Source organism: Chelonoidis abingdonii, chromosome 1 (assembly GCF_003597395.2).
Source record: "Chelonoidis abingdonii isolate Lonesome George chromosome 1, CheloAbing_2.0, whole genome shotgun sequence".
Lineage (NCBI taxonomy): Eukaryota > Metazoa > Chordata > Testudines > Testudinidae > Chelonoidis > Chelonoidis abingdonii.
This window is the reverse complement of record NC_133769.1, coordinates 143,496,954-143,567,730: the sequence shown is the minus strand read 5'-3', so window position 1 is coordinate 143,567,730 and position 70,777 is coordinate 143,496,954. Positions and strand designations below refer to the sequence as shown.

The 70,777-nt window shown below is 47.1% G+C and overlaps 3 protein-coding genes and 1 long non-coding RNA gene across 4 annotated transcripts in view; 1 reads left to right on the top strand and 3 right to left on the bottom strand.

The window, feature by feature from the left end:
* The window catches only part of LOC116823817 (homeobox protein NANOG-like), a 5,977-nt gene extending 4,647 nt beyond the window's left edge, over window positions 1-1,330 (bottom strand). The window contains exon 1 of the mRNA XM_032778672.1: window positions 1,153-1,330. Coding sequence (XP_032634563.1) covers window positions 1,153-1,330 — 178 coding nt within the window. The remainder of the gene's footprint in view (window positions 1-1,152) is intronic.
* A 15,117-nt stretch (window positions 1,331-16,447) lies between these two features.
* Window positions 16,448-27,008, bottom strand: LOC116823805 (solute carrier family 2, facilitated glucose transporter member 3-like). The gene is made up of 7 exons (XM_075061905.1): window positions 26,824-27,008; window positions 26,315-26,555; window positions 25,769-25,851; window positions 24,889-25,066; window positions 24,554-24,658; window positions 22,880-22,981; window positions 16,448-16,522 (listed from the first exon to the last, which is right to left on the bottom strand). Exons 1-7 carry the CDS (start codon window positions 27,006-27,008, stop codon window positions 16,448-16,450), a joined length of 969 nt encoding a protein of 322 aa, XP_074918006.1.
* A 6,996-nt stretch (window positions 27,009-34,004) lies between these two features.
* LOC116823835 (solute carrier family 2, facilitated glucose transporter member 3-like) lies at window positions 34,005-47,149 on the bottom strand. Its single transcript, XM_032778704.2, has 10 exons — window positions 46,854-47,149; window positions 43,278-43,373; window positions 41,269-41,429; window positions 40,689-40,929; window positions 40,265-40,427; window positions 39,035-39,222; window positions 38,277-38,381; window positions 37,629-37,730; window positions 37,107-37,310; window positions 34,005-36,712 (listed from the first exon to the last, which is right to left on the bottom strand). Exons 1-10 carry the CDS (start codon window positions 46,866-46,868, stop codon window positions 36,485-36,487), a joined length of 1,503 nt encoding a protein of 500 aa, XP_032634595.1. The 5' UTR covers window positions 46,869-47,149; the 3' UTR covers window positions 34,005-36,484.
* Window positions 47,150-70,135: 22,986 nt separating this feature from the next.
* LOC116823834 (uncharacterized) overlaps window positions 70,136-70,777 on the top strand; it is a 30,087-nt gene continuing 29,445 nt past the window's right edge. The window contains exon 1 of the long non-coding RNA XR_012656813.1: window positions 70,136-70,777. This exon is cut by the window's right edge and continues 468 nt beyond it. This is a non-coding gene — a long non-coding RNA (uncharacterized LOC116823834).

The following is a 70,777-nucleotide window of genomic DNA, read 5'->3' as shown; positions in this document are numbered from 1 at the left end:
AAAAGCTTCCTAAGCAATCTGGGTTGTTAGTCCAGACAAAAGCAGCCAACATGCAAAGCCATTGAGGCAGCATGAATAGGAAAATGTTAACAAGTGAGATTACACAGATAGCTCTCCCCTAGGTGTCTGGCACGTGTGGATGTGGCCAGCACTGGAGGCCAGGAGGGGTGTATTGGTTTGCAAGCCTGGCCAGAAGCCCTGGATAATTTCTTCCCTCTCCCTGAGCCCCTCACCTTCTCACCGGTCTGCTTCCTGATCTCACCCCATTTTAACCCCTTCATGTCCTTCTCCCCCCACCACCCTCCAGAGGGAGAGGGGAGAGTTAACGTCCATTTGTGAATTCCCATTAATCTCATTGGGGCATTGACTCTAGAGCCTAAGGATAACACTAGGCAAAGACCTGTCTGCATTAGCTATTTCACTAATGAACATTTGAGCAGATGGGATGGGAAGAGGGTGGGATTGAAGCCCATGGGGTGGGAATTGGGAGCTGCAGCTGTGAAGAAAATGGGGAGAGAAGACAGGAAAAAACAGACAGAGCCAGGGAAGAGGGAGACAAGCTGAGGAAGGAGAATGGGGAAAGGAGAGAAACAGAGGGCAGAAACAGTAGTGGAGCCTAACAGGATTCCCTATCCTCTCCCGGTGACACTGCATGAAACTTGAACAACGATAACCATGATAACTAAACATTCAGTCACTGGGTAAAGGCTGTCATCTCTGCAATTCCCCCCTTGCCAGCACTGAGAGCTGTGCTGTGGGTGGTGAGTGTGCGAAATCCTACATGCATGCTCCAGCCCATGGACCAAACATGGATTTCACCTCTCCCCATAAATATGATAGCTCTGGTTTGAGGTCTGACCATCCCCTACCCCCCTTGGCCATTAGCCTGCCAGGATAAGGCATTCCCAAGGGATCTTACTGGTGTGGCACCAGGAATACAGACTGTCAAGAATACTTTGCCTCTACAGTGCTTATACCTGAGGATCTCAAAGTGCTTTGCAAGTCTGAATGCATTAGGCTCATATCCACATTTTATAAAGGGGAAAGAGAGTCACAAAGAGTGGAAGTGATTTGCCCAAGGTCACCCCCTGAGTCAATGACAGATCTAGGTGTCCTGAATCTCAGTCCTATCACTTAACTTTGATGGCTTACCTGAGTTCTGGCTTTCCTCCACCGGAAACTGAGCATCACCAGCTGCTTCTGCTCCCTTTCCCGGGCATGACACAGCACGTTCTGTAACCCCAGCTGAGTTCCAGTAAAACTCCCCGTAGCCCATGCCAGTCCCACTTGGGTAAGGCTGGTAAGGGGGCCCAGCCAAGTGAGCACTCATGTGGGTTTGGTTTGAAGGAGTGCTCCTCCCCCACCTCCCAATAGACAGCACCTCACTCAAGGGCTAGAGCTCACCACCCAGGATCAGGGTGCCCTAGAATGTCTATAGGGAGTTACCTTTATAGCTAGCAGTTCCCTTCTAAGGAGTACAATATCCTACATCAGCCAGATCTTCAGTGCACATTGTCATGTTAAAGAGGGTTGATTAGGGGGGAGGGAACGGTGTGAGAGAAGGAGGGGGGTGGGGGAGGAAAGTGACACAGGGTGGCATCAGGATTAAAAAATGTCCCCTTGAATTCCTGACATTCTCCAGTCCACCCTTGCATGGGTCCATAGCCCAGGGAAGTCAAGGTAAAGCCTCCCATTGACTCCACTGGGCTCTGGCTCAAGTCCTAGGTGCATAAAAATCATTCCAGAAAGAAGGCCATAGAGGAGAAATGCTCATAGCCCCAGCCAACCTTCCTCCCTACTTCCAAACTCCTGGGGCATTTGGTTCTGCAGCTGAACTTCATACCTGGCTCACAGCTCTCCAAGGGGGCACACGGAAGCCCATTCCAAAGGGGTTTTGCAAGCAGAAGGCTTGATTCCTGGCTGCCCTCCAGTTTGTAGACACAATGACATCAGTGCAGGATAAAATGCTACCAAGGCACAATGGTGGCCCTTGATCCCCTCTGCGCTGGGGGAAGTGATGACACAGGTGGCAGGACAACAGCGAATCAGGCCCAAGTGGCTGGAACCCACTGGGTTGTTTTTTTTCTTCCCTCCAATCAAATTTTCAATTTGATAGGAATTTGATGGGGCCAGCTGAGAAGTGCCAGGAAGAGGCCTGGCCCATCTGCCAGTGCCAGGTGCCAAACTGAAGCCTTAAACTTAGGGGAAGTTCACGTCAGGCCCCAGATTCAATTTTGCAGAGCAGGACTATACACATAGGCTCTCTGCTCATATATGAACGAATGAGGCATTTTTGTTGTATCATTCTGCTGGGAGCTAGAGATACAACATGTCGGGGAGAGAGGCAGCATGAGGGGGCTGTAGGGGCAGGGAGGGGGTCACTGGCTGTAGTAGTCACTTCTCCTTCAGAGGCGCTTCTGCGTAGCTAAGCATTTTCTTGGCTGCAAACTGTTGCTGGACTATTTAAGGTTAGATGAGGTGATCCAAGGACGGGGCAGTTTGTGTCCTCTTTTATGGCCAGCTTCATGTAATGCATTGTGGCATTTCATTTACTAGTATATTGCATGCCCAGAGGCTAAGGGGATGAGCACCTACAAAAGCATTCATGAAATAATCACAGGTAAGACAGTCCTGTAGTTCAGCCACAGACCTGCAAGTTGGGAGACCTTCTTACTTTCAGTGGTTCTGCCAGTGATTTGCTCTGGGAGCTTGTTCAGGTCACTTCACCTCTCTGGGTTTTGGTCTTCCTCAGGAGTAGGAAGGTATAATGCTACTAACCTAAGCCACAGGGGCATTGGGAAGCTGCCACTAATGTTTGTAAAGTGTATTGAGATCCTCTTGATCTTCTGAGGATCTCAAAGCATTTTACAAGCATTAGTGAGTGAGTGAGTCAAAGCATTGTCATGTTTCAAGACGGAGGACCCATAGATGGCTGGAAGTCAGAAGCCCAAGGTTTTAAACACTGCTCTACCATTGACTTGCTGTGTGCCCTGAGGGTAAATCATTCAGCCTCAGTTTCCCCATCTATAAAATGGGGACAACACTACTTCTCGTAATGTGCTTCAAGGTCTCTCTATGAAAAGCCTTCTGTAAGAGCAAAGCGCTATTACTGTCTGTGTGGGGTAACTGCTCAACAGGTCTGCATGGGCTGTCTTCCCTTACCTCTCCTGTGCCACGTGGAGATGGGGGAGGGTGTGGGATGGTGAGAGCTGGGGTGCCATCAGTACAAAGTTCATCTCTCCATCAGAGCTGGGTAGCACAGTTGCTTTCCTTTCCTAAAGTCTGGCTGAAACTGGAATGTGGGTGAGAACACTTTCGCTGAGGCAGCTCAGTCCAGACAAGTTAGGTATGATGCTGAAAGGTAGCAGCAACAATACCTGCCCCAGAGGGAGCGGGTTGGCCCACCATTTGTCAAGGAGGTTTAGAGTGCTTCTGGATCTCCAGTTGCTCCTGACTTCCCAGGTGGCAATGGAGATGAGAAGCACCTCTTTTCATCTGTACTTGGTGAGGTGTCTTAGGCCTTTCCTCTGTCATCCATCTCGCCACTGTCATCTAGGTCTTTGTCACCTCCAGCGTTGATTCTTACATCATGCTTGGAAGACTTCCAGTGACAGCTGGAAAAGAATACACATGCCTGCTTGTTTAGAAGCATTGATTGAAGAAAGCACATTATTCCAAGTCTCCACAGACTGCTAGCTTCCTATGCAATTTGCAGGTTTTGCATCTTTAAACTTTGGATTCTGGCTACCTGATGACAGCTCCAGCTCTCCACGCAGCTGCTTCCAAGATAAGCAGCTGAGATGCTAGAACTGAGATCACCTGAGATGCTAGAACTGACAGTCCCTAGTGATCAAATTTACAATGGGGCCAAGCGTGGAAGTAAAGGGTGCTCAGTGCCTTTGAAAATGAAGCCATGAATATCTGAGGCCTGACAGCCAGGATTTCATTAAGCTTGGAATTTTCATCCTCTACTGCTTCATTGCAGCCTGAGTCTGATCCCTCAGGGCATAGTCTAAGAGCCATCAGTGAGTGTAAAAAACTAATGGTTGGGTTGTAGTTTGTTTACTCTGACACGTATTAAATTGCATGTGTGGTTTGAAATGTTGTTTCAGGTGCACTGTGTAAGGCTACGTCTACACTACAGGATAAATTCGAATTAGCTTAAACCGATTTTATAAAACAGATATCATAAAGTCGATTGTGCGCGTCCACACTAGGCACATTAATTCGGTGGTGTGCGTCCATGGTCCAAGGCTAGCATCGATTTCTGGAGCGGTGCACTGTGGGTAGCTACTGTAAAATAATGAGGCCAATAATGTCGATTTCTGTCCACACTAACACTATTCCGATATAGTAATATCGATTTTAGCATTACTCCTCTCGTTTTGTAGGAGTACAGAAATCGATTTAAAGAGCCCTTTAAATCGATATAAAGAGCAGTGTAGTGTGGATGGGTGCAGCGTTAAATCAATTTAACGCTGTTAAGATCAGTTTAACAGCGTAGTGTAGACCAGGCCTTAGTCGTAAAATAAACCAATACAATAAATGCAATAAGTAAATGTTATTTAAATTCATGCAATACATAAATGCAATCTTAAAAATGAAGTATCGTGGAAAAAAAAGTGCATTGCACATAAAAATGTTGGGTACAGTTTTTAACTTGACTTTTTAAATGCACAAAAGTGATGAAATTCAAAATACTGTGATCAGAACATGGCTGTGCTGAACATAATTTAACAGCTCTACATCCACCTCGAGGTTCACATCATGATTGTCATGGTGCTGCACCCCAGAATAACTTCACACAGTTCTGAGAGGTAGAATTCAGATCCTCCAGATCCACTGCCCACCCCCCCACAAAAATACCCCAAAATATAAACAAAACAAGCCTCAGGCCTAGACCACTTGAGCTAGAGGAGAATCTCCAATTTTCTCTGAGAAGTATAGGGCCTATGTTACACAGCTGAGCAGTTCTGATTCCATCCAGCTGAGGGCAACGGCCTGTAGTCATACACATATCTACTAGCCACTGAAATATTTAGGTGTTAATGTTACACTGACTGTCGGTATGGTAAGGAAGAAAAAAACATAGCAGACTGTGAGACAATATCCCCAAGAAAATATTAGAAGCCTTATTAATGGACTCATTTGAACCCACAGTAAGACTAGACAAAACCCAGAGACATTGGCTCCAGAGCTCTGGGATCTGTAGCCTCAGAACACTTTCTGGTGGTCTGAGTTGAGCTGGATGGTCAGTTGGGCCCAGATCCTTCCAGTTAGGAGCCTAAATACCTTTGAGGATCTGAGCATTGGTGCTGGCTCTCCTTGTTTCCAGATACTTCTTCAGATGTCCAAGTTCTTCAGTGCAAAGTGCCTAGAGGCCAGTAGAAAACCAGCCTAGCAGCCTGTACTAGAAACTATGGATACGTAAGAAGGGAGAGGAAAGAGGAGCTGCCCTTGGGGCTAGAGCTGCCAGTGGAACTGGAACTGCCAGGACAGGCAGAAAGTCCAGCAGAGCAGAGAATGAGTTAGCTCAGTGGGGGAGGGAGGGAGAAGGGGACCAAATGGCAAAGGGGAAGTAATACAATAGCTCCCCCCCCCATGGTTTCAATGCAAAACCACAAATCCAAGTCTAGTATCTCAACAAATTGGAACCAGTTTCACTTCACTACACTTTGGCTTGCTGAACACTTGGCCTGGGTTCAGGTTAACTCCAAACTGGGCACAAGTTCAGCTCAGAATGGGCCAAACTTTGTTCTGAACCGGGCCTGGGTTTGATCTGAACCATGCCCAGGTGTGCTAGATATTGAGTCCAGGATTGGTCCCCGGTGGGCCTAGGGTCACTTATCTGGGGTTGAGTTTGCTCCAAGTTAGGCCAGGTTCACTAGGCTTTGGGTTTCAATTTGTGTGATGCAGGCCTTTGGCTTGTCTGAAACTCAGCCAGAGCTCACTGAGCTCGAAATCACTGCAGTCAGGTCAGGGCTAGTTCTAAACTGAGCCAAGATTCACTCCGAAGTGTGAAGTTTGTAACTGAATTGAGCAGATTAGCTATTGTTTGTCAAGCAGCTTGAAGTGAAAAAATACTTTAAACACACAAAGTACTATTGTTATGATTATTATTATGAAGCAAGCCTGAAACCAGACCAGTTTCAGGGGCTGTAACAAAAATGTCATCCTGCTCTAATTATATAGACCTACTTGCCAGCTGGGCTGAGAGAGCTAATTGAGTTAATGCTCAGAACTTGCTTTGGGATCCTTGAGTGAAAGGTGATGTGTAAGTGTGAACTGCTATATCCAAGCCACCTAGGACTCCTGGTCACGATGCTGCATGCTGTCATCATCGCGCAGAACTTCACAGAGACGGGGGGAACAGAACTCAGCTCCTCCTACAAAAACAGAGACTCCAAACACTTCAGCTAAAGGAGAATCTCCACAAGCAGTGTGGGTCCTATAACACGAAGCAATGAGCAGCTCGAATTTTATGCCTCGGAGGGCAGTGGTGACATACTTTTATTACAGTGCATGAACATTATTAATATTTAATGCTGCATTTCAGTCAGGATAGTCCAGAGTTAGTTTCCCTGGTAGTCTAGTTTTACTTTGAATTTCAGGTTTACCTCAACCCCCCAAACTCAACATGAAGTTCAGGAAAGGGAAGGGACCTAACCAGAGCAAATATTCATATGAATATCTCTATGACTCAAAACTGCCAAGGTTCATATGGTAGGAAGTATTACCCCCGCCTTATAGGTAGAGAAACTGAAGCACAGAGGGGTTAAAGTCACAGAGTCATTGGCAGAAGGCTTTTCATTGCGGGGGTGGGTACCAGACAGTGGCTATATGTTATGGCTAGTTACTCTGTGGCTGCAAAACCCTTTCTACTCCTTTCAGATGCTCACAGCTGTCCAGTAACATTCTTTTGGGGGGCTTGACATTTTCTGGGCTTGCTTTCTGACAGGAGGTTCTTTGAAGGATTGAACTAAATCTCTTCAGCCATTCATGAGCTGCGTGAGGCTGAAAAAACATGCACTGTCCCTGTCTAATACATGTAAAGGGGCCACTCCTGTTGATGACAATGGCAGTTTGGGCCTCAACGCCAATCCAGGCCCAAAGCCTTGGAATGTACTTTAACCACGTCAGTTGGGAACTTTGTAAAACCATTTACTTACCTTTGTATTAAACTGAACAAATAAAGCATTCCTAGCAAAGGGCTGGGAAGCCACTTCATGTCTGTAGTTCCTTTTTGAAAATTGTGAGGCAGCAATGTCTAACGGTTACAGAGCAGCCTGGGGGTCAGGGTCTGACTCCCTGACTTGCTGTGTCAGTTTGAATTCACCTCCCTACACCTCATGTTCCCCATCTGTAGAATAGGGGACCCGAGACTGAGCTATGTTTCTAAAGTGCTTTGAGATCCCTTCATTAGCAGTAGTATATGGAATACTAATGCTTAGCTCTTCTATGGTGCTTTTTCATCAGTAGATCTCAAAGTGCTTCACAACATTTAATGCCTGTATCCTCACAATGCCTCTGTGAGGCAGGGCAGGGCTATTATCCCCTTTGTACAGATGGGGAACTGAGGCACAGAGAGGCTAAGTGAGTTGCCAGTAGTTGCAGGGAGGGAGGGATATCTCTAGTGGTTTGAGCAATGGCCTGCTAAACCCAGGGTTGTAAGCTCAGTTCTTGAGGGGGCCATTTAGGGATCTGGGACAAAAATCTGTCTGGGGATTGGGCCTGCTTTGAGCAGGGGGTTGGACTAGATGACCTCCTGAGGTCCCTGATATTCTATAATTCACAGAGGAAGTCTGAAGCAGAGCTAGGAATTGAACCTAGGACTTTTAAGGCCTAGATTAGTATCCTAACTACTGAATCATCAATAGGCTCTGGAGGCTGGCCTGGCTACCATTGTTGAACAGCATGAAAGGTCCTGGGACTAGCGTATCCCATTTCTTTCAATGGCTTATAGAACAGCACTTACTGAGAGTACAAAGTGCACCCCAGAACTCCTCATGTTTGAGCACAAACTGAGGACCCCAGCAAACCTCTTGTGTGGAGTTCCTGAAGAGAAACAAAGGGATCTGAACCATTTGGACTATGCAGAAACCCAACAGTCCAAAACAGAAAGACCTCCCACCGTTGCCTTGTAAAGCTTCACTATTCTGAGGGCACTTTTCAGTGTCACTGTTTGTGTTGTAGTGGTAATTTTCTTTTCTTTCCACGATCTCTGTCTAATCATGCTTGGTCATTGTTTGGCGTTTATTGAGCATTCTTCTCACACTTCCTTGCAGCAGCTGTGCCTTTAAAATAAAACAACTAGTCAACCACATTTCAAGATGCTTTGCTTGTCCATTGCTGTTCTTTCTTCCTGGCTTTGCTGAAAATCCTCTTGTAGTAAAGGAATAGGGTAGAGAAAGGGCCAAGCACATGCCTAGCCTTTGAGAAAGCTCAGATCCATGAATTCATAGCTGGCCCCTCTGGCCTTGCCTAGACTAGAATAAAAGGTGTGATGTTAGCATAAGTGCTTGTTTGACAAGCCTAGTGTAAACAAGGCAAGGTGAGACAGTACAGTGGTTAAAAACGCCAGAAGCTGTCTACCCACATACTCTCACTGCAGTTAGCCCCAGGGAAGCTGCTCCAGTTCAAGGCCCTGTCTAGCCTCAGACATAGCACCCCTTCAGCAATTAGTTGCCAGCAGCTGATTTAGCTGAAGCCTGATTTAAAGGTAATTCCTGGTCAGCACCACTTCAGTGCTATTTCCTAGCACAGACAAGGCCTTACACCAGTAATGGGAGAAATTCAGAAAAATCCCTCATGTTGCTGCAGCAGAGTCAGGAGACCTGGGTTCTGTTCTCAGCTGTACTACTGTATGACCTCAGCAAGCCACATCCCTTCCTTGTGCCTCAGTTTCCCTATTTGTAATATAGGGAGGATAATATGCTCCTCCTTGGTTAAGTGATTTGAAATCTTTGTGTCAGCTAAGAGTTAATAGTAGGTATTTGGCCTAAACCAAGACTGCACCTTCTGCGGGAATCACACTGGGATCAGTTCCCACAGTGAAAAGAATCTGGTGTCTTTCTCCTTAGGAAGGGAGGAGGGGGTTGGGTGGGGTGGAGTGTGATGTTTTGAAAGGTCTTTGAAGAAGGACAGGGCAGGGTACCTGTGAAGTGTTCTTATTGCCAAACCCCAACCAACCACTTTTCTTCTTCATTAAGAGAAAACTGCCATGGAGAAGATGTGAAAGGCCCAGGGAACCTCCAAACTCAGCTCTGTGGGAAATGCACAGCCCAGTGGAACCTGCAAATGGGCTGTGATTAGGAGTTTGGCAGGTTGTTTGGGGAGGGGACACTAGTGGATTGGGAATGGTGGCCATTAGCTAAAGGGCAAGTCAGTCACCTTATGTTCTCCACCCACCAGATTCTTTCCACAGCTAGAGACCCTCTCTGATTCTGGGATGACTCATTTCTCTGTGTTTTGGAAACCCTCTCAAATGGCAGCATGCACACACCAAAGCTTGAACCCTTCCCAGCTCTCCATCTTGTTCTCCCCCCTCCCTGGTTTCTGTGCACTTCCTAAATAACCCACTTCCCTATTTCTGAAAACTGGCCTTTCAAACACAAGATCCCCACATATGCTCTCCATGGCATTCCCCTTCTGGCTACCTCACTGACTGCTTCTACCAACTAATCTGGCTTCTGCCCATGGTAGCTGAGCACCAGAATATGCTCCCCACACTTTTCACCTCCCTGTTATTGGACACCCACCATGCTCCCCACTTCTGCCTCCAGACCAGCTGGCAAGGGGTGCATATCAGAGAGGGGCACCTGGCTGCTAGTGCAGAGAATGTGTGTGAGGGAGGGGCGTTAAGAAAGACATGGCACGCAGTTCAGATAGGAACTGAAAAGCAGAGTGAGGGAGCAGGGAAGCATGCTGAGGCACTTCTAGAGTGATAAGATAAGGGGGGGTCTCTTGGCAGGGCAGGAAGAGAAAGCGGGGGCGGGTCTGAGACCAGCCTACAGTTCCTCCATTCAGTGTGTTGCAGACCAGTGTATTCTGAAGGTTAACAACTCCTGGAGGATCAAATCCCCCCAACACCTTCACATATTTAAGGGTGAGAGAAGAATGTGGTGTGCTAGGCTCCCTCCCCTGTTTCAGTCTCCAACTCTGGTATCTGGGAGTCCCCCAGACCAAATGTGCTAGGAATTATGTCTCCTGCTCTCATAGCAGGGCTCTGATCTGATATCAAAGGAGCAAATCTCAGTGCCCCAGGGTCAAATCAGCAGAGCATTTTTTCCCAGCCTCTCTCTCCTTCTGCTGTGTCACGTTCAACTGGCAACAACAGCACAGAAGCCCATGTGATTCTGGGGTGCTGTATACACAGAGGAATCACAATCCCAGAGCTGTGTAATTCACAGATGCTACTAAAGGAGGAGGCCATTGCAAATACCAGGCAGCACAAAGAAATAATAGAAAAAGGGAGGCAGAAAGACAAGGGACGGGGCTGAAAAATAACACCAGATTCAGCTGGGAAAAACAGCAGCTAATACATCTGGGGAAACATAATCCCAAACACAGCTGCTCAATGGGAGGGAGACCTCTAGAAAGCAGTGGTGGTGAAAGAGACTGAGCATGGGCAGCAAAATAGATGTGTGCGCAAATGATCATTATAAATCTAATTAAAGACTAGCAATAATACTTTACACTTGTGCAGCTGTCATCAGCAGAGCTCAAAGCACCTTACAAAAATAAACATAATTATCCCAATTTTACAGATTGAGGGAAGTTGAGGCATAGAGCGGCTAAATGACTTGCCCAAGGTTATAAAGTAAGGCTTTGTCTACACTTACAGTTTTGCAGCGCTGGCAGTTACAGCTGTGGTCGTACAGCTGTGTACGGCCAGCGCTGCAGTGTGTCCACACTTGCACCAGTTGCAGCGCTGTTGTGAGTGGTGCATTGTGGGCAGCTATCCCACAGAGCACCTCGTCCCATTTTGTCGCTGTGGGTTGTGGAGGGTGCGGTCATCCGCTCGTACAACACCCGTGCTGCAGGAATTGAACACCACGCTAAAGGCCTGCCCTAGCACCTTTTTTTGTTTTTAAACTGACCCCGTCCCAGCTGCGGTCTGCTTCCATGGTCCGCCCTTGATGAAGCGCTGGCGGAACGCGACATGGCCCGCTCTCCCAGCCTAGAGCTCAGCCAGGCGCGGGTGTGCGGCGCTCCAGCCAAGAGTGGGGCGCGGGGCTTGTCAGGCGCCGCCCAGGAAGCGGATCGCGGAGCTGCCGCGCTCTGGACCGAGGCTGCCAGCCGGGAGCGAGTCGCGAGGCTGCCGCTCTCCGGCTGGAGTGCAGCAAGGCCGGCAGCTCCGGCCGAAGCGCAGCAAGGCACGCTCTCCCGTCGGAGCTCCGGCTTAGAGCGCAGCAGGCCGACAGCTCCGGCCGATAGCGCGGCAAGGCGCGACTCCCGTCGGAGCTTCCGGCTAGAGCGCAGCAAGGCCGGCAGCTCTCGGCCGAGCACGCAAGGCCCCGCTCTCCCTCTGAGCCCGGTCAGAGCGCGAGCAAAGCCCCCGGCCGCCGGCTGGAGCTCTGGGCCCTTTAAATACACCCTGAACCTGCAGGTGATGGGTTATTTAAAAGTCCCGGGGCTCCAGCGCGCGCCACCCCGGTCTTCAAAATAGCTCGGACCCCGCTCCCCTTGCTTCCCCAGCGCTCCACCGGCTAGTCAAACCAGGTCCCGGAGTAGAGAGGGGGGGCACTTAAAGGCTTGGGTTACAGCTGCCTTGCTGGCACCCATGACCGCCACACAGTCCGGCCCCCCGCTGCAGCAGCTCGCACCGGCCGTCAGCCACCTGCACAACACCCTGTCCTGCTCCACCAACCCTGCCACACACACTCGCACCCTGCCCAAACGCCAGCCACCACACACGCTGCCCACAACCAGCCTGCACACTCGGCCCACCGCACCCGCCTGTTCCAGTCACCCGCTGCACCCACGCCCTGAAGCCCAGCCCGCCCACCCGCGTTGCCAACCAGCCCATCCCTGCCCTACCGCAGCCAGATCCTACCTCAGTCAGCCTTCTGCCGCTCTTTTCAGCACCCTATTCCACTGCTGCCTGCAGTTCAAGGCATGAACCCGGCAGGGAGCATCTGAACCTAATACAGATGTTCAACACCCCTCAAGGAGTGCGGGTGTGGAACCCAAACATGTGACTGCAGTCATTAAGAACCAAACAACAGCATATATGATGCAAGTATAAGTTATTATTCATAGAGTTATGAAAGAAATAATACATGAAAAGAAATGAGAGGCTTTTTTTTAAGCACCCGCCGATCTGTGCTCGCTTGGGAGTCCAATTCCTTTAGTCTTGGCAGCCTGTCTTTTCATGGTTTCCTTATCCTCCATCTTGCAACTGTTTATTTCCTGTGATACAGAAGCATAACTGCTTTCAACCACCTCTTCTTAGTCTTCTTGTTTTTTTTCTTAACGTTGCAGTCGTGCAGAAGTCTCACTGGATGGTACAGTACAAGTCACTTAAAAAAAACACAGAGAGATAAACTGAATACATGAGCCTCATTGTTTTTAGAGTGTTTGTAGCATCATTTACACATTTGAGCATAGCCACAGAGAGGCCGCAGCGCAGAGAAGAGAGGCGAGTCCAACACGCGGCCTCAACAGGGAAGGGGGCTTTGCACGGGCGCACCTGAGGGTGGGTTGCCTTCACTGGAAAGCCATGGGGTTCGTGACTTGGGAAAGCAAATAGCAGCTAAGGAAAATAACTACTGAACCCTACACCACATCTGCACAGCAGCTACTCTAGTGCCATCTGCACACGCAACTCACTGGAAGGGTGGGTTGCTCACCGAGAAGCCATGGGTTTCTGTCGGCCTGTGGAAGAGCAAAGAGCAACCTACAGGGAAAGCAATGGGCTATCCACATTTAGGCATGCTGCAGGCAGCCATAGCCCCCTCTCCCAAAACATTTGCATCCTTATTAAAAAGCTTTACCGAGGAACAGGCTCCTCGCGGTGCCACGACCAAAGTCCCAGCAGCTGCAACGGCTAGCTTCTTCTGGCTGGAAAATAGCTCCGCTGCATGAACTCCTGAGTCCCAAACACCTCAGTAGCCCTATCTGCGGCGTCGTCTCAACCCCCCCTCCTCTCCAGGCTCGAGCAGGGCAGTGGAGTGCAAGCGATGACCAGAGAGGCTGAAAAGATGCGGGGAAAGCCTAAGACCTGAGGCCAATAAAAAACGCGGTGAGTGTCCACACCTGATGACCAGCGCTGCATACCAGCGCTGGTCTCGCTACACCGGAAGCAGACCCAGGTGTACAGCCAGCGCTGCAAACAGGGAGTTGCAGCGCTGGCTGAGCTTTTAAGTGTAGACACCTGCTAAGTTGCAGCGCTGTAACCCCCTCACCAGCGCTGTAACTTGCAAGTGTAGACAAGGCCGTAGACACCTGCTAAGTTGCAGCGCTGTAACCCCCTCACCAGTGCTGCAACTTGCAAGTGTAGCCAAGCCCTAAGTGCTGCACCTACAGTTAGGAAAAAATGTTAGTTTGCATAGGCAGAAGGAGGCCATCTCAGAGCAAAGGGGTGAGATTATGCACAGCTGTGGTGAGGTCACACAGAGAGTACTGTGTTCAATTTTCTGGGCATTGCTTGAATAAAGGCACTCAGAAAAGATCAACAAACCTGATTAGAGGGCAGTTCAGTAAAAACAGAATAATAGGATCCTGTGTTTATGGTCTTTCAGTGGTGTTTGTATCTAGTGCTACGTTTACAATTAAAGGGGGATTTTTCTTACCACCAGCCCTGCACTCTCAGCCTGGGCTCGGAGGGTTTGCCCACACTACAAAATCATGTGAGAACCCAGGAAGAGAGAATCAAGTTAGCTGATGCTGTGCTAATTGCCAGTCTGTGATCAGTTCAGATTAAGGTAAATTGGTTTCAGCATCAACGTTAGCTATTTCAGATTCTTCATAACCCTGTTCAAATGCAGTATAGTTTTGTAACATAGACAAGTCTAAAGCTGTATCTATGCTAGGAGTGCTTCACCAGTACACTACAGCCACAACGTGCTCCTAGTCTGGAAGTAGCTATAGCTTAGTACTGGTATTGCAAAACCACCCCCCCTGTGAAACAAGTTATACCAGTAAAAGCACACATTTGCTGGTACACTAGTGGCTTTTGCTAGCACAGCTGTCTTGATCAGGGATCACATCCCTGACCAACAGGGCTGTACTAGCAAAGTGTAGACCTGGCCTGAAAGTCAAGCTAGCCTCTAGCCTTCTCCCATGTCATCACCAGTAACAAGGATTCTGTAAGGCAATCAATGGCCTCTGTGATACTTGTGAAACTCCAGTGTCAGCAAATGGGTGTGATGTCACAGATTGGAACCTCATAAACAATTCTTTTAACGTCCCACAGCTTCCTCTCTCTGAGCTGTGTTGGCTCTGCAGAGCAAACAGGCATCAGAAAGCTGTCCAAAAATACACTTGTCACTAAAGCCAGTAACTCTCATGCTGAATACACACAGGGAGCAGAGCTGCTGCATTTAGGGCCAGGTGTATATAGTCACTTTTCAGAGAAGGGTGTGAGATATGATACTCACCTACAACATACTCAATGGGAGGGAGAAACCTAGGAAGCTGAAAGGCGAGAGTAGTGAGCAAATTAGAAGTGTTTTGAGTGGAGGTTTGGGTGGTATGCACAGAGGCCAATGCAGAGGAGGGGCTAAGCCCCCCTCATTATAGCTCTGGTGTTAGTGCCTCTGAAGTGTGGTGTTCAGCTCTCAGCACCCCCTTAGCAGACAAACTGGAGAGAGTTCAGAGAAGAGCAACAAATCTGATCCATAGCCCAAAAGGGAATTATTTATGAGGAGAGACTAATTGTGCTGACTTTGGCTAAGAGCTTGCTAACATGGACCATGCTAGGAGTTTGCAAAGCTCTCAAAGTGGAGGAACCAACAAGTCAAAGATTTCAAGAAGTATATATGCATTTGAACAAAAATGAAGAAATGCCATTTTGTTTGTTGAAGAATAAGCATATCTGTGTGTGGATCTGCACTAGTGGTATATCAGCTGGGATCTCCAGAGCAAACACAGGCCTGGAATTCTCCTCACCTGTAAACACAGGTCAGCGCCTGGAGGTCTTTATGGAGAACATTCCCTTGGCAGTCACATCACCATCCACCACCCACTGCATCTTTTCAAAATAGGGAACAGCCTTGAGTTTTGCACAGGGGCCACACCCATGTAATGCACCTCTCTGACCTCCAGGTGCCACCCCAGCACACTGCTTCGTACACAGACTAAAACAATCTTTAACATTAGCTCATTTCCCCATTTAACACAGTACAGTACATACAATGGCAGGGCCACAGCACCCACCGTCTTCAGTGAGCCCAGGGCACTCTAAGCATGAGGGGATTAAGGCGAGAGGATCCTCTCTGTTGTAGTCACCCAGTTGCACAGGGCTTGGCAGGGGCTACAAGGGGACACACTCTTGCCCTCCACGACCTCCCCTAGGACAGAGGAATCCATGGAGACAATTTAGGGGAAAAGGGGCAGGGAGAAATAGGATTCACGCCATTCCCTGGTAACCCATGCAGTGTCAATGTCATGCCACTGTGTGCATTCTGAAACCCCTAATCTGTTTACACAGAGCCTCCCCCTGGCATTTTCCACCCAGCCACTTCCTAGGCCTGAAGAGAAACTGAGGCTGGGGAAAGGGAGTGGGAATAAAAGAGATCAGAAAAGAATGGAAGTGGGTAATCAAGAAGGCAGGGACTGGGCAAGGGAAGTGGGTTAGAGCTCAGGGAAGGGGAGAGGAACTAATGGTTGGTGGTGGGGTGATATGGAAAAGGGAAAGGGGAACCCCAAGGGCATGGGGTGAATGTAGGAGTTGGGAGCTCCAGAGAGCTTGGGAGAGGTGTTCGGCAGGGTAGGGGCAGAGGCTGGGGGAGGGAATTTGTGGAGCAGGTAGGAGTGAGGGAAGGGGAAGAAATGGGAGGAAGTCCAGGGGTGGAATGAGCAGGGACCGCCCCACACTAGAATGGCAGATGGGGAGCTGGGATGTGAATTCCGTCTTGCCCCCCATCCTGTTCCCAGTGCTTTAAGGGAACTGGGGGCCTGGTAAGGAGCCACTGCACTAGCACCACGGCTCCTTGTACTGTGTGTATGTAAAGCTGCCCAGGAAGGTGGCAGAGGGAGGTGTGAAGGAGTTACTGGGGGAGGGTAACAATGTGGAAACCTGCAGCAGGGTGCTGCAGAAAGGGCTGTGACTGGGGGATAGGACAGGAGTGAGGCTGCAGAGGCCATGTCTGCAAGGCTCTTCAAAATGGTCTGGGCCCTCTTGGTCCATCTGTCCCACCCCCTAAAAGCAGCTGGTGAAGATGGCGTTGGCCTGGCGGAACTCTGCAGCCACCTCTTCGAAGGTGCAGCCCCTGGTCTCCGGCACTCAGAAGTAGGTGTAGAGAATGGCCACCAGCAGGACGCCTATGAAGAGCAGGAAGACATAGGGGCCCACTAGGTGCTGGGAAGGGAAGGGAGGAAAGCAGGTTAGCAAGGTACCCTACATCCCCAGGCCCCTGGCACATGAAAGGAAGAGAAGGGAGGAAAAAGGTGCTGTAGTCTACTAACTCTCCATTGCTTTATCCTCTATTCCTTCTCTTCTCCCCGCGTCACTTTTTTCTCTCAATGTCAATACCTCTATTAGCACCGGCAGGGCAAGGGCTACAAGTGCTGCAAAAGTAGGCACAGTACATCAGGGGCCCTATCATCTTTGCAGGAGCACTGCTGGCTCCTATGGAGTGTAGGGACAGGCATTCTAAAAACCAGGGTGGATCTGGCTCTCCAAGCCTGGGGAGTACGCAGGGAAAGGACTGCACACTCAGCCCCAGGCCCAGCCCCAGCATACATCTCCAGGGGGAGGAAACTGTATGCAACCCATTCACTGTAGCTCTCTGTCTCTCTCTAGTGGTGACTGGGCCTCAGGCTGAAGTGGATGAGCAGCCTATACTGTACTGCCTTAGCTCGTTTAGATCAAGCAGTAAAAGCTCACTTACTATGATCCAGAGACCCAGGTTCAGTCCCTGCTGCTGACACCCTGCCCTGGGGCATTGCGTTACACACATTACAGCAGGTCACAAGCGCTTTAGAAATAATGAGCAATGGGGCCCTCAGGCCAGTGACCCCCCTGGCATAGAAGCCTATCAAGGTATGGCTGCTGGGTATGTCTGTGCTCAGGACTTGCTTCACTCACCAAGCAGGGTCCACAGGCTGCTGGGATCCACACCCCAGTTGCAAGGAGAAGCTGGCTGGCAGGATAGGGGCATGGCCCTGTACTATATCACCCCATTCAGAAGTATCTGGGTGGGACTCACTTCCTTCTCCTATATTGGCCAGGCCCATCAGCATCCCATGCCAGCTGACCACACCTCCCAGGGCACAGTGCTCCTGTGGATGTGTCCCAGACTGCGATCAGTGCCTGGCCTGCAACAAGCCTGCCAGCAGGGGGACTGTGGCACCATCTGGGTCCTCAGATCCCTTCCTGCCTCCGTACCCAGGCCTGGAGTTCAGCTGTGAGCCACAGTCACGGGGCATGATTGGATACAACTTGCCCTACTTGTTGCAGTGCACATTTGGGGCAGATCTTTCTCCCTGTGCACTTTATGTTCCCAAGGGAATGATGAGCCCCCCCACCCCCAATACCAGTTTCACAGTGGTAATGGGTTGTACACCATAACATACCTCTGGCCGTTGCTGTTCCACTCCAGGCTGGATCTCAGACCCTCCTGTTCCAAAAGCTCTGTGTCTGAGTACATGGACTAACGGAGACTCTCCATTAGCCACGAGTAATATAGGGCCTGCTTGTCAATCACTCTGCACCTTGTGCTGTCATTTATATCAGTGCAAAGTGGATGTAAAACGCTACCATTCTGCTCCCATTTCACACCCACACTGCACTGGGGTAACAACACAAGGGGCAGGGCAGTGGTGAGTCAGACCCAAAGCTTCTCCTTCTGTAAATTTCGATAGCTTTATTGGCATGAGCATGCATCTAAGTGCTGCCAAAGACAGTTAATACATCAGGTATCCTGTGTACATGGCATCCTTTTCTGTGCTAATATGATTTTATAGCATCCAGCTCTGATTCAGTGGCAGCTGGCCATACTGTGATCCTTTTCCTGCCCTCACATTCGTATTTTTTACAGTGCTTTCGTGCCTCTCTTCTGAGTGGAAAGTCTGTCCCTGCTTCTCAGAGCTCAAGGAAGCAGCTTTCTGGCACTTGACATTTAAAGATGCAGGAAATGTCTCAATTTCTCCCATCATATTGACCACAGTCAGTCTTCCTCAGGATTCCCCTGGGTCTTGCATCTCCCCACTCTCTAGCTCTAATTTGTAATAATTGCTTTTGGCTTTATCTTAATGAAGAAAAAGGATGCATTCTGAACTCCAGTTAGCTAACATGAGGAAAAATCCTAGTGAAGACAAGGCAGATTGTAGTTTTCACGTGAGTCAGCAGGTTGAGTTAAAGACTACAGGGGACCGTAAGGTTTACCTTGACTTGCTAATTAGTGTGTACACTACAGACTGTCTTGTCTTCACTGGCAGAACTGGTTGAGAGATGGAATTTCTGTCCCAGGGGAAATTATAACATTTTGAAATTGGTTTTTGTTCCAAATCAGAAGAAAAAGATTGAAATTTTGAAATTTGTCGCAGAATGGAAATTCTCAAAAAATTCAATTCAGAAACATCAAAAAGTTTCATTTTGATAATGTTAAACCATTTTGTTTCAATAACATCTAAGCATTATAATATTAAAATTAGTAATACAATATAACATAAAACTTGAAATGAAATGATAAATACCTTGTTGAAAGGAAATGTTTCGACATTATTTAAAAGAACATTTCAGCATTATCAAAATCAAACAAAAATTTCAAAATGACTTGTTTCGACAGTTTCCCCTCCAAAATATTGCTGAAATTGAGAATTTCTGAGAATTGTTGTTTGCAGTGTTGTTGTAATTGTGTTGGTCTCCTGGAGAAGAGCTCTGCATAACTCAAAAGCTTCTCTTTCACCAGAAGAAGCTGTTAGTTCAATAAAAAATATGACCTCATCCACCTTGTCTCTGTATTTTCCAACAAAACATTTTGATTTAGATGAAACTGAATTTTCCAATGGAAATCTGTTCCATCAAAAATGTTTCACCCAGCTCTGTTCAGGAGGATTTTACCTTGGGTTAGCTTACTCAAATTAAGAATTCACCTTATATCTTAATGACCTGGGCAGTGTAGTCAAGCTTTATTGCCGAGGGGGAGTTCCCCTGGCCATAAAAAATAACCACCCCAGATGAGGGGTGCTAGCTTTACTGCCAAGAGCACGGCTTCTGAGCGCTAAAACTGGTGCTTTTCAGCGCTAAAACTTTTGTCGCTCGGAGGGTGTTTTTTCACACCCCTGAACAATTAAAGTTTTAGCGCTGACAGTGGCAGTGTAGACCCAGCTTTAGAGAAGACAGACCCTCTGCATGTGGTAAGAGTCTGCCTGTGTTTTGCACATCTTGCTCTAGTTAGGTAATGTGCTTCTGTGCAGGGATTTATACTTCGAGTTTCTTGTGTTTTGTATGCTGATCTGTTCTTCCCAGTCAGCAGCATTTACAGTCTTCAAGGTTTGGTGTAGTGTTCTGAGTGTTTTTCATTTGTGAACAATATCATGCATGCCCTGGCTCTGGAGGTTAAGGCTGATGAGGCCTGGGTATGGAGATGTGTGAAGGCAGAGTGTGCTTATTAGATATCTGTTGTGGGTCCTTTAAGAGCTTCTATTTGGCAGACAACCAGGGGGCCTTCTCTCTGACTGCAGGAGCCGAGTAACTCCCTCAGAAGCCAATGGGAGTTATCATATCCTGTGCAAAGAGATTCAAACCCATAAAAGGGCTGCATATACCAAGTCTGAGGATACTGCTTGAGTGCTTTGTGGTGCAAACATAGTTTGCTGTCTCTGGAGTTCTCATTGGCGATCTTTATATCCATATCCCTTACCAGGAGTGGCTGATAGAACATGGCTGCAATGAATTTATGAAACCAGTTCCAACTACTGGTGAGCCCCATGGCGACAGGATGCGCTGATTGGCTGAAGAGCTCCGCTGTGATGTACCAAGATATGGGACCAGGACCAATCTCATAGAATGCCACCATGGTGAAAAGGGCCAAGATGAGAAAGGGCCATGCAGAGAGATGGGAAGGACTGAAATATACCAGTGCCCCGCCCCACTGTGCAAATTGCCATTCATTGTATTGCTTTGTCCCTTGGATCTGAAGAGCTCAGGGTGTTATACAGACATTCATGGAGTTAGTCTTACAGCCTTCCCCAGGAAAGACTCATTCTCCCCAGTTATAGAAGGGGAAACTGAAGCGAAGTTCACTCAGCAAACCTGTGGCAGAGCTAGTTCCCAATCCCTGCTCTATTCAACAAACACGCTATCCTTTCTCCTGCTCTAAGTAGCACATCCTGCCTTCAGCCTATTCCTGCCCTGTCTTGTGCTCTTAGCTCTACACACAGTGCCTCCATGTCCTTTACTCTGACCATTAGATGTCACAGCTTCCCTCGCCCTAGCTGAGCACTGGATGAACTGTCTTGTTCTCTTCTCTAAACCCCAAACATGAGCCCGACCTGTCCCTTCTCCTACCAGACAAATACCTCCCATTTCCTTTGGCACTAACTGCCTTTCCCCAGCACTTCCTTTTTGTGTCCTGCCCTAATCAGCAGCAATGTTCATTCCTTAACCCAGGCTCTAACAATTAGATGAGCACCACCCCTTCTCTCACTGTAGCCACTAGACATCCTGCTGTAACCACTGGGTCATAGCCCTATGGAACCATCCTCTAACCTTGAGAGGACACTGCTTGCTTGCCCCCAAGTACACAGAGGTGACCAGTCTCCTGATCTAGCCACTAAAACATGATGTTTCAGCCCTTCTGCGCCGAACCCCTGTGGTCTCTTGCCATGACTGGTGTCTCACAATCCTTAGGAGTCATACATCTCTCAGAATCATTTGTGGCCATCAAGGATTGTGGGATTGGGACCCTGGCAAGAAGCCCTGGCTGGTTTTGGTGGGGGTGCTGAAGGGTGACACACGAGGTGAGGAGAGCAGGCAGGGCCAACCCCAGTACCTTCTTCCTCCTCCCCACATGTTCTCTGCTAAGCTCCAGGGAAGGGGCCCTTTCATGACAGCGATGAGGCACCTAAGCACCAGGCCACCTTTCAGTGGCACCTTTCTGGTCAGAGCAAAGGTTAGACAGAAAGTTGCAGAGTGGGGCAGCAGCAGCAGCAGGAGGAGGAGAAAGCAACTTTCTCCTTCTGGCTTATACACCTTGTTTCCCAGTGCCCACCCCCTAATCGCGGGGACAGAGCAGGAGTAGGGTGAGAGCAGGATGCCTCTTACCCCACAGCCAGCCTCTCACAGCCCACCTTAAAGTCATGATTCCAAGACTGAGAGATGGGGCTGAAAAGCACACAGTCTCCCTGGTGCCCTCTCTAACTAATAGTCACATTGCCTGGCTGCCTCGCTGTAATCACAACCACGCGTCTCTTCTGTAACAGTCTCTCTCTGCCACAGTTCACACTTGAGGCCAAGGCCTTCCAGTTACCTCCTGTCACCACATACTTCCTTCTTGTCTCTCTTCTCTACCACACAGAACTTCCTCTTGTCTCCTGCTCTAACCACTAGACACGCACGTTTGTCCTGTGCACTAATAACTAGACAACCTTGCCTGTCAGCTGTTGCCCTGACCAATAGCCAGCACCCCTTCCCTGTCACCTGCGCTAACCACTACACTCAGTGCCTGGCTGTCTCTTGTGCCAATCACTGCACTACACCACCTCTCACACACTTACCATGTTCACTGTGTAGCAGTCCCTGACTGCCCCCTTCTGTCCATCAGACACCGCCTGCCAATTCCCTTCTGTACCCACTACACACACTCCCACCCACCCAGTTCCATGCTCCAGTCAGTAGGTCACATTGCTTTCCACTGCCCTGCACCAGCCATTTTACTGCACTACCTTCCTGTATTTGCTCTACACTTTAGACTGCTGTTGAGACCCAGTAGCTTTTAGACTGCTCTGCCCCTCAGAGTGGGATGCTCTCCACTTCATCCTCATTCAAGCACACCAATAAGAGGGAGATAGATGCACCGGTGGTTCCTGAGCACTGTTCACCCTGAAGTCTCCCACAGATCCACAGTTTGCAGCTCTAGGGACCAGTCACCCACCCACTGAAATGCAGTTACCAAGCAAGCATGCTAGAGACAGAGCTTGTCATGATTACAAGGGACAGCACCTCCACAGCACTTTGGGCCCCCAATACCCTGGTAGGTTTGGGGAGATGGACTATGCCATAGGCTATGAAGGTCAGGAGGACAGCATCCCCTACTGCTGTGTGTGTGTGGTGTGGGGGGGTGGAATTGCGAGAGTGTGCATAGCTAGTATATGAAGGACAGCACCTCTAGCAGCATCATTCATCCCTGCTGCCATATGAAGGTGCTGGGGGATGCAGAATGGCCTGGTTATTAAGCAAGGATGTTCCAGCAGCACAACAAATCGCTACACTCCATGCTGGGACACTGGCAGCTGGACACTATGAAGAATGGCACCTCCAGCAAATTAGCTCCTCCTAATTCCATGCTGTAGTCCTGGGAATGGAGCAAGTCCAAGTAGGATAGGAAAGACACCACCTCCAGTAGTGTGGTTAACACCATGCTTTTATTTTAAGAAAATGAAGAGCAGCATCCCCAGTAGCACAGCACCCTCAACACTATGCTGTGGGGATGGAAGGTGGACCATGGCTCCATTTGTTTAAACCCAGAAGAATAGAAGAGTACCAACTTACCAATGTAGCAATGGAAAGAGTGAGCAGCATATTGCATATAGCCATAACAAACTGGCCAAACATGAGCAGGCTCCTCCGGCCTAGTCTCTCTACAAGGAAGACCTGGAAAGGAAAGAGAAGAACTTTCATACAGTCCTGAGGTTCTTTCTGCTCTTTTATTTTAGCCTTTGCACAATTGTACTAAGCATCTAACCCAAGGGTTCCAAACTTTTTACTGGCATGGCCGCATTTTAATTAATTATTCGCTCCCAGGACCCCAGACATTTTGCTCTTCAAAATGGCATCCTGCATGCATCGTGACCTCGCATGCACCATGCAAGTGAAGTAGGGTTGCCAATCATCCAGGATTGTCCTGGAGTCTCCAGGAATGAAAGATTAATCTTTAATTAAAGATTATGTCATGTGATGAGACCTCCAGGAATACATCCAATCAAAATGGACAACCCTAATGTAAATTCATGTGGTGTGGAGCAAAATGGTGTCCTCCAGACACTAGGGATCACCGCAACCCCATCTGATGATGGCATGACCCCATTTAGGGTTGCCACGTTCAGTCTGGGAACCACTGATCTAACTCATGTTCTCGATGAAACATATTGAACAGCACCATGAACCTTGCAGGCACCAATGAAGTGTTAAAGATGAACCAGGAAAATGGGTCATTCAGAACCAGGGTAAATTTCAGTGAAGAACCATGAAAGATTCCATTTGCTTATCAGACCTTGACCGTGCCTTATAGATCAGCTATAGAAAGAGGTAAAAGTGAGACAGGATATAATGGAGGACTATAAATAATGAATAGTAGAGAGAAGGTTATATGAATGTTCCAATATACCCTTTCTCCTTAATGCAAGAAGAAGAGGGCACTAAAAGACAGCAGATTTCAAATGGATACAAGCAAATACTTTTGGATATACATTATAATTAACCTGTGGCGCTTGCCTCACCAGGATATTATGAAGAAAATACTTTAGAAAAATGCATAAAATATGTTGATGTAAATGAGTGAAAATTACTAGTGGTGTCAGCTCACATGCTTCAGGGCATGGCCTGCTCACCAGCAGTGGTCCAGGAAGACATTTCTCACCCCTCCCCAACTCCAATATTCTGATGTAGTGATGCAAAATTGTTACAGGGTTTTATTCCTTCTAATGAAGTACACAACATTAGACTCGGTCGGATACTGGATACCACCCGATTGAATAGCCCATTGGTCTAGTCACTGTGGCAGGTGAGACCATTGGAACAGATGGATGAGTAATATGTTTTGATATGGAAAAAGGGTGGATAACAGATCAGACAGGCTAACTGGTGTGTTTCAGAGTGGTAGGATGTAGAATACAGGACTAGAAGGAGGTGAGATACTAGACCAGATGAACCAGACAATCTGATATGATAGGGCAGAATGTAGAATACTAGACAGGATAAGTGCAATGTGGATCTGGTATAGCAGGAGGCAGTATTTCAGACTAGCTAGACTATTGGTCTGTTCCCATCTGGCAGGAGGTGGGATATCGAAATGAACAGACCATTGTTTTGTTTCTATACGGTGAGCAAATCCTATGTTTTGATTGCCCCCTATGCACTGGCTGGCATGTCTGCCAGGACAGACTGACTGCCTATCAGCCAAACAGCCAGAAATGAGAATTAAAGCCCTGTCTGAAGCTCACTTACAGAGAATATTGTGAAGAGGATGTTAATGGCCCCAATTCCCATGGAGGTGTGCGTGGGATGGGCAACACCAGCTAGCCGGAATATTTTTGTGGAATAGTTGATTATCTGGGAGAAAAAGGCACAAAGTAACATGATGAGAAAATGCTCATCCCCTTTTAAATCAGCTGTAGGGTCTCTCCCTCAAAGCTCACTCCAAATGCCAGCTGTACCACACCTAGAGATTCCCCTTTATTTGCATTCAGTCCCCTCCCCCCCACACACACACTGTACAGAACCTTTAATCATTATTCCCTCTCTTTGCCCCTGGAAGTTCTGGTCCCTCTGGGGCCACCTACAGCATTGAACCCTGACAGCTTGGTGCTGGCATTAAGAATGAGAGCAATCAGGATGGGCTGCTTGTAGCTGGGGACAATGAATAGTCTCAGCATGGTGACATCCTGTGTTCCCTTAAGGTTGGCTGCTTCTTCTTTCATCTTCTCAATCTCTTCCAAAATGTCCTGAGCCTCTGGAGTTCTGTAAGGCACCAGAAAACAGGAAGAACAACTAGACAGTGTCCCTGGAATCCTCCCTGGCTCTGAGTGTGACAGCTCCACAACTGATCTGCAGTGCCAAATGAGTTAATGAGCTCTCTGAACCTTTCATGGATCACCTTTGAAACTCCCCTTGGTTCCAAATGACCCATAAAAACACAACCATGGCCATTCAGGAACACAGCATTGTTCTGTCTAGTCCCTCTAGGGTAACCAGATGTCCCGATTTTATAGGGACAGTGCTGATTTTTGGGTCTTTTTCTTATGTAGGCTTCTATTACCCCGCACCCCCATCCCAATTTTTCACATTTGCTGTCTGGTCACCCTAAGTCCCACAAACTGTCTTTGACTGTGGCCCATGCCAGATGCTTTAGAAGAAGACAAAGCCCTCTCTCATTGTGCAAATATTGTCTTCTGAGAAGGCATTTATTCCTGACTCTCCAGCAAGCTGGAAATCAGTTGAGCCCTGATGTATGGGAATAGGTAACAGCTTGAAGAATATGCTGTAAGGAACAATTGCATTACATCCCATCTCTCTGATGCCTGTGGACCTCGGTTTCACGGTCCTGCAGTTTTGGGGGTTTAATGGGCATTTTGTGCCTGACCTCTGGCAGCCAGTTCATCTTCATGGCAATTGATGATAAAGTAACGGGGGTTCTCGGGGCAAAAAGGGAGGGTGAGGTACTGGAGGATGGCTAGTATGGCAGACAAGGACAGCATGAGTGGCCACCATCGGCTAGTGCCCAAGACATTCTCCAGGCTCATGATCTGAAACCGAGAGACAGAGAGAAACTTCCCAGACAACATTATTTCATGCCCAGTAGGGGGAGGCAGCTGCCTTTTCTGTCCCACCAACATTGCCCTGTGTCATAAACCCTGAGGATGAGGAACCCAAACCCAGCACTTTTCTGGACCAAGAGATGAGAGTCATGCTGCTAGGTGCACTAGGCCTCTGTACCAACAGTGCTCTGTTTCAGATGCATAGGTTTGCAAAGGCATTCAGTGTTTCCTATAGAGGGATATATCCTTCCTCATGCTCCCTCCCTGCTCCCCCACCTCATGTTCTGATGGGCTCAGGCCTATGAGCCATAAACCCTTACATTGCTGGAGCTAACAGAAATTCCATTATTTCTCTTGGGGCCTGGTCTCTGTTGAAGAAGGATCTGAGTTTTGCTGTGAAATTCTAGGTGGAAATTATAATTGTAATCCTTGTCCAGGGCCAGCTCTTTACCTGCCCAATGAAGATGCCCACTGTCTGAGACAGCTGGTTCATGGTGGAGAAGGCCCCGCGGATCCTGGTTGGGGATATGTCCTGGATATAAAGGGGAATCAGGGTCATGTTGAGTCCACAGAAGAGTCCAATGAGGAAGCGCCCCACAATCAGTGCCTCCAGGGAGCCTGCAGTCTTGGAGACACCCATGAATGCCACGGCCATGAGGGAGAGGGAGTTAGCAATCAGGATGGAATTGCACCTGAGACAGCAAAGAGATAGCAGGGTGGGTTATGGAGGAAAGGAATACATTTAAGTCTGGCACAAAGACACTGGCTCTGACCCTGAACATGCCCAGTCTTCTCTGTGGCCCAGGCCCTGAAAATACACAGCTCCTCTTTGACATGTCCCCTGTACATACTTGGTACCATTCTGGTACTTGCTGTGGGAATACCCTGTTCCTCTCTAGTGTTGACTCTGCACTATTTCTGCCTCTGTGTGGCGATTAAACACAATCCTACTGCATGTACCTTCCATAATGATCAGCCACTATGCCCACAGTGAGCACTGAGACAGTGGCCCCCAAAGCCAAGGTGCTGACAGTGAAGGACCAAAGCATGGTGAGTGCATGGAGAGACATGGGCTCCTGGAACTGCTCCTTCCAGGTCTGGTTGAAGAACTCCTCAATCACCTGTGTAGGAGAGAAGCAATTCATGCCAACTTCTTCTCAGCAGTCTTTCCTGCACCTACATTATGCCCAATGTGCATTCTGCTTTGCTGGTGAAACCACTCACTTCCTCCTTGATCAGTTCAGTGATAGCACCTCAGGCAGGCTGGGACTCCATCTGCCATCTGCCATGGCATCTGGAGTCATCACTGCATGCAGCTCTGCTCAGCCTTTGCTCCATTCCTGTCATTCCTCATTTCCTCCAACCTCCAGTCTCCTCCCCTTCATCTCAGAACAACCCCATATTTCTTACCAATCTTTTCCCTCTCTCTTCATCCTCCTTCTTCCTTATCCCTCCTTCCTTTCAGCCCCTTTCCCCCTACAACTCCATCCTCCTCTCTCAGTCACTTTCCTTTCTCCTCAGACTTTATCAATGTCTTCATCTTTCCATCAGCCTTAATTCTCCTCTCCTCATCCTTCATCTCATCCCTCCTTCACTCAATCTTCATCACTCCTCCTCAGCTTCCTCCTCCTTCCACAGCTCCTTCTCAGCGATCATCTCATCATACCTTCTTACTCCTCACCATCTCCTTCCATCTTCCTTCAATTCCCTTCAGCCTTCATCCCCTCACCCTCCATCTTCCTCCACATCAGCCCCCACCCCCTTTACTCCCCATCAGCTTTCAGCGACTGAAAAGTGTTGACACCAAGGAGGCAGAGAAATTGTTCAGGGACGGGTGATGGAAAGGAAGCAAATGGGATGAAACTGAGCCAAGTGTGAAGATTTCAGACTGGATCATCAGGAAACATTTCCTGACCGTGAGGGGTTTATGAGGTTAGAGTCTCCCCAAGGGAAGAGATGGAAGCCCCATTGCTTGGGATAGTTAAAACAAGGACTGGACAAAGCCGTGGAGAACAACTGTCCTGGTGAGTGGGGGTGGGCTGTACTGTTCTGGGATAACAATGTTAAGATAAATTAACACTGTGGTTTTTAAAGCTGATGGCCTAAGTTCACCGTCAGTGAAGAAAATATCCTGTAATGGAGAGGAAGGATTGTCCAAAAGTTAGGACACTAACCTGGGATTTTTAAAGACCTATGTTCATGTCCCTGGTTTTCCTCTGTGATCTTGGTCAAGTCCCTTAGTCTCCCTTTGTCTCAGGTCACCATTTGTAAAATGGAGATAATAGCACTGCCCTGCCTCACAGGGGTGGTGGTGAGGATAAAGACATTAAATATTGTGAGGTGCTCAGATAAATATGGCAATAGGGGCCAGAGAAGTATTACAGAGAGAATGTCCTGTTAAGTGAGACGTTCTGTGGAGCCGCTCTGCTCAGAGCGGATCAACATTCTTTCCTGCAACGGTGAATATTAAATAAATGTTTCATTATAATGCAAGAAATTAAGTGAACTCTCGCCTGCTTTTCAGAGTGTGCTAGCCCCCACCTTTCACAAGGTGGGCCTGAGACGAGGCCTAATGTATGGTTTTCCTATCATTTAGTTGTAGGAGTCAGTCCCTCTCTGCTCCTCAGCACAGCGCATCCCATTTTCCAAGCTCCATGCCACATTTCCTTCTCCTGGGCATTTACCATCTGTGAGGCATTGATGTTTCCTGTGTGGTAACCAATTTGCAATGATCCCAGCACCGAGGCCATCACTGACTGTGCCAGAGGCCGAGTGACTGTTTGCTAAACAAGAAAATAATTGCACAAAATAGTCAGTAAACAGGAGCTCAGCATTTCAGTCATGTGTCCACCAAACACTCGGGGGAAAGCATGGGGTTTTAAATATACCGCTGAACACATCTCAATGTCCTGTAGTATAGATAATGATCACATAGGGTCAGCCATGACCAGCTGATGAATTTTAAAGGTGTTAAGTCCTGACTACACTAGATACTAACATGTTTATAACCAGGACTTAATTCAAATGTGTTTTTAAAACACAATTTCTTTTTCTAGTCTAGACAATGCCAAACATTCCTGTCATAGCTTCCTACTCAGATTTGAACCTTAGCGTTCATAAACTGAGAAGCTAGCATGAACCCTCTAAGCTTAATTACCAGCTTAGATCTGATATCGCTGCCACCAGCCAGGGTGTGATGTCACAGATTGGAACCTCATAAACAATTCTTTTAACGTCCCACAGCTTCCTCTCTCTGAGCTGTGTTGGCTCTGCAGAGCAAACAGGCATCAGAAAGCTGTCCAAAAATACACTTGTCACTAAAGCCAGTAACTCTCATGCTGAATACACACAGGGAGCAGAGCTGCTGCATTTAGGGCCAGGTGTATATAGTCACTTTTCAGAGAAGGGTGTGAGATATGATACTCACCTACAACATACTCAATGGGAGGGAGAAACCTAGGAAGCTGAAAGGCGAGAGTAGTGAGCAAATTAGAAGTGTTTTGAGTGGAGGTTTGGGTGGTATGCACAGAGGCCAATGCAGAGGAGGGGCTAAGCCCCCCTCATTATAGCTCTGGTGTTAGTGCCTCTGAAGTGTGGTGTTCAGCTCTCAGCACCCCCTTAGCAGACAAACTGGAGAGAGTTCAGAGAAGAGCAACAAATCTGATCCATAGCCCAAAAGGGAATTATTTATGAGGAGAGACTAATTGTGCTGACTTTGGCTAAGAGCTTGCTAACATGGACCATGCTAGGAGTTTGCAAAGCTCTCAAAGTGGAGGAACCAACAAGTCAAAACTAAAGACAAGACCCAAACATTCCTCCCATGAGCTTTGAAAAATCCAGTTTCCTGATTGGTCCTCTGATCAGGTGTTTGGTTCCCTTTGTTAACCCTACAGGTGAAAGAAACATTAACCCTTAGCTATCTGTTTATGACAATTCCCCATCTTCAAGCTCTGCTACCTCAAAGCATCAGCCTCTGCAGGGTGCTTCCACTCTTCTTATAATACCTGTCTCTGGGGCAGGAACAGATTAAAGCATAGGCATTACAGGCCTGTGCCTAGCATCCCAGCTCTTCAAGTCAGAATTTCAGCTGTTTTGTTTCTAGCTCTGCTGGTTGTGAATGAAAACCTTGAAAATGTGAGCTGAGTGTTATCAATGCAGTGGTGCCTGCCTGATTCAGGAGAGTCTGAAACAATATTCAGAGAAGTTTGAGCTGCTCCATGCATCTCAATTGGGTGTTAAGTCTGAAACCAGCTACAAGCGGGGACCCTACTCACTCACTCTACCCCAGTAGAGGATGCTGTAGTGGGGAGCCCTCACTGCTGCCTCCCCATTACAGCTCTGCTGGGGTATTGTCAACAGAGATCCCCAAACAGTACCTTCTGCTTGTGTGGGTGGATTTGAGCCCTCTCCCCTCCTGGGGTGGATTACAGAAGCCCACCTGAACACAGGGAGTGGTGGTGAACCAGAACACGGCTCTCATTTGGGTAGCTCCTGCCACTACTACCCCAAGCAGCATGGGGCCTTGAGGGCCCCACTGAAGGGTATGCCTATTATAGCCTAGAATTGCTTTAATCTAGCCCCGCCTGGGACTCTGCCCCTCACACCTCTACTCCCCAGAAGAATGCTGTTAATTTCCTGTGATATCCCCAGTTTCCAGAAGGTGGAAAGAAGGGCATTTTGTCCCAGTACAATCCAGTCTCACATTCAATCTCACATAAAAGGAATTACTTTTCTTGTCTGATGTAAGGATACCTTTACCACAAAGTAAATCTGGATTGTATTTACCTTGTTCCAACCCATACAATGGTCCTGGCACCCTCAGTCCTGGCCGATGTGTGAGGCAGTGGGGTTGTGCGTGACCCTGTCAATCCCTGGCAGGAGATTTCTCTCTGGATATTTTCTCCTTAAAAGGATTCTCCAGTGGTCAGCTCATTCAGCCACACCCTAGGGCCTCCTGGGAGAGAAGTAGGTCCCAGGTTTCTGGGCAACATTGGATTTGTTTGTGTATAGTATCATAACTGCCCATCAGCCAGCAGGTGTGATGGGATTGGCATCAAGGCTGGCCCTGTGTTCTCATGACTCTACCGCCAACTGCCCTATGACATCACAAAAGGCTCTGATAACCTCAAGGTTCCACAACACAGGAGGCTGGGGAGGATGTTCATCCTTCCTTCCTCTCTCCCCAGTAACACTGTAATGCTTCTCTGATTTTGTTCATCCCAAAGCACTGTGTGCTCTACCAGTACTGACATGAAAAACAGCTCTGGTGGAAGACAAGAAGCTGCCAGAGCTCACTATGCTGCACAACAGGGAATGAAGGATAGTCTGGCTGTAAAAAGCCATCCCCACTGCTAACCGCAGCTCTTACAATATATTATGAGAGATACTTAATATTCTAGGGTATTAGCTCAGTTTTTAAGGTTGCATCTGAGACACTTGCACACAGCATGGAACGCTAATGATCTGTCTCTGAAGACAACTCTGCTGGGATTTCAACTGGGCTTTCTGCCCGGTGAATGCTCCTTAGCTGATTCTCGGACCCCTAAACCATCCCCTCGCTAAGTACATGCTCACAGCCGCAAAAACAAACATCAGCTGGAAAACCACAGCACTCAAAACCAGAAGGTTTTGGAAGGCCCATTTTGGAAAGAAATTGGTATTACCCTGGGCCTGTTGAGACAGGAAAGGATTTACCTGGTTTTCAGCTGCTCCAGATGGTTCTTGTTGTGCAGTCTGTCTGCTGATTTTGGTTTTAATTAATCCAATTCTTCCCCTATGGTATCTTGAATTTCCTTGTCTCTCTCCCCAGCCCTCCTTCCCTCTGAGTGACTTTCTCCCTCTAAGCTTCTTGATCTGCCCTTCTCTTGTTTTCTTTCTGTCAGAAACACACACACAGAGTCCAGCTGAAGTTCTTAGGCAGGTACATGATCCCAGGATGGGGTTATGAAGCAAGGGGTGCACAGATATTGGGGGAAGAGGAGTGGCAAGGTGTCGAGTGCTGCATGTGTGAGGGGGTTGCATTATCTTACATCTGCTCTTCATATTCAGCAGAGGGGCTGGTGAGGGGAACGTGGCATTCTGCACCAACTCGCATATGTCAGAAATGCCATTGCTGCCCCTGGAATAAGGATAAATAGTGACTTCTCCATCCAATGGAGTTTCCTCCTTACCACCCTAAAGCCCATCCCTTGCTCCCTCTGTACACTACAAGTGAGTGAGACTCAGGGCATGTCTACACCACAGCCCTAAGACAGCCAACTTACAGCCACCGCAGTAATCACTGCAGTGATGCATGTCCACACTACCCTCCTTCTTTCAGTGGTGGTGTCCTCACCAGGAGAGCTTCCACTGATTGAAGAAAGGCAGTGTGGGGGGCTGACAGGCAGTGCTCTTAGCTCCATGCAGCTCCCCACCAGGATCCCAGCTGTCCCCTGGGCTTCTTGTCTCTCCACTCCCAGCTGGGAGCAGGGGCCAGCCACCCCAGCTTCTCAGCTCCCTAAGCTTGGAGCCTCTGGGCAGCAGCCCAGCTTGGAGTGTGGCAAGCCGACGGGAAGCTGGGTTCTAGCAGCCTGGCTTTCATGGGGCCATAAAACTGACAAAGCAGCTGATGTAAAGGATGTAGTGTCTACACAGACGCTGGGTCACCCTAACTACACTGACATAAGTGCTATGCCTCTCACGGAGGTGGAGTTATTATGTCGGTGTAGTAGGGCACTGTCATAAACAGATGGCTAAGGGTTAATGTTTCTTTTACCTGTAAAGGGTTAAGAAGTTCAGTGAACCTGGCTGACACCTGACCAGAGGACCAATGGGGGGACAAGGTACTTTCAAATCTTGGTGGAGGGAAGTCTTTGTGTGCTGTTTGTTTTGTTCGTTGTTCACTCTTGGGGCTAAAAGGGACCAGACGTGCAACCAGGTCTTTCTCCAATCTTTCTGAAACAGTCTGTCATGTTCAAAATAGTAAGTACTAGCTAGAAAAGGCGGATTAGTCTTATGTTTATTTTTGTAACTTGTGAATGTGTATTTTGCTGGAAGGATTTTTACCTCTGTTTGCTGTAACTTTGAATCTCAAGCTAGGGGGGGAGGAAGACCCTCTAGGCTATATGAATCTGAATACCCTGTAAACATTTTCCATCTTGATTTTACAGAGATAATTTTTACTTTTTTCTTTCTCTAATTAAAAGCTTTCTTTTTTAAGAACCTAATTGATTTTTTCCCTTGTTTAAGACCCAAGGGGATTGGGTCTGAACTCACCAGGGATTGGTGAGGGGAAAGGAGGGGTGGGGGAGGTTAATTCCTCTCTGTTTTAAGATCCAAGGAGTTTGGATCAGTGTAGCCTCTCAGGGTAACCCAGGGAGGGGAAAGACTGGGAGGGGGAAAGGAGGGGGGATGGTTTATTTCTCCTGGTTTTAAGACCCAAGGGGGTTGGGTCTTGGGTTCCCCAGGGAAGGTTTTGGGGGGAACAGAAAGTGTGCCAAACACTATATTTTGGCTGGTGGCAGCGCTATCAGATCTAAGCTAGGAATTAAGCTTAGAAGGGTCCATGCAGGTCCCCACTTTTGACAGCTAAAGTTCAAACTGGGGGAAAGATACCTTGACAGGCACTTACATCGGTGAGACAAGGCTGTAGTGTTTACACTGACATCATTAAGTCAACATAAGCTGCCTTACATCAACCTAACCAGTCTAGACTAGGCCCCAGAGGGGAAGACTCTCTAGAAGATACCTGCAGAGGGACTGGACAGACCAGCGCAGGGAAACCCGTTTTTAACATCTTCTTACAGAGAAGTGTATAGAGGTGAATTTCTAGAGGACATACACACAGCGGCTGAAAGAAACATTACCATTGGCCAGTCAGCACCACAGTGAGGTAGGAAGCCCAGCACTGGAATAGCAGGGGATCCACAAGCAGGATTAAGGGGCACTGGCAGAGCTGGATGGAGAGCCCAGCACTGGGATGGCAGGGGGCTGCAGGGCACGACTGAGGGGCATTGGCAGAGCTGTGTGGGGAGCCCAGCACTGGAATAGCAGGGGGCTGCAGGGCAGGACAGAGGGGCATTGGCAATGCTGTGTGTGTTCCAAGGACTGGTGCTGTTACTGGTTTGGAATGAGGGGAGGTAACAAACCCAGAAACAGATCTGTAATATTTACATCCACCATTTTTATTTTAGAAACATATAACACAATCACAAATTAATAATAAGCATATAAAACCCTTCAGAAATACTCATAATGTAGACATAAAGAAAGAGAAAGAGACAGACTAAGATAGAGTGAGAGTCCAAGGCATCATATGAACACCCTGATGTGCTGTATGGAATGCTCTAATGCCCAGCTGGAGGGGAATTTCTTTCCCTTAGATACAGACATACAACCAGAAAGCTGTTTCTTACACAAACAATTAAGCAATCAGAGTTATGAGGAGAATCAAAGGAATGAAATCTGTATAATTTAGCCAAATGATGAAAGAGGGGAGTATAACTGTCTATAAATTCTGAAAGACGTAAACAGCAAGGAGGGAGAGGAAGTCCGAAGAGGGTGGGTGTGGGTGGAAGAATTAGGAGTAAGTTGATGAAGTTGAGCAAGGAGGGAAATGTTCTTGTTAAATCACAGGAAATATTTCCCAGCAGCAAAATTTACTGAACTTTGTAATCATTGTCCACAAGGGAAGGGGTGGAGGCTCCATCACTTGAGTCATTTAAAACTCAGATGAGAGCAAACCCTGGAGAATACATAGTAAGGAAGCTTGGGTGTGGTTCTTGGGAGCAATAGACAAGATGTGCCCTCAGATGATTTGGGGAGTATTGTTGTAGTTTTGTTTTCTTTAGCCAGCTATGGGATGACGAGGTCAGGCATACTAACTTCCCTGCTGAGTGTTGTATGAAGTCCAGCCATGTGATTCTAGCTTTGGTGTAAATGGACCCAAGCTATTAATTCAGATCCAGAGTTTGTTTCAATCCAAAAATGCAGAGGTGCTCAGTGCTGGAGTTTGAGTTTGGACTTCCTACACAGATGTTGATGGAGTGTCAATGGGCCTAATCACACTGGACTCTCCTTCTTTCTCCCTATTCTTTCTCCTTTCTACCATTATTAAGTGAATGTGTCTGACATACCGCATCCAGTAGAGGGCAGTAATGTACACACACACACACGCGTGCACACAATACATTACAGTATTCCCTGGAGCCTCCAGAATGGATAGCCCATCACCTGTAGCAAAAATTTACCCTATAGCCATTGACTAAACATCTTTCCGTCTGCCTATCAGGTTTCAGGAGCTTTGGTGTCTATTCCTGCATTTCTACCTTTACAGAATCTTACGTGTCTTGGATGACTAGTCCTGTATCCAGAAGATTCATGCTACATGCCTTTGTCTAAAGTTTAACTATAGGAACAATTGATAAGAATATACAGTTTTGGAAATTTTTTTATACTCATGTCTCTTTAAATTACAATCTGTTTCTTTCAGACTTCCTTTACTGTAAGAAAAGAGGAACAGAGAAGCCAATTTTCAAGAAAAGAGGGTTGAATGAGTCAGTGTCTGGCCCGAAATCATCACCCAGCCTCCACAGGAACTAACAGTGACTGAAAATAGTGTCAAGTAACAATGCCCTTTTGCTGAAATACCTCAATTTTCAAGTAATAGCTGTGACTGTTATTTAACATAGCCACCAAAAAGTCCTGAAGAACATAAGAACTTCACAAATACCGTCACGTGCTTATTCTCTCTAGTACTCTTTTTTTTTTTTAGATTTGTGTCTGGAGGACAGAAATGTCCTTTAATGGAGCTGTGCATAATCAGTTTCATTTCATGTGCCAACCAGAACACTCTTTTTTCTCTTTAGTACCACATTTCTGCTTTACAGTTTTATTGCACCTCAAACCCACAGTATCATCTCTTAGAATAACTATATATCATAAACATCTTCTTCTTCATTATCTGTACATATTTTTACATTCTTAAAAAAAATAAATATTTACAATTCAACTGACACACAAATAAATAAACCAGTGTAAAACTGAGCTTTCAAACTAGCCGTACAAAAAGAAAAGGGAAAAAAAACCCTCTCTGGTAACTTGGTCCCCTTCTCCTGAGGCACCTACCAGACAGTAAATATGACATGATGGCTTTTTACATTTTGGTAATTACATTAAATTCCAGTGTAATACTGCACACACATGGTGGAACTGAATTAAAAGTGGAAAGTGGCGGAGTTGTTTGGTTGCTTTAGCTCACTATACAAAAATAATAAGTTTAAAAAACATAAGAGGTTGCTATGCACAAAAATACCTTAATCCCTAGGAGCAATTAAAGGTGAGAGCAGCAAAAATATTGCCCATATGGTCTCCTCCTCAAGTGCATAGCAGGTGATGAGGTTATTTTTGCTGTAGCTCCTGATGACCTCAAGTGTTGAAAGCAGATGAGATCTCCCCACTTCAGACCATCTTAACACTGACAGGGCTTGGCAGAAATGTGAAAGGGAGTGGTGTGAGGGGAAGAATAAAATAGCAGCAATTTTTAAATTGTCCTAGATTTTTTCCTGATGTATATCTCTGCCCAGTCCTTGAAAGATTCTCCGCTTATTTCTTTAACAATGAAAAAGGGTCAAGAAGGGGGGCATTAAATGTTTGAGGTAACATCATTAGCAGACCCTATCCCCTTCAGTTCCACCATGGGGCTTTTCTCCACTGCTGCAATGGTGCCACTTCCTTCTGCTTGTCCTTCAAAGCCCCTGGAGATGTCTTCAAAAGTCCTGCCCCTGGTCTCTGGGACTTTGAAGAAGGTGAAGATAAAGAAGATGACCAGGAAAACAATGAAGATGATGAAGACATAGGGACCACACAATTTCTACAGAGGGGAAAGAAGGGAAAGGTTATAATTTGAAAAGCGCATAGGCCTAAAATCAAGGTACAGCCATTATCTCCTAAGCTCAGAATCACAACACCCTCCTCAAAATATGGACTTACTTACGTTTAACATAGCCTTTTTATAGGAACACCCCAGGCCATTTAAGGGTTTCTTAAAGCTTAAATCTGAACTTTGAATGCTATCATGACTAACAAAAATTGTGGCTCTCAAAGGGGGCTATGTTGACTGGATATGTTGACTAAGTATCCAGCTATTTGTGGATTATAAAGATTAAGTGAAAGCAAATGAGTGGGGATGTTGTTTAAACTGCAATACTCTCTTATTAGTAGCTAATGATCAGATCAACGCAATGCTTTCCAGACAGTGTCCTTACCTCTGCATAGGGGAAGAGCATTCCCACCAAGAAATTGGAGGTCCAGTTGGAGCAACCAGCCACTGCCACAGCTGCAGGACGGGGACCTTGACTGAAGAGTTCAGCCACAATGAACCAGGGAATAGGACCGGGGCCAATTTCAAAAAAGGCCACAAAGCCAAAGATGGCAACGATGCTGATATAGCTAATCCAGCTCAAGACATCCTGCAAGGGAAGGAAATATGAATAGCTGTAATTTGACAAGCAAATATGTGATAGCAGAAGACATGCTCCAACATCTCTATGTACTTAATCATGGTATATAGTTCCTGCTGTATGGGAATGTATATTCCCCCGATCCCAGCTGTACCCCCCCCCTTGGATTCTCCTTTCTTTATACTCAAGAGTTCCCAGTCTCCACACTCACCCCAATCCCTCTGAAGATGCCCTTTCCTTTACCTTTGTGTCCCCTCAGTTTCCCTCTGTGTCCCTAATAACATCTCAACTCTACAATAATGGGCAGTTTGATTGCTGTCAACTCACCTTAAGTGTCAAAGCTATGGTCATGAGAACAGCACAGAAAGCCATGCCTCCCAAGCCAACCAAATGAAGGGTCCTGCGCCCTGCACGCTCCACCAGGAACAGCTGCAAAAGTGCCAGGAGAGAAAAACATTAGATTAGAAAGTAACAGCCAAAGGGGCTGGCTCCACTTCATGACAAGCTCTGCATCCCCATCCCCAAGGGGTATATCTGCTGTTTACCTCTACCTCTCCAGTGCTCATGTGGTCAGTGGCAGCCTAAATGGATGGGGACATAGGATACTATGTCTCTACCTACCCCTTCACCCAGTGTTTTTCTATCTACTTCTCCACGCTTTCCTGCCCCAATTCTTCCTCTGACTTTTACCCTTGTCCACATCTCTTCTACACCTTTCTATCTCACCCTCTCTCCCTCTTTCCTTCTTCTAGTATGCTCACGTTCCCTCCTTCTGCCTTGCTCTCCTCTCCTGCTCTTTCACACTTCCCTCTCAAGCCTCCCCTCTCCCTTCTGCAAATCTCAGCCACGGTTTGGCTGAAGAGAAAAAAACTGGCTCCAGGATAACTAACTTCAACTATTTTCCCCCCAAAATCTCCCTCCATGCAATCAACACTAGCCATCATCTCACCAACCGCTCTCCGCAGCACTACTTACCGATACGACAGTGAAGACTGTGTTAACCACACCAGCACCAATGGTGGCATAGACAGGCTGCTTGACACCAGCTTTTTCGAAAATCCCCGTGGAGTAATAAAACACCTGGGAGCAGAAGAAGCAATTGGATGTGGTTACAAGTCCCTGCACCTGAAGGGATGTCCCTTATTTTCATGCCTTTCTCTCCATGTGTCCAATAAGAACTCAGACAAAAAGGTATATATTTCAATCCATGATTATGCAAGGACCATATATTGTCATACACAGGTATAACAATTTTCCATGGGAAAAACAAACTCTGTAGGGAAGTGTCCCTTTAAAATAATCTTTGTTCCCTGTTGTTCATATAGTTATCCTTGAAATGGAGGTGGTCATGCTAATTCCTAGCTACAAATCTCTTTTAGTGTGCTGAGCAGCCCCTTTCCAGAGCTGGGCTACAAAACGCAATCGGATCCTGGTGAGTTCCTGAGGTCATTGAAGGTTTTATGGATCTCCCTTGACTCCAAGTGACCTGCTTCCAAGGTTGAGCTATAACATGCCTTCAGTGCCTGATGAGGTCATAAGGTAGCTGAATATTTCAGGGAGCTCTTTTTGGCAGACAGTATCACAAAAATTGACCTCAACTAAAGACAGGAAGTGGAGCCCAGGAGCTCCACTTGCTGTTATATCTGGCTGACTCTCACTGAAGTCAATGGGAGACACTCATACGAAGCAGCAAGAGAATTGATCCTAAGAAGTGAAACAGGAAGCTGACTTACAGCATTGATGCCCGAGAGCTGCTGGGAGAGCTGGAGTACGATGGCAATGATGATGGCCTGGCGATAATTAGGTGAACGGAAGAGCTCTGGCACTGTTGCTTTCTTCTCCTGGGACATCTTGGTGCTCTCCTCTTTCATCTCTTGGATGTCTTGGGCCACATCCTGTGTACCACGGAGCTTCTGGAGAACTACAGGGGGGAACCACATATAGAATACATGAGATGTCATCAGTTTACATGCCCCAGCCAACGAGAGGCTTGAGTTCCATTTCCAGCCTCAGTCTCCAACTCTCCGTGAGGAGAGCGAATGCTGTGAAGACTGGACCCCCTAGACATTAGTATTCTGCCCAACTATGTGGGACAGACTGAGGCTCTATTCCTGGTCCAGTAAATGTCAGGCCTAGTGATCTGTGCCTCTGAGCTGGAGACCTATAGTTGATTCCTGCTCCTGTTCAACTTGGGGCTATTTAGGAGCACAGCAGAGACTGAGTCCAGTATACCAGGAGGAAAACCTCTTTTCCTAGTCTCAATCACTTTATTTTCCAAAGATTGGGAGGGGCTGATAGGGTTGCAGAGGCCAAACCTGTTGTCCTAGGCCCTTATCATTCTGCACTAGGTCATGTTAATTCTGGGCTTCTTACTCTTATCAGGAATGTGCTGGGAACACCCTGAAGGGCAAGCCTGATGCCTCATATGGACTAAGTAAGAAGGTAGGACAAGAAGGCTTAATCTGCAGCAAGGGAGATATAGGTTAAATATTAGGAAAATCTTTCTAACTATAAGGGTAGTTAAGCCCTGGAATATGCTTCCAGGGGAGGTTGTGGAATCTTCGTTACTGGAGGTTTTTAAGAACAGGTTGGACAAACACCTGTCAGGGAAGGTCTAGGTATATTTGGCCCTGCCGCAGCACAGATGGGTGGACTTCATAACATCTATAGGTCCCTTCCACTCTTACATTTCTATGATTCTATGATTTTGTATTGCCATGCAGGAGATCCTGGATCAGTTATAGGCTCTCACACATCCTGGACTTGTTGCAGGCTGGGAGTACTGTGGAGGGCAGGTCTGGTGACCTCTGGGGATCAGCTGTCTACACTATCATGCAGGAGATCCAGGTTCTCATATCACTCCTAGTCTTCCATTCCCCTAAGTTCAGTGTATGCTGGAAGGACTGTGGTGACTGGGCTGGCCAGTAGCTGTCCTGTGATGCCATTTAGAAGTGTCCACGCACCTGCTTGTGCTTTCTTTTCCTCCATCTTGTTGATCAGCAGGAAACGAGGACTCTCAGGGCAGAAGGGCAGAGCAGCACACTGTAGGATGGCTGGGATGACAGTGAACCCCAAAAGCAGTGGCCAGAGGCTCTCACTCCCCATGATTTCCTTCAAGCCGAAAATCTAATCCAGCGAACAGGAAGAGAAAGAAATATTACAATATTCCCCTGTGTTGAAAATTAAGTCTTTACCCTTTCTCCCCCTCAAGAATTACAGTAGTATGGTCAGCTAGCTATTCAACCCACCCATTCCTCCCCATGGCAACTACAGAAAGGTCCATGAGGTCTCATCCCCCTCTAATAATACCCGTGGAGCAGCCTGTTAGCCCATAAAACCTTCAGTGCCCACCCCACCAGCCACTGAGAAAGTCAGTATCAGGCTTACCTGTGCCACCAAGATGCCCACAACGATGCCTAACTGGTTGAGGGTGCCAAAGGCGCCACGAAGGGCAGTGGGTGAGATCTCGCTAATGTACATGGGCACAAAGCCAGTGCTGAGGCCACAAAAGAGGCCAATGATAAATCGGCCAAGGATCAGCATCTCTATTGCTTTTGCCATCTTGGAGAAGCCCATCAGGATGCCACCCACGGCGGCCAGGATGTTCGCCAGTAGCATGGAGTTCCGCCTGCCCAGGGGAGAGACATTAGCATAAGCCAGGGGTTATTGATGGGCAAAGATAGGGAGGAACTTGCAGAAGTAATATGCCCAGCCAGATCCGACTTCCCTGCAGCACCCTTCCCCACTCAGCCTTCCCTTTGTGCCTCATTCCCTTTGTCTGCTTCTTTTCCTCTCTCTCTCCCACTGTCTTGACCTTGCAGGAATCAGTCCCTTCTCCCCAGCCTACCCTCCTCCTCTGTTCCATTGGTCCAATATTTTTGGAGAGAAATAATTTCTCCTAATCCTTCCAATATCCCATAATTGAGAGACAAACTCCATGGTGGCTTAGACCCCCTTCCCAATGTACCTTCCAAATCGGTTGACAAAAAGTCCAACAGAGAAGGAGCCGATCATCCCTCCCACGGAGAAGATGGCGACGGAGAGGGACCACAGCGAGGTCAGAAGCTCAGAGGAGGTTGGGGTTCCTCTCCGCAACTCCAATGTTTGATTGAAGAATGCCTGAATAATCTGCATGGGAGAAAACACCCCCCAGAAATGGGAGGAGAGAGGGGTTACAATCAAATATAATGTACTGTGGGAGTTCTGTATGAGGTCAGGAGGTTCTTTTGTCACAAAGTCAGGGGGGTGGGGAGAGAGCTCAGACATTTGGAAGTAGAGAAGCTAAAGTGGGTCAGGAGAACTGAAGAGGAACCCAAAGTTTCAGAGGGAAAGAAGCTCAGAGAAGAGCAGTAGGACACGATTAAGAGGATGGAGAGACTGATTTACTTAGTCTGATGAGATTGGGCAAGAGATGATTAAGGAGATAAGGCTAACTCTCTGTAAGTAGCGGAAGGATGTAGACAGCAAAGAGAGTGTGTCAGAGAGACAGTAGGTCTGAGTGAGGAGAAATAGCAGGAATGGGACTAAAGTGATCAAAGGGAAAAGTTCTCTCACAAATTAGAACATTTCTGGTATCAGGAAACATTCCCCAGTGGTGAGGGGTATATGAGACTGTGAAATAGTTTCCCCAAGGGACTGAATAAAATCCTGAAGCACTGCAGGGAACTATCCTGCATTGCTTTCTAAGATGGATGAGATGGGAGGCAAAAGAACTTTTCCCATTGCTAATTTTCAGATAGATACCCTGTCTGATTACAAAGTGCTGCAGGGCCCAAGTTTCACATCCTGTACCCCCAGCAGGTGGCAGCAAGGCACTAGTTTGACCACACACCCACTTCTCCCCTCCCCTTTCTGGTTATGACTTAAGTATTCCGGGAGACAGGGTGGATGTGGTAGACATGACTCACTTTTTTGCATGGGATTTAGCTCATCTGGTTCACAAGAAAAAAAACCTATATTTTTCATTTTTTTTTCTTGGTGGTGTAATTTGCAGATTACTTGGTCGGAATTTCCCCAGACAGTGACATCCCCCACTAAGTCCCCACTTTGAGCTTAATATGAAACTTGATTAGATAGCTAGATAGCTGTGGTGTATGGAGATAGATAGATAGATAGATAGATGAAAGCCTGACAGATGAATCCCAGAATCAGTAGGGGAAACTATAATCTCATGCAGTCCTCTCTCAGCTCTTGGCTGTCCCCTCCAACCCCTGAAAGGGCTGTTCTGTGACTCAGAACAGCCCCCACTCCTGCCAGTGTGCTTCATCCCAATCTATAAGGGAGGCTGAGAAGGTTTCTGTGGTTTGGAGGATGATAGACTGGCAGCAGGGACACATCATTTTGGTGGGGATATTCTTTTAAAGGGGTGGAATCAGGATAGAAAACTAGATTGGCAGGAGGGTTATAGATTCTTTCCAAACTCTTCATGTGCCCAGTCCCTCACCTTTCCTGGTTATAATGTCTCCTCTATGCCAATGTTCCAGGTTGGCTTTCCTCTCCTTTCCCCTTTACTGCACAATGGAGGCACAAACTCCACTCTAGCCTCCTTCTGCACCCCCAAAATGAAGGGAGCAACTTCACTCCCATATTCCTGTGTACTTTGGAAGACAGGGATACTGCACTTTCATGCTTTCCCTCTATTTACATCCAAATCATACAGGGAAATGGCAAACTGACCCCTCTCTCTTTATGCCCCCTGTACCTGAAGTGGGACAATGACCCTCTTTACTCCATCTCTCCTCACCACAATGTAAAGATGACCCTCTTTCTCCTCTTCCCCTGCAATAAAAGTAGACTCCCCTCTCCTCCTTTGCACTTCAAATAGGAGAGACATCATTCACGCACTAGCTCCTCATTCACCTTCCCTCTCTCACTGCCCCTAAGCTGAACCTCAGCACCATCTTCTGAGGCAGAATGAGCTCTATGGAAGAAATGAGACCACCCAGATACCTTGAAACCCAGAGGGCTCTCTCTCACCTTCTCAGGTGCATTGATGACACCCGTGTTGTACCCAAACTGGAGCGATCCAATGGCCGCGATGGAAACGGCATAGAGAAGGGGACAAGTAATTTTCTGAAGAGAGAGAGGGAAAAAGCATTCATTTAAATAATTTTTTTCACATTTTCCACATAAATTGTTTTTCTGTTTAACACAAACAATCCCAGCTAAGAGCTCCTCAGAAGCCAGGTCTAGTGCCCCCTATGGGTCACTTGGGAAAATAGGGTTCCATCACATCTCAATCTCTCATTCTCCTGGGCCAACATGAGCTGGGAATACTGGATATAATGCTAATCATGGGAGCACATGTATACTCAGCTCTGTCCTGTGACAGGGCACCCATGTGTGTCACACCCTGATTGCATAGGGTCAGAAATAAAATAAAATTGGCTAGGAACCTGCCAAGGTAACAGCAAACTATCCACGCAAGGATCATATGGCACAGACATTTCAAGAACCAGTCCTACTGTAGGAACAGAAAACATCTCAACAAATCCAAGCAGGACACTGGTGCTGCATGTTTTGAGGATACCCAGAATGCTACTGAGAATGGTCCTGTGCTCACTCAGTCATTGACAATGGAAAACAGGTGCAGCAAACATGAAGTGGTGGAGCCACATCAGCAGCTCAACAAGCCATTGCAGGAGGAACTGTTCTGAGTACAAGAAGTTCAGAGACCCACTGAGTTTCACAGTTATTGACAGATATTGAATTAGAGGCAGGATGGTTATCTTGCCTGTCAGAAGTTCCAGTTATACACCCTGGTCTCCATCCTCTATCTGCATTTCTTAATTGGCTGTACTAGCTAGTGGCTGTTATTTTTGACATGCTTCATTTAGAAGTAGATTCTGACACCTGGCATGTTTTGTAAACATTTCCCATGTCATGTGACTGGGGCCACTAAATAAACATAAGTCTCAGTACTCCTAGGATTAATTCCTTTATTACAGTGGATGCCAGATCTAGTGCCCTGAGGGATTAGCTCTCTGCACTGCCATACAGGAGACTTGGATTTCTTTCTCCATCCTGAGATTTTACTTCTTGAACCAAAGGCAGATGGTGTTAGACCTCTGTATGGCAGGGTAGAAGGCAGTACTGCCAACTCTTGCGATTTTTTTTTGCAAGGCTTTCAATATTTCATGTATTTCTTAAAGCCCCAGCTCCTGGAGTCAAGTAATTATATCAGAATCTCAGTTTTCATTAAAGTAAAAAGTATGTCTCTAGCCCTGGCTTCTGATCAAAGCTGGAAAATATGACCCATGTGAACTCTAAGGGCTCAGAAACCAAAAGCCAAATAAAAAGTGTGCAACATTTATCATAGTTTTAAAATCTCACAACTTTGGGATGCTGTCTCATAATTTTTGAATGCTTTGAGTTGGCAACACTTCAGAAGTTCCATCCCTAATACCGTGTCCTGGTTTCTCATTCACTAGGGGCTGGAAGCTCTTCCAAAGACGTTAACAATGTGCATTCCCAGCCCTAGTTTTCACTCTCTAAGGCCAGTGACGACTGGGAATACTGTGGAGACCAGTGTAGTATTTCCATTCCCAATTTCTGATACGCTCGCCTGGAGCCAGCAGAGACTGGGAGTGCTACAAGGTCAGACCTGGTTCCCTCTGCGCTGTCATGCGGAAGACTCAGATTTAGCTCTGCTCTCTCATTCCCTTGGAGTCAATGAGTTCTGAAAAGGCCTAGATTAGTGCCACCTAGAAGCTTGTTGGATGCAGAGGCTTTCACGTGGCACAGGCTAGCACCCAAATATCTCACATATATTGATGGATTTATCCTCACAACTTCTCTATGAGGTAGGAATTATTATTATTCCCTCCACGTTGAAGATGAGGAACTGAGGTACAGAAAGACTAAGTGCCCCAGGTCACAATGCGTCCGGGAACAAAACCCAGATCTCCCATTTTTCAGTTCAGTGCCTTAACCAAAAGAGCATCCTGTATTGCCATGGCTTACTCAATGTCCAGGCCTGGTCTCCAGCTCCACAGGACCCACCAGGGCACGATAGAATATAGGCATACTTTGCTTACATAATCTACACACACACACACATAGTGTGGTGTGTACATATGTACACATGGTATACATATGTTCTATACCACGTTCCATTCTTCCTGCCTTTTCTAATCTATTTCTTTGTATTACACTGCCAGTCTCACACTCAAGTATACATGACATGGTCTCACCCCATCCAACTATCTAACCCTGCAGTGAGTAGGACTATGATCTAATGTATATCCAACCAGCAGCATATCCACGGAGCTCTGAAATACCAAGGTGGGATCTACACAAACCACATTGACAGGGTCGAAGCTTAGACGCTGGCGGGGAATTCAAAACACCACACATACCCCCCCTCTCACAATGGGTGACAATGGTGTCTGACTGCAGACTGCATATATATTATCAGGGGAGACCAGTTTTCTCTCTTTTCACTGGATGGAAACCCAGAACAGTAGCGCTCATTGATCTCATCTGGGGCAGCTTCTTTACTCTCCTCTAAATGACCTTGACTGGGATGCTTGTTCGGAGCTCCCTCCCTCACTCCCTCACACTTTCCTCTTCTCCCAGAAAAAAGGGAAAGAAAGGCTTGGTTTTATAAACTGATGGCTACTTGAATATCCCTACGAGAGCAGTAACCCCCAGATATCCTTCAATGAGCGCCAGCATCAGTCAGTTATTTGCTGCCACTCTCCCTCCCTCACTGTCTCTTCCACAGCCACCATTTCCTGCCTTTTATCCTTGATGCTCTCAAACACACACAATTAATTAGTTCACAGATTAATGCACACAACACACATGGATGCCCATCAACAATGCTGCCCACAATGGCTCTCTAGTTGAGTGTCGTGAAGGGGAGTGAACCTGCCATGTTCTCTTGGTTGAAATCCGAAGTCTACTCATTTTTCCTTTAAAAGTGGCCTTCAAAAACCTTTAAGAGGAATTGTCCTTTTCTTATCACAAACCAATTGTCATCTTGGTCAACCTAAAGACAAATGGCTCTCATTCATCCAGCACAATAGATCTCATGCCAAATAAAACATGACAAGGAAAGCAATATTTTGAAAAACCACCACCACAGAAATGTACCCAAACAAATGCCATGACTTGCAACAACCCTACATAAACATCTTCCCCTCCCCCTACTGTGGCTGTCACTGTGGCTGTCACTTTCTCAGAGTCATCCTTAAATAATTATAGCAAAGACTTACCCTCGTGCACATTCAGTGTTTGATTACAGAGCTTTCATCTGCTCAAAAGGCACACAAATAAAATAGTAAAAGAGACAGTAATAATTTTAGAACACGGTGATGTTATCTCTAAAGACACCTTCTGCCAAGGGATGCCCAACGATTCAAAACATTTTCAGCAAGCCAGGCCAAGGGCTTCACAACTCAGATAAATTGGGTAGCGCTAACCCAGAAGTATAAATGCTGGATGAATCCACACAGCCATGTTCAAACCAAGGCACGCACTGAACAACAAAACCATTTCTAAGCAGACTAAAAATATAAAGGCAAGGAGAAAAAGATCTGCTGTGGTTACCTTTTTGCTCTCCATGGTCCTTGGCAAATGCCTCAGAATATCAAGACACTACACAGTCACTGCCCCCTTCTTAATGAAGTCGTTGAAGATTTCTCAGATGTCGTGTATTTGCTTCCCACGTAACAGAATATCTGGAACTGTTTCTGTAATATTTTGCTCTGTGCAATTTGCGGTATCTCTCTGCTGAGGAACTGCCTTAGAGCAATCTATTTATGGCTTCTGCTGGGAGGTGCGGATATTACGGAGGGACTGAGCAAGACAAGACCCCGCCCAGGTCCCGTAATAAGAAAAAAAAACAAAAAACTGTCTTGTGACCCTGCACAATTTTGTGACTTCAGTGTTTCATCACTGGAAATTTAGATAAGGCATTTTCCTTTTCCCCTTAAAAGGCATTTGTGTGTGAGAGTCTGAGCAGAGCCCTTTTATGTTTCACAGAGACTACAAACTCTGAAAACATCACTCAGGAGGGCAGCTAATGGGATTTCCCATCCATTCCAATTCTGATGGCTTGTATAGTTTAATTCCAGACAGCATTTTGGAAAGGACATGATTATGGAGATGAGTATTTAGCAGGCTATTGTTGCCATCCAAATATATAGCAATAAAATAATAATAATTTGTGTAAAAGTCTCCATATATAATTAATTTGTACCGTGTTCAGAGATGGCAGATAGTTAGATAGATAAAATGAATATAGGAGAGAGGTGCTCAGTAACTGTGGCCCTATGGCCCATCCCCCATCAAGACATGTGGAAGGGAAACACAGACCTCAAAAGCCGCATGGGATTTGGAAAGTGGTTTTTTTTGACGCAACACCCCGTTCTCCATCTGAAGCCAGAGACCCTGTGGGCAGGGCTGAGGCCTGACTCTGCTGTATAAACTGAGGATCTGCAATAGGAATGCCATTGCCCTGGTGCTCCTGGCTCTGCTCCTGCACCATAGCAGGGAACGAGTGACATGGGGAGCATCTCTTGGCAGCTGGGCTTCGCAGGCAGAGGCCAGCTCCAGGGGGTGTCACACCGGTGTCGGGCTCCTTGTGGGGAGAGGCAAGAGCATGTCAGGAGCACAGCTCGGAGCTGTGCCACCCACCCAGCCAGCAAGCGCCTTGGCTCCCACCGCATGGAGAGTCAGGTGCCTGAGTGGCCAGGGTGGCTCTCACCAGCTTCTGATCCACTGGCTTCTGGCAGAAGGTGACAGTTTTCAAACTGTGGGGTGTGCCCTATGACCTCTGCACTTAATGTATGGTTGCCAAGCATCCAGTTTTTGACCAGAACACCCAGTCAAAAAGGGACTCTGGCAGGTCCGGTCAGCACCACTGATTGGGCCATTAAAAGTCCGGTCAGTAGCTCAGTGGGGCTCAGGCAGGCGTCCTGCCTGCCCTGGCTCTGTGCGTCTCCTAGAAGCGGATGGCATATCCTTGCAGCCCCTAGGTGCAAGGACAGTCAGTGAAGCTCCATGAACTTCCTCCTGCCTCCAGCATCAGCTCCACAGCTCCCATTGGCCGGGAACCATGGCCAATGGGAGGTGCAGGGGCGACACTTGTGGGCACGGATAGCGCACATTGCACAGAGCCACCTAAGGAAGCCTGCCTTAGCCCTGCTGCACAGACGACTGGGAGCTGCCTCAGGTAAGAGCCACCTGGCCGGAGCCTGCACCCCAATGCCCCTGCCCCAGGTCAGAACCCCCCCTCGCACCCTAACTCCCTCCCAGATCCCGTATCCACACCCAACTCCCTGTCCCAGCCCTGAGCCACTTCCCAGAGCCCGCACCCTGCACCCCCCCACCACACTCTAGCCCCCTGGCCCAGCCCTGGGCCCCCTCCCATACTCCAAACCCCTTGACCCCAGGCCCACTCCAGAGCCCACATCCCCAGCCCTCACCTCCTCCCACACCCCAACTCCCTACCCCAGCCCAGAGCCCCCTCCTACACCCTGAATCCTTCATTTCTGGCCTCACCCTGGAGCCCTCACCTCGTCCTCCACTCCAACCCCCTCCCCCAGCCCAATGAAAATGAGTGATAGTGGGGGAGAGCAAGCAACTGAGGTAGGGAGGCTTGCGTGAGTGGGGGCGGGGCCTCGAAGTGGTGAGCAAGGGAGGGGCCTCAAGGGAGTGGCAGGGCAAAGATGTTCAGTTTTTTTCAATTAGAAAGTTGGTAACCCTAGCTTAATGGAAGACAGAAATCTGGGGGAGGTGTTGTGTGCCCTCAAACATTGCTTCTAGGGGACGCAAATATGCTTACTCACCCTGGGCACTAAAATGACTAGTTACAATTCCAGCCCTTCCAACCATGCAGAGACGCTTTCCCTCCATGCTTCTGGCAGCCCCTCCATAAACCAAACTATAACAAAATGGCTGCCATGCTTTCATTGGAGAGTGATGGAGACATAGGCTTTCAATCTCAGCCAGAATAAAATATATTCAACATCTTTATTAATGATCTGGACATTGGAATAGATTGCACCCTCAGAAAGTTCGCAGATAACTGGGGGGAGAGGTAGAAACACTGGAAGGTAGAGATAGGGTCCAGAGTGACCTAGACAAATTTGAGGACGGAGCCAAAAGAAATTTTATGAGGTTCAACAAGGACAAGTGCAGAGTCCTGCACTTAGGAAGGAAGAATCCCATGAACTGCTACAGGCTGGGGATTGACTGGCTAAGCCAGGGGTAGGCAACTTATGGCACGTGTGCCGAAGGCGGCACGCAAGCTGATTTTCAGTGGCACTCTCACTGCCCAGATCCTGGCCACCAGTTTAGGGGGCTCTGCATTTTAATTTAATTTTAAATGAAGCTTCTTAAGCATTTTAAAAAATCTTATTTACTTTACATACAATAGTTTAGTTATATATTATAGACTTATGGAAAAAGACCTTCTAAAAACATTAAAATGTATTACTGGCAAGTGAAACCTTAAATTAGAATGAATAAATGAAGACTCAGCACAGCACTTCTGAAAGGTTGCTGACCCCTGGGCTAAGCAGCAGTTCTGCAGAAAAGGACCTAGGGATTACAGTGAATGAGAAGCTGGATATAAGTCAGCTGTGTGCCCTTGTTGCCAAGAAGGCTAAAGGCATATTGGGCTGCCTTAGTAGGAGCATTGCCGGCAGATCAACGGAAGTGATTATTCCCCATTATTTGGCACTGGTGAGGCCACATCTGGAGTATTGTGTCCAGTTTGGGGTCCCCCACTTCAGAAAGAATGTGGACAAATTGGAGAGAGTCCAGCAGGGGGAAACAAAAATGATCAGGGAGCTGGGGCAGATGACTTATGAGGAGAGGCTGAGGGAACTTGGCTTTTGTAGTCTGCAGAAGAGAAGAGCGAGGGGGGATTTGATAGCAGCCTTCAACTACCTGAAAAGGGATTCCAAAGAAGATGGAGCTGGGCTGTTCTCAGTGGTGGCAGATGACAAAACAAGAAGCAATGGTCTCAAGTTGCAGTGGGTGAGATCTAGGTTGGATATTAGCAAACACTATTTCACTAGGAGGGTGGTGAAGCACTGGAATGGGTTACCTAAGGCGGTGGTGGAATCTCCAACCTTAGAAGTTTTTAAGACCCAGCTTGACAAAGCCCTGGCTGGGATGATTTAGTTGGTGTTGGTCTTACTTTGAGCAGGGGTTGTACTAGATGACCTCCTGAAGTCTCTTCTAAACCTAATCTTCTATGATTCTATGTAACAAAAAAACAGAAAACCAATAAAGTTCTCTATCTAGTTCAGAACCTTCAAATGTTTCAATTTGAAAATGTAGCAAAGATTCAGAGTTGGGGAGGGAGAACAGTAGCCCATGACTTGTTTCCTCATTGCCAGAAAGGTTGTTTAAAGGCTTTCCATTGCTTTTTCCTATCTGATTTTAAATGATTCAATTTTAATTCCATTTAAGTAACTCTCTTGCCATGGTCACTAGCACAGGTGTTGATGTAGTTAATGCACCAAAGGCTCTGTGGATGAAATACAGGTCCACAATGCAAAGTTTGGATCAGAATTTGAACTTTCCCGTGGTTGTGGTGTGTTCAGATCTGAGGTTTGCTTGCGGCCCATCTCTGGTGTGTATACGTTGGATTTAGAATTTGGTTGTCATAAATACACACAGGGCAGCAATACAGAATTGCCTTACCTGTAAGGGGTTAAGCAGTTCAATTAACCTAGCTGGCACCTGACCAGAAGGACCAATGGGGAAAGAAGATACTTTCAAACCTGAGGAGGGAGAGAGTTTTGTTTGTGCTCTCTTTGTTCCCTCTCTGGATGGAGAGAGGGACCAGGCAGGAAAAACATCTCCTGAAAACATACCTGAAATGAGCATCTAAGATTACAAAATTTGTAAGTAAGGCAAGGAAATGCGTTAAATTATCTTTTGTTTTAGCTTTTGAATTTTCCCTATGCTAAGAGGTAATTTCATTCCTGTTTTGTAACTGGGAAGCAGTGTCAGAGGGGAATCCTCTGTGTTTTAAATCTTTTTATTTACCCTGTAAAGTTGTGACTGTGCAGGAGTGAATCTTTTACTTTTTTTTTAAATAAAATTCTTCTTTTAGGAACCTAATTAATTTTCAGTGTCCTAAAAATTAAGGGGTTTGGTCTGTGCTCACATTGTAACCAATTGGTTAGTATATTATTCTCAAGCCTCCCCAGGAAAGGGGGTGAAGAGGCTTGGGGGAATATTTTGGGGAAACAGGGACTCCAAGTGACCCTTTTTCCTCAATTTTTGTCTAAATCACTTGGTGGTGGCAGCAATATCATCCAAGGACAAGGAAAGGATTTGTGGCTTGGGGAAATTTTAATCTAAGCTGGTAAAAATAAGCATAGGGGGACTTTCATGCAAGTCCCCACATCTGTACCCCAGAGTTCAGAATGGGGGGGGACCCTGACATGGTGGCAGCACGGTGGGATCATTTTGTACTAGTAGCACAGACCTTAGGATTTTTAAAGGACACAGTTTTGCCTTTTGGCTGCTTGCAAACCAGGGAGGTGGGGTTTTCTGTTTGTTTGCTTTGTTTTTTGTTTGTATTTGTTTTTTCCCCTTAGGACACTTTTTAGCTGAGAGCAGCTGGAGGTTTTTTTCTTTTGCCCGAGGGCAGAGTAGCTAAGTTACAGCAGGGGAATTCACAGACTGTTTTTTCCCCCTAGCTCTTGGGCTAGGCTGCAGTAAGGACAGGAAGGTTAGCAAATATGACCACCAGTGAGGCAGCTACTAAACTAGAACTGGCCAGACTAGAAGCAGAAAAGAAGGCAAAGAACTGGGAGTTTCAGTTGAAACTCAAAGAAGCAGAGGCAACTTCACACAGAAGGGCTATGGAGGCAGAAACAGCCAGGGAGGAGGCTGCCCACAAGAGAGCTATGGAGGCAGAGGCAGCCAGGGAGGAGGCTGCGCATAAAAGAGCCATGGAGTTAAAAGGCAAAGAAATACAGGCCCAGATTGAGGCCCAAATTGCAGCCCAGAAGCATGAACTGACTGTTATAGAGTTGAAAAGATGGAACTCTTCAGCAGCTGGCTCCGCTTCCCCAAAATATCCAGACTATGTCCACAGTATGATAAATCCAGTGATATTGCTGAATATTTCATTACCTTTGAGACACTGTGCACCCTCCACGCAATTCCTGAAGACCAAAAGATGACCATATTGGTAGCAAAATTGACTGGAAGAGCTCGGCACATATTCAATAAGATGCCTATTGAGGATGATTCTGACTATGGTAAATTTGTTTTTGAAAAAAATTCAAATTACACCTGAAACTTACAGAGTAAAATTTAGAGCCCTTAAGAGAGGGGATGGACTAAGTAATGTGGCTTATGTAAACCAGATGAAGGATCTGTTAGATAAATAGGTCAAAGGAAGGGATGTAACTAGCTCTGAAGTAATGTGTGATTTGGTTGTATAGAAGCAATTCCTGACTATGACCAATGATGATGTAAAACAGTGTTTATGGAATAAGAAAATGGACTCAGCAGACAGGGGCGGCTCTAGGTATTTTGCCGCTCCAAGTATGGCAAGGAGGCTGCCTTCAGCGGCTTGCCTGTGGGCGGTCCCTGGTCCCACAGATTCAGCAGCCTGCCTGCAGGAAGTCCGCCAAAGCTGCGGGACCAGCAGACCCTCTGCAGGCATGCTGCCAAAGACAACCTGCGTGCTGCCCTCACGGCAACCGACAGAGCGCCCCCCGAGGCTTGCCGCCCCAGGCACGGGCTTGGCATGCTGGTGCCTAGAGCCACCCCTGTCAGCAGAAAGTCTTGCTTCTTATGCTGATCAGTATGAGCAGTCCAAGACCATCAGAGAGGTGGGGCAAATCGGAACAAAATGAGTGGAGGTAGCAGAGAGGAACAACCCTGGTTGCAGTTTGGGCGGATACCAGAAGGGACCAAACCATACAACTGGGGGAGCTCAAGGCCCCACCTACACCCCAAGGAATATCCCAGACACCTTATTGTCCCACCACACCATTCTCCAACAACTTACCTTGCCCCAGGGACCAGTCATCTGGGCGATGTTTTAAATGTAATGAGCTGGGGCATGTGAAGGCCATCTTCCCCAAGAACCCCAATAGATTGCAGTTCATTCCACCAGAATCACACCAAAGGTCCTCAGGCCCAGATGCCTCCCAGATACCATCAGAGTGAAGGGAAACTGTGAGTGTGGGTGGGAAGAAGGTTATATCATGAAGGGAGACTGGAGCACAGGTGTCAGCTATCCACCAATCCTTAATGGACCCCAAATTCACCAGCCCAGAGGCCCAAGTGACGATTCGACCCTTCAAGTCAAACTCTTTTGACTTGCCTACAGCCAAGTTGCCTGTCCAGTACAAAGGCTGGTCAGGAATGTGGATTTGTGCAGTCTATGATGATTATCCCATTCCCATGCTGCTGAGAGAAGACTTAGCCAACCATGTGAAGCTAGCCAAGAGGGTGGGAATGGTCACCTGCAGCCAGGTTAAGCAAGCCTTCACACCTATCCTTGTTGCTGAGCTTTCTACAAGGGCCCCGTCTGTGTTACCAAAGACCCAGACTGAGGTAGTGGAACCAGACCCCATGCGACAGCCATAGTGGATCCCATCTCAGAGACCCAGACAGAACCAGTCCCAGAACTGGCAAAGCAACCAACACCAAAACCATTGCCAGCATTGAATCCAGCACTTGGAACCCCCTCTGCAACTCCAACATCAGAGGGCACCACCAAGCCTATACTGGCCGCAGCAGCTCAACATGCACAAGAGGCTCAGCTGTAGCCTGAAATATGACCAAGTGCACCCACGGAAAGCAGTTCACAGACAATGGAAACAACCCCATCGCCTACATCACTTCCAGAGGGACAAAGCCCAAGTCCAAAATCTAGTGAGGAACTGATGTCTCCAGCATCCAGGGAACAGTTCCAGGCACAGCAGGAGCAGATAAAAGCCTCCAGGGAGCTTGGACGGTGGCATGGAGCAACCTACCACCTCTCAACTCTTTAAATCGATCCCAGTTTGTTGTAGAAAAAGGACTTTTATACAAGGAAACTCTTTCTGGTGGGCACCAGAAGGACTGACATCCTCAAAGACAATTGTTAGTTCAACTAAGTACTGGGTAAATCTCTTAAGCTTATCCCACGATCATCCTAGTGGCCATGCTGCGGTGAACGAACCAAAGACCATTTGGAGAGGTCATTCCACTGGGAGGGAATGGGCAACGATGTTTCTATCTATGTCCGGTCTTGTGAGGTGTGCCAAAGAGTGGGAAAACCCCAAGACCAGGTCAAAGACCCTCTCCAGACACTCCCCATAACTGAGGTTCCACTTCAGCAAGTAGCTATGGATATGTGGTGAAAATGGGACTTTGGGTAAGCAATGATGCCAGGCCTCTTGGGCCAGCCCCACCTGATGTCACCGCTCGCCCTGTTTTTCCACCCCTGTGGCTTTGTGCACCGGGAAGGATGCCCTGCTCACCTCGCCCTGGTTACTGCCCTGCTGATCAGCGCCTTCAACTTACAGGTGCTTCACTTATCGCTTTAAATTACAAGAGGGAAAGAAAGAGGCAGAGACAAATTGAAAAGGGTATGGAAAGAAGCAGAGAAAGGCTATAGCAGAAATAGAACAAAAACCTCACATCTATACCAGAGAGAGGGGTCCCTCATATAAATAACATGACAGTATTCTCCAGTAATCACAACCAAACATTACAGCATTTCTGTTGGGAGATGGAGTGGTGTGGACCAATCCTGGAGCGTGCTGCAGTACTTTTTATGAGTGAGAGATAGATAGATTAGATAGATGGATTGCTGGAGGCAAATAAATCGGGAGGGAGGGAGACAGGGAGGGAGAGAGAGGATTTGAAGCAGGAGAGAGAGAGAGATCAGCCTGTAACACATGGTTGATGCTTCCAGGCCTTCTCTTCTCTTTTTGTTACTAGACCTGGTTGCCCTGACAACATCAATCAGGAAAAATTAGGCTTGTGCCCTAAATGTTGAGAAGGAGCCTTTTCCAATTAGGGCAATCAAAGAAGAAGAGGCCTAAAGAATTGAGGGGGGAGAGGAAGGACCTCAAATGACCTTCTGGGCAATGTCACTTCTCTCTCGTAGCAGGAAGTGGCATTCAGAGAGCAGCCAGCATCATAATTCTAAGAACGGCCTCACTTTGATTTCAGTTTTCTGGCCAGCCCTGTGCATTGGCTCTGCAGACCTCATGCTTGTTGACATGTTGCTGGGTGCTCCTTTTCCTCATCACAGGAACATGCTGCGTCAGTGCAGTGGTAATGCTCTTTGGAATTAGGGATCTTGCTGACTCCCTTCATCTGTAAACTGAGGAGCTATCTCCCTCTGTTTCACTCTATCTGCGTCCTTTTCACTCTCATTCTTCTTTCACTTCCATCCTCTTTCTCTGCATGTCTTTCTCTCCTCTATTATCAGTCCTCCACTCCTCTCCAATTCCACCTCCAATCCTCTTTTGTTTGTCCTTTTCCTCCGCTGCCTTCTGCACACTCTTCTTTTTGTTTTTTCCTTATCCTTCTTCCACATTCTCTGTCCTTCCGTTCCTTTGTTCTTTCTTCCTTTTACCTATTATTCTCTCTTCCCCTTCTCTTCTGCTTCTCTGCTCTGTTTGTCTCTAATCACCATGTTATCTGGGTACCAGGATCTTCCCCCTCTCCTCCTGTTGTGTAGTTCCATTATTCTTCCTCCCCTTTTCTACTCTTTCCATGTCCTCCCTCAACAATGGAAGTTACTATATTTTGCAGGGAAAGCAGAGACCCCTGCGCACACTCTCTTTCTCTCACAGTGCTCTGTTGTTGACCTGAACAAAATTAAGGCACAAAATCATAGCCTGAGGGAAATGCGCCACATAACCATCTCATTTGTCCCTGTCCAACTCACTGAAGAATTTGTTCTTCAGACAAAATAGAAACGTGAGAAAGGTTTTACTCAAATTCTAGGAAATTTGCTGAGGAAGGAAGAGATTTTCTGAGTAACATGGAGGTGAGGAAGGAGAGAGATTTCAGAGATAGCTTCATCATATGGGGTAGCACCTACTGAATTGGAAATGTGACAGTAATGCAGAAATGGATGTATAATATATGCAAGAGGCTTAGATAACACAGTGATGAGAACAGATTGACAGATCTATTGCACACTACGTGTAGTAGTGCGGACATAGAAAAGTGCCTTTAACATCCTTATTCCCTATATCTATAACCCTAACCCTAACCTCCTGTGTCTCTTAGGCCTAAAAAATTCTTGCCAGTATAGTGATGTCACTTAGGCTCATACTGAAACGGCAGGTCCAAACACGTCTGACTTGTGGAGGTATTTGGAACTGGATCATAATTTTGCCCCGACCCTCTAAACAAAATGGTGAAATGGTAAACACATGTCTTTGGGGGTTGTGGATTCCTACTTTGTATTTTAGGCTTATATCTAATTATTACTCCTCTTTGCCCTGAAGAGCCCATTAATGTATGGGATTTGCAAGCCAGAACTGATTCTGCCTCATGTATCACCGATGGACTTGCCAGCTAAGTTCCTATGGCAGAAATATTTTTTCTGGTAGAACTGGATTTGAAGCTGCAGATTGTCTATTTAAATCTAGGTTTAGACTGTGGATTTCCTAGCACTTACATGGGAGTGGGTGAGAGGAGGGAGGCAGGGTATGGCGGAACAGGAGGATATGGAGATCTTGGGATTGTGATCAGCCCAATATGGAGATAGGGGTTAGCTGTGAAATTTGGAGTTGTGTAGAGCATCTCCAAACTATGGAGTGTTTGGTTGTGGCCCCACTCTAATTATTCCCAGTGCTCATGGCACACGTTTTCAAATCCAAGGTGAACTTTGTGAAGCTGGTGAGTTAGGAGAAAAGACTTGAGTCTTATACAATGTATCAGTGTGAGCTGGAAATTGTGTGCGAGGATAAATGTGGAGCCTCCCCCACAGAGAACCATTTTTTGGACTATAACCACTGTCAGGGTTCCCTCCCCACTCTGAACTCTGGGGTACAGATGTGGGGACCTGCATGAAAGACCCCCTATGCTTATTTTTACCAGCTTAGGTTAAAACTTCCCCAAGCCACAAATCCTTTCCTTGTCCTTGGATGATATTGCTGCCACCACCAAGTGATTTAGACAAAAATTGAGGAAAAAGGGTCACTTGGTGTCCCTATTTCCCCAAAATATTCCCCCAAGCCTCTTTACCCCCTTTTCTGGGGAGGCTTGAGAATAATATACTAACCAATTGGTTACAATGTGAGCACAGACCAAACTCCTTAGTTTTTAGGACACTGAAGATTAATTAGGTTCCTAAAAGAAGAATTTTATTTAAAAAAAAAAAAGTAAAAGAATTACACCTGCAAAATCAGGATGGAAGGTAACTTTACAGGATAAATAAGAAGATTTAAAACACAGAGGATTCCTCTCTGACTCTGCTTCCCAGTTACAAAACAGGAATGAAATTACCTCTTAGCATAGGGAAAATTCAAAAGCTAAAACAAAAGATAATTTAACGCATTTCCTTGCCTTACTTACAATTTTTGTAATCTTAGATGCCCATTTCAGGTATGTTTTCAGGGGATGTTTTTCCTGCCTGGTCCCTCTCTCCATCCAGAGAGGGAACAAACAAAGAAAGCACAAACAAAACCTCCCCCCGCCCCCAGATTTGAAAGTATCTTCTTTCCCCACTGGTCCTTCTGGTCAGGTGCCAACTAGGTTAACTGAACTGATTAACCTCTTACAGGTAAGGCAATTCTGTATTGCTGCCCTGTGTATATTTATGGCACACATCCCAAATCACAGAAGGTGCTGGACAGCCTGTTCCACACTGGCTGTGATTTCTTTTTGGAACTCTAGGAGAAAACGGAGTTAATAAGATACCTACACCTCTAGACATACTACTGATTATATATAAACTAGCAATATTTTTCATATTTCAAGGATGATTTTAATCAGCTGATTCTGGGAAACTTTCATGGGAGAGAGCATCAGCCACTTTGTTAGAAGCCCCTGAAATGTGTTGTATTTTAAAATTAAAATTTTGGAGAGCTAAACTCCACCAAAGAAGTTTTTTGTTATTTTTTTGACAATATGAAGCCACTTTAAGGCAACATGGTTGGTTGGCAGGTGGAAACGCCATCCCCAAACGTATGGGCGTAGCTTTTCCAGACCATACAAAATGACATAACATTCCTCTTTGGTGATTGACCACTGGCTTTCACTCTCAGACAGTTTTTTCCTGAGAAACATGACAGGATGGAATTTTTGATCTGGTCCTTCCTGCATTACGACTGCTCCCACACCATGCTCGGACACATCTGTGGTTAAACTGGGAAAGGTTTGTCAAAGTCTGGGGCCCTTAGCACAAGGTCAGATATGAGTGCCTCTTTTAGCTGGTTAAAGACCTTCTGACACTCATCAGTCCACTGAACTGCATTTGGCTGTGTCTTTCTGGTCAGGTCTGTCAGTGGGGCAGCGATTTGGCTGTAGTGCGGTACAAATCACCTATAGTATCCAGCCAAGCCTAAGAAGGATTGAACCTGTTTCTTTGACTTTGGGACAGGCCACTTTTGGATAGCATTTACTTTGGCCTGTAGGGGGTTGATAGTTCCTTGACCCATCTGGTTTCCAAGGTACGTCATTCTGTTTAGATCTATTTGACACGTTTTAGCCTTAACAATTAGTCCTGCCTCCCTTATGTGCTTGAAGACTTTCCGGAGATACCCTAGGTGTTCTGCCTATGAATAAGAAAATATGGCCACATCATCAAGATAGGCAACTGCAGATTCTCCCAATTCAGCTAGAAGACTATCTACAAGTTTCTGGGAGGTGGTGGGTAAAGGGAGCACATTAAATTCATACAGCACCTTATGAAGGCTGACCTTTCCTTGGTGGATTCATCTAGCGGTACTTGCCAGTTCCTCTTGGTTAAGTCTAAGGTAGAGATGAACTGGGCATATTCCAGTTTCTCCAATAGCTCATCTGTGCATGGCATTCGATAGTTGTCTGGGTGAGTTACAGCATTTAGCTTATGGTAGTCCATACAAAAGCGTATTTCCCCATCTGGTTTGGGAACTAGAACCACTGGAGATGCCCATGCACTTTCAGAGGGCAAGATTACACCCATCTGTAGCATGTCCTGGATCTCTCCTTTTATAGCTGTTTTGGCTTGAGGAGCCACCCAGTAAGGTTGGGCTCTAATTGGGCGAGCATTACCTGTGTTAATGGAGTGGTATGCCTGTTCAGTCTTTCCTGGGATGGCTGAGAATATTGGTGCAAAGCTAGAGCACAGCTTCTTGATCTGCTGTCACTGCATACGTTCAAGAGTCATGGAGAGGTTCACCTCTTCTGTGTCACCGTTACTTTTTTCTTTATAGTAGACACCTTCAGGCCACTCAGCATCATCTCCTCCCTGGGCTGTAAACTGAAGAACCTTTAACTCTCTGGAGTAGAAGGGCTTGAGAGAATTAACATGGTACACTTTAGGCTTTAGGTTTGATGCTGGGGATGCTATGAGATAGTTAACAGCTCCCAGGTGCTCTTGGACCGTAGATGGCCCTTCCCACGACGCTTCCATCTTATGGGCCTGGAGCACCTTCAAGACCATGACCTGGTCCCCTACTCTGAAGGAACGCTCTCTGGCATGTTTGTCATACCAGGCCTTTTGCTCTTGTTGAGCATCTTGTAGGTTTTCTTGAGCAAGGGCTAGAGAGTCTTTGAGGGTGTTTTGCAGGTTGGTTACAAAGTTCAAAATGTTAGTTCCTGGAAAAGATATAACCCCCTCCCATTGCTGATTCACCAACTGTAATGGCCCCTTAACGTTGTGGCCATAAACGAGTTCAAAGGGTGAAAATCCCAAACTGGGATGTGGTACAGCCCTGCAGGCAAAGAGCAACTGCTGCAACACTAGGTCCCAATCAATGGAGTTGGTCATTCATGAATTGATGTATCATGGCCCCCAAAGTTCTATTAAACTTCTCCACTAGGCCATTTGTTTGATGGTGGTAAGGGGTGTGTGAGGGTTTGTGTGTCTGGTTACCAGGTAATATGGTGTAGTGGCCAGAGTCCATAGAATTGCCCTGGGTTGCAGGGCAATACAGCATAGTGGCCCTAACTGAGGCATAGGACCTTGCCCCTGGCTCAGCAGGGGGTGGGGTCCCACCGCAACATGCTGAGTCTTGCTAGGGGCAAGGTACCAGTCTGTCACCCCACCCCTTGGGTCGCTTCCTACCGGCTTGAGCATTGAGGTCTCCCATGAGTCCCTAGGTTCCCTGCGGGCCTCTGGGTCTGTCACCACATATCCACTTTACAGAAATATGGTGACCCTAAAAAATAACAGAAAAAAAAACGGTAATCGGCACAAATAGGCTTGCTTGTCCCAGGCTGTAAAATGCCCAGTTACGGGTCAGCTGATCAGGCTAAATTCCAGTTGGTGTCAGGCTGTGAAAAGCATACGAGTTGCACAGAGTGGCTGATGGAAAGGGAGAGCTGCAGATAATGCATCTGAGGAAGGAGAAATGGGCAGTGGAAAAGATGGCATGAGAGGGTATCACAGAGATAAGTATGATAGGCTATGACAGGCATAGGCAATAGGTAACTCGTGGCAGGATTGCACTCCATAATTTAGTCCTCAGGATAGGAGTAGCAGGGAGACTGCTGGAAAGGATTGAGGGGCTTTGGCACAGCTGTGTGTGGAATCTGTGTCTGGAATAGCAGGGGGACTGCAGGGCACAAGGGAGGGGTGTTGGGAGACCTGTTTGTGGTGGGGGTTTATGCTTACACATCAGTTGCTTCTTCTCTCTTTGGACATTGGATGATAACAACCTGGCAAATTCTGTTCATTTTAAAAAGCAGTGGAGTCACAGAGAGAATGATCAGTACTAGGGAATAACTTTTAATAAGGGACTGTTTCTCCAGGTTCCTGATCTGGACTGGGGCTTCACTGCAATACAAAGATACCAATTCCAGGGGTTCCAACAGGGGAGCTGTGGGGAGGAGAGCAGAGAAGAGGCCTGGAGTCCAGGTCCATAAGAACTGAATTCTCCTCTGACTGCCCTGAAGGTCAGGCACTCCAGCACAATGTGGGTGCCAGAAGGGAACGTGCAATATGTGACTTCTCTCTCCTCTACAAGTTAGTCAGAAATTCACTAGAAAAATATATTATTGGGAAGGAAAACAAATGAGCCTGTGGTTTCCCGTATGGCTAGAAATCACGTGTCTGTCTTAAAAGGCACTGAAGGAGCTCTTTCTCGTAGGTGCAGGGGGGATGGGGACAGCAAGACACAGGGTGGTGGCAAGCGACTCTAATGAGCTAGAAATTGCTCTCATGCATACATAGATATATACAGACTCAGTAACACTTACACCTATACACTCACACAGGCATGCCTGTGCAGACATGCCTATTGACATGCTTTGCTCCCAGCTGCCTGGCCTGGATCCCATTGCCTTTTCCAGCAGCTGCAGGGAGAGGAGAGGAGAGGAGAGGAGGCGGGGGTTTTGGGGGGGAGAGGGAGGGGCAGAGGAGTGGGAGGAGTCCCATTAAGCCTACATGATTAGGGCAGCAAAAGTAATTGGAGGGGAAAAAAGCCCCAGTCCTGCTCCTCTTACTACTGAAGTCTAAAATTAGCTGCAGATGAGCGGATGACATCCAGAAATAGCCTGATTTCAGCTGTCCCCCTTTTCCCGTCAAGAGGGCCTGGCTCTCTGCAGGCTAATAACAGCTAAGCCACTCTGAAATGTTAGAGTTTGTGATGCCTTCCCTCTGACACCTTCCAGTAACCTCCCGCTCCCCTGGCCCTCTACAGTGGAAGGCTCCAGAGACACTCCTAGTATTATTATAGGAAGAATCAACATTGGGGTGATCTTCAGGAGGCCCTGTGTGCAGCACCCTGCCCCCCTTCCATGCTACCATTAAGTGTCATCACTAAGTACTCCCCAGAGACAGGAGAGAAAGGACCCCAGGTTAATGCCACCTCTGAAGAACAGCTCCTTGAAGCACCCAACCCCCACCAGGATTTGTCCGTGGTGGCTGTACCCACCAGAGATGGGGCAGCAAGGAGCTCAGGATATGTCTCCTTTCCAGAGGGCCCCTCCAGCACTTCTGCAGCTCCATCCCCTCCCAGACTGTGGTGTCACCGTCAGGTACTCAGTGAGAGGGACGGCACAAAAGAGAGCTTGGGTAAATGTCTCCCCAGGGCTCTGCCCCTCTAGTGCTGTTGCATTCTTCGTCCTCCTGCCAAAACGCTGGCCTCTGGCATCAGCAATGGGGTCCACCAACCCCTTCCAAGAGGGGACAGAAGGGATGGCCTCTCTAACAGCACAGCAACTCATCCCCTCATCGCTGCAGTGTCGGCACTGAGGATAAGCACCAAACTATTGGGGGCAGAGACTCAGTTCTGTTATATTCTGATGCAAGAGGTGAAACCACTACAACAAGAATTTGGGATCACCTCACGAACCCCTGGCCAGACATTGGCCTGTGGCAGGCTGAAGGCCTTTTTCTGTGTGAGGGAGCAGTTTGGATGGGGCGGGCCTTAGAAGCACAAAATTTTTGTCTCCATCCTTGGAGTCCTATGTGTCAGTGTGAGAGTGCAAGAGGGGGCAGTCCAGGAGGGTGTGTACGTGCAGAGCATCAGTCAAGAGGGATGCTAAGCCCTCTGAGTATTTCCTCTCAGACAACAGGAATTCCTCCACCCCTCAGGAATTTGTCTCCCTTGTCTCCCTCTCTTCTTTATGGAGAGAACCACACCCTTTACTGTGTTTGCTCACATTCTCTCTCTCTCTTCTCATTCATATTGCTTTTTTTTTCTGCACATAGAAGCACCTCTCTATCTTGCTTTCAGCCTTGCTCTCCCACCCTGCCCCCCCACCCCCGGCATGAATCCAGCTGTCCTGGAGTGGCTCTTCTTTTGTTCTTTTGCCTTTTTGGTCCTCTGTCCTTCACAGATCCTCTCCATTCTCATTAAATTGTGTGTGTGCCTGCCTACGGCCCTGTGGACGTGCCATTTCGCAAATGAGAGTGCACATATTAGGCCCATGTAGCTGTGTGCGTATGCCTGTGTGTACTTATGTTTTCACATGGATATGATGGTGTGATATCTATATCTATCTAATCTGTGTGTGTTTGCATGTCAGCATGCAAGTATTGGTGTGTCTTTGTTTATCCAAGTGTGAATTCATGTGCATTTGTACATCCCTGTATTTGTGTGTATGCACATTCATGTCTATAAGCCTGTATTGTCATATGTGTGTGTGTGCATGTCTATATGCCTCTATTTATCTGTTTGTAAGCCTAGTCATATGCCTAGGCTGGTCTTTATGTGTGCATATGTCTGTATGTCTGTATTTGTCTCAATGTGTGTGAGTGTGTGTATGTGCCTGTATTGTGTATGTGAATGCATGTCTACATGTCTGTACGAGTGTATATGTTTGCACACACATCTATATGCCTGTATCGGTGTATGTGTGTGTGCATGTTTATATGCCTATATCCTTATATATGTTTGTGCACGTCTATATGCCTGTATCAGTATATGTGTGCATGCATGTCTATACGTGTATATTGGTGTATGTGTGCCCCTAATTCTCTGTGTCTGTATCTGTGTGTGTACATATGTGTGTATGTTTGTGTTTTTCTCTTTGTGTGCATGTCCATTTGCATTCATATCTCTGTGTGTGTGTGTCTGTTGGGGGGGTGCATGGATGCATGTCTGCATGATTGTATTTGTTTGTCTATGGCATGTTTATATTTTACTATTATTTGTTTATAGTAGCACCCACTTTGTGTGAATGTTTTGAGGGTCTGGGTGTTTTCCTTTGTGTGTCCGGTACAGTTTGTCCAAGGACAGAGTTCTTAGGAACAAAAAGTAAGGCAAAACAGAAGCTTTTGGTCCTTGGAAAGCTATTTGTATTTTGGTGCATTCTTCGCTTGGCAGGAATGAGGTTACAGAAACCGGAAGGAGCAAGGAACTGGACGGGAGAGATAAGAGTTCAGCTGCATGTGACAGGTAGCTCAGCAGTATTGACCAAGGCTTCACAAGAAATCTAGTTCCTTTTCAGCAACATGTGAGAGAGAATGAACACAAGTAAACTTTAATGTCACCATAGAGAACAAGGAAGGTCACAGCTACCCCTAGCTTGGCCTTTCCCATTGGGAGGCACTGTATGTATGGGATGCTATGGGCACTATTTCCTTAAAACTGTAGCACAAACCTGGTTGGAGGCTGGGGAAGGTAAAGTGAAGCAGAGAGGGAGAGTAGCTTTGTCATTGTCACATAAAACTTTAGGAAGCAGGAAAGGAGCACTGGCTCTGGAAATTGCAGCCTTTCAGAGGAATAGGCGCTATAAAAAGTGTAGAAGGAATGCTAGCTCCGCGGGGAGCTCCTGACTGCTCCACACCCAGCATCTTCCAGCAGAGCATGCCATAAAGAGTAGTACAGTCGTGTCGGCTATGAAGAGATCACATCTACTACAGTCCCAGCCTACTACAGCAAAAGGCTCTGTAAGGAACAGGGAGGGATCACTGGCTACAGGTGATTAAAAACGATTCCAGTCCTAGCGTCTCTCAGCAGGAGAAAAGCTAGGAAATAGGCCTGGGGCACAATACGCAAGGAGCGCCTAGCTCAGGGATGGCCAACCTGTGGCTCTGGAGTCACATGCAGCTCTTCAGAAGTTAATATGCGGCTCCTTGTATAGGCACTGACCATAGGCGCCGACTCTGGGGGTGCTCTGGGGCTGCAGCACCCACAGGGAAAAATTGGTGGGTGCTCTGCACCCACTGGCAGCCAAGCTCCCCTCCCCTCTCCTCCACCTCACCTCACCTCTGTCTCCTCCCCTGAGCATGCCGCATCCCCCTTCTCCTCCCACTGCTTGCCACCACAAAACAGATGTTTCGCAGCATAAGAAGCTCTGGGAGGGAGAGGGGAGGAGTGGGAATGCAGCACGCTCAGAGGAGGTGAAGGGGAAAAGGCAGGTCGGGTCAGGGATTTGAGGAAGGAGTCCAACAGGGGCAGGGAGGGGGCAGAGTTTGGGCAGGGACTTTGGGGAAAGGGTTGGAAGGGGGGCAAGGCGGGGGGGGGCAAGCACCAGGAGAAGTTGGCACCTACGGCACCAACTCCAGGACTGGAGCTACAGGTGCCAACTTTCCAATGTGCTGCGGGGTGCTCACTGCTCAACCCCCTGCTCTGCCACAGGCCCTGCCCCCACTCCACCCTTCCCACGCCCGCTCCTGAGCCTGCCATGCCCTCGCTCCTCCCCCTCCCCCTGAGCCTCCTGCATGCCATGAAACAGCTGATCAGGAGGTGTGGGGAGGGCTGCCGGTAGATGGGAGGTGCTGGGAGCAGGGGGTGGGGGAGGTGATGGGGGGTCAGCTGCTGATGTATTACTGTGGCTCTTTGGCAATGTACATTGGTAAATTCTGACTCCTTCTGAGGCTCAGGATGGCCACCTCTGACCTAGCTACTCCACACTTCAGTACAGGAACTCTGGCTGAGTGCAGCTCCAGCCATGCCAAACCTGGCCCCTCCCAAAAGAAACTTCTGAACACAAAAGTGCAGGAACACTGGCTGCATTTGTGTCTTCCAGCTACCTCCAGCAAGAGTTGCTCTATACAGCCCTGTCTATGGCGAGTTCAAGGCTCCTCTCCCAGCAGGAGGTTCAGTAGGGAACAGTGCAGAACTGGCTACGAGTTCAGAACCTCCTTCAGTAGCATAGATATAAAGATATTTTAAAGGTTAAATTATTTTGAAGGTTTAAATGATTAAAGTTTTAAATAGAGAAGGAAGAGGTTAAAGAATATTTAGATAAGTTAGATGTATTCAAGTTAGCAGGATCTGATTAAATTCAATTTAGGATATTTAAGGATCTAACTGAAGCAATATCAGAACCTTTGTGATTAACTTTGAGAACAGAAGACAGGTGAAGTCCCAGAGGACTGGAGAAGAGCAAACATAATACCTATCTGTAGAAATGGGAACAAAGAGGATCTGGAGAATTATAGACTAGTCTGCCTAACTTTGATACCTGAAAAAATACTGGAACAAATCATTAAACAATGGATGTGTAACCACGTAGTGGATAAAAGAGTGATAAGCAATACCCAGCGTGGATTAGTGAAGAAGAAATTAGGCCAGGCCAACCTAATTTCCTTTTTTGACAGGGTTACTGGCCTAATGGATAGGGGAAAGCTGTGGACATGATATATCTTGATTTGAGTAACGTTTTTGACACAATCCCACATGACATTCTCATAAGCAAACTAGGGAAATGTGGTCTAGATGAAATTACTCTATGATGGATGCAAAACTTGGTGAAAGACTGTACTCAAAGAGTAATTATCCATGGTTTGCTGTCAAACTGGGAAGGCGTATCTAATGATGTCCTGCAGAGGTCAGTCCTGGGTCTGCTACTCTGCAATATGTTAATTAATGTCGTGGATAATGGAGTGGCAAATGTACTTACAAAACTTGTGAACATCAGGCTGGGGTGGGTAGTGAGCACTTTGGAGGGCAGGATTAGAATCCAAAATGGCCTTGACAAATTGGAGAGAGAAATTTGAAATTAGCAAGATGAAATTCAATAAAGACAAGTGCAAGGACTTCACTTAGGAAGGAAAAATCAAATCCACAGCTCCAAAATTGGGTATAACTGGCTAGGTTCTAGTACTACTAAAAAGGATCTGGAGGTTATAGTGGCTCACAAATTGAATACGAGTCAACAATGTGATGCAGCTGCGAAAAAAGCTAATATCATTCTGGGGTGTATTAACAGCAGTGTTGTATGCAAGACACGGAAGGTAATTGTCTTGCTGTATTCAGCACTGGTGAGGCCTCTCTTGGAGTACTGTATACAATTCTGGGTGCCACACTTTAGGAAAGATGTGGATAAACTGCAGAGAGTCCAGAGGAGAACAACAGAAATGATTAAAAGTTTAGAAATGTTGACCTATAAGGAAAAGTTTTAAAAAACTGGATACGTATACTCCTGAGAAAAGAAAACTGACAGAGAATTTGACAGCAGTATTCAAATAGGTTAAAAGCTGTTACAAAAGAGATGGTGATCAATTGTTCTCCATGCCCACTGAAGGTAGGACTTAATCGGAAGCAAGGGGGATTTAAGTTAGATATTAGGAAAAACTTTTTAACTGTAACGATAGTTAAGCACTGGATCAGGCTTTCAAGGGAGGATGTGGAATCCCCATCATTGGAGGTTTGTAAGAACAGGTTGGAAAAACACCTGTCAGGGGTGGTCTAGGTTTACTTGCTCCTGCCTCAGTGCAGGGAGCTGGACTAGATGAGCTCTTGAAGTCCCTTTCATCTCTACATTTCTATGATTTTAAATATCAAGAAGGTCTGAAGCTGAATTCACAGAGATATTACAGGTGATGAACCAGTCTGACGCAGACATGTTAAAACTGAGAATACCCACAAGGTAGAGTTCTGGATTTGAATTTGAGCCAAGACCTCCACTTCCTGTGTGATCTTTATACAGATCTAGGTAAAGCGTTTCACCTCTAAAACATCAGTTCCAATACAGCCCTAGGCCAGAGGGGAGTGGATAGCTCGCCAAGTTTTGGGACTGGAATACAAAATCTTTTACCTCAAAGGCACAGTAGCGGGGTGGTCACCTGCTCCTGCCCTGAAGGGCTTAAAACAGCCCTGGGGGAGGGCTGTGGCAGGGCATAGCAGCAAGCCTCGGCTGATTGGGGAAACAGCCATAGCTGAGGCCAAGCTCCAATCAGGTCGCAGCTGACCCTATAAAAGGATTGCAAGCCAGGCACTCAGGCAGTCTCTCTCTAGCAGTAGAGAGAGAAGGACCTGGCTGTCTGGGAAATGAAAGGCACCAGAGTAGAGCAGTGCTGGGGAATAGGGCAAGGAAGCTGTGGAGCTCCCACCTGCAAAACCCCCAGGCTGCAGGCCTTGTCTAAAACCAAATAGGTACAGGGGTTGCAGGGATGCAGCCCGGGGATAGGCAGAGGCAGCAGGTTCAAACCCCCCTTGCTGATGAGGAGTGATACAGACTGCAGTCTGCCCCAGTGTGTGTGGACTAGATGAGGACTGGCAGTGAACACTGAGGCAAGGTGGGGACAGAGGGTGGGGATTCCTCTGGGAGGGGAGCCCAGAGAGTGGGGGTACTGCCAGGAGGCAGCACCCAAGCTAAAGGGGCACCAGGGTCTGGGAGGGACATGGGGGCCAGCAACAAGCAGGATATCAGCCTGCAGAGGGTGCTCCAAAGGCTGGACAAGTGAATTCCCTGGATGACCAGCAGGAGATGCTGCAGGGTGAGTCCTCTCATTGCTATAGGCACCTTGTCCAATCCAACCCTGGACACCAGCAAGTGCTAATTAATTTCAATCTGAATTCCTTAATTAGACACTCAAATTCGTTCCCATCCAATGGATGTTTGGTGGGCTCTCTCTAATGAGATGAGAGGTGTCTCCATCAAGTTCTTGGTGGGACAGATGTATATGTTTCAAACCACCATCACAAATGGGCATAGGTGACCCTGTTGTTGTCGCTCTCAGCAGAGAGGCCAAGGACTGACATGACCAATGGAAACAGAGCTCCCCTTTCACCACTCTAGAGCAGGGATGAGGTGGTATATGTGGGTGAAGCTCTCACAACTGCTGTACCCATTTCTTTGTGGGAGGAAAGGTGCTTTGGCTGAGGACAGTGCCCCTCCCCAGCTCGGTTGTAGTTTATTTTAACAGGTGGGAACCACCTGTACTTCTGCATGCACTTTATTTGAGGGGGATTATATTCCTGTGCCAACTCTCCCGGCCAGGCCCTTGTCTCTCTGCAAACAAAGCAAGTGCAGGGGAACAGGAAGGGAGACGCTGATCCCGGATGAAGGAAGTAGGGTGCAATTCCCCTTTCCCATGATACAGACAAGCAGGATGCTGCCCATTCCCTGATGCATGTTAAAATAAAGAAATTAAGGTGTAGGCTTGTGCTGAGCAGGATTATATGACAGAGTGGTTAAATGCTGGCAAATGCAGCCCGGTCTGCACTAGTGCTACCATTGGTGGAGCTGCATGCCTGTTAGCATGGCAACAGACAGAAGGAAAATTGCAAACAAGATGGAAAGAACGACAGACAATGTCCCACTAGTCAAGGATAAATCCAGATAAACAGTTTACTCACTTCTCATTTGGGGAATACGATATTTGATCACATCTGACCTAAGGAATAAAATGTTTATTCACTCCTCTCTTGTGATAAGTGAATCCTGGCTGCACAACTGATGTGCACATTATCTACCATCTGGTTACGCTCAGCAACAGATCATTGGGAAAATTGTGGCCAGTAGAAAATCTGCAAGGAGCCATCCAGGGCTACTGCTTGGTACATTTGCTGACCGCTAAAAGCAGGTGACATTTATTTTTTTACAATTTTATGTCATTTTCTCCTATTCTTTTGTTTTGGGGCAAGAAACAGAATGTTTCTTTGACAAGTTGGAGTTTGGTTTCTGAAGCTGAACAGTTTACCAACGTCTCTTTTTTACCATTACCCTTAGATTCAGACAGTTTGTCTGTGCAGTGCCTGCTGCTCCTGTACCTTTTCCTCAATGTGCCTTTCCCCTTCAGCCAGTGAGCTTGTCCACCCTAGGAACAGCTTTCTAAAAAATGCAGTAGCTAATATGTTTTAAAACCCCTGTGTAGATAGCACAAGCTGTAGCTTTGCTATGTTTGCTGGTCGAGGTGACCCCTAGCAAGGTGTTTCGTGTTCACCCCCATGTGCTAAGGCAAGTGAAAGCTACAACTTACCCTCTCCACACCAAAGTTTTAAAACATCACCTATAAAATAGTTAAAAATCACCTCATGCAGACAAGTGCGGTCTTTCTCTACCCAACCCTCCTGTTCTGTCTCCCTTCTGTTCTCTATCCTTCTCCTCTTCCCTCCATCCCCACTTTCTCTCCACCTGATTTTCTGTCACTTCCTCTGTTTTCTCTCTTCCAAAAAGTCTCCTTCCATCTCCCTGTGCTCTTTTCACCTATCTCTGTATCTTCCTATCAGATACTATTTCTCTGTCCCCATCAGACTCACTCTCCCTTCTCCTTCCCATCATTCTATCAATATCTCTAGACCTATTCCCTCCATGCTTGCCCAGGAGCTGTAGAGGAAGGATGTCTTAAGGTTACAGAGGGGTTAAGAGAAGGGAGTCAAAGGGGAGAGCATGGGGTGCTGCCCTTAGTTGTCCTAGGGACTCATTTGCCTCCTGATGGTGCGACAGTAGTTGGCAGGGGGAAATAGAGCTTTGAGGCTGTGTGCTGGCACACACGTCCTCAGCAGCACAAGCAGTGTTCTTGCTGCAGCCTGCAGGCCTGCATCTGAACTCTGGGGGAGGGGAAGCATGCTAGGCAAAGAAAACTCAGAACAGGGCAGAGAGATGTAGTGCCGCACGGGGATCTCAGAGGAGGATGGAGAGTTGAGTGGAATCAGCGTGGTGAATTTTTGCTGCTTACTAAATGACAAAAAGAAAGTGCAGCTCACTCT

Bases quoted from the DNA above. Each gene is read 5' to 3' on its own strand.
- LOC116823805 (XM_075061905.1), bottom strand. From the start codon at position 27,008: ATGAATTGCTTCTCTCCTACACAGGTGATTGAGGAGTTCTTCAACCAG. The intron at 26,556-26,823 runs GTACATGCAGTA...TTGCTGTCTCAG, and splicing joins GTGGCTGATCATTATGGAAG to GTGCAATTCCATCCTGATTG. The intron at 25,852-26,314 runs GTAAAGAGCTGG...TCTCGGTTTCAG, and splicing joins TGGGCATCTTCATTGGGCAG to ATCATGAGCCTGGAGAATGT.
- LOC116823835 (XM_032778704.2), bottom strand. The intron at 40,428-40,688 runs GTAAGCCTGATA...TCGCTGGATTAG, and splicing joins TGGGCATCTTGGTGGCACAG to ATTTTCGGCTTGAAGGAAAT. The intron at 37,731-38,276 runs GTAAGTAGTGCT...GCACTTTTGCAG, and splicing joins CAGTCTTCACTGTCGTATCG to CTGTTCCTGGTGGAGCGTGC.